Here is a 72089-nt window from a genome sequence, read left to right on the forward strand (position 1 = left end):
GCAAGTTTGAAAAAGGAGGACAGTACTGTAGAAGAAAATATTATTTCCTTTACTTTAACAGACAGAAATCATATAGATTTCTTACAGAACACACAGCCCCTGTGATACCCTCTGCTTCTAGCCACATTGTAATTTTAAGGAGACCAGTATAGTTTAGTTCTAGTGCAAGTCAGGGTGGCTGAAAGCCTCAAAAACCTGTTTCTTCAAAGCTGGGGACTAGATAGACCATCCTTTTTCTTTTTGTCTAAAACAATCACTGCTACACTGGGACTGTGCTTGAAAGAAATGCTGGAGTTCTACATTGCTAATTATCCTATAAATATATTTACAATGATGAGTGAACACTGATTTTTAGATGTACAATATTGAAAATAAGAAGGCCTTAATGGATTGAAAAGACTGAATCAGTCTGTATATACAAAAGGGTTTCTGGCAACATCAGTCTGAAAGTTCCCTAAATGAAAAAGTAAAAGGCAGCAAACAGTAAAATTGCAGGGACACTAGCATTTCTGTCTTCAGCAACTTTGTGCTGTCTAGGTTTGAGAAATAGCTTCTTTTGAGCTGTTGGAAAGAAAGCCAGTTATCCAATTCTCTGACATTTTCTAAACAGTCAAGCTACTTAGGTGCCGTAGTGACTTACATCTCTGCATGACACCTGTGTAGCTACTTTTTGCCATTTCATGATCATGGGCACGAGTTTTTAGTTTTCTTCTGAGTTGTTCTGGGCATTGTGGCTTGCTTGATTTACTTCTTAGTCTCTTTTATATTTCAGCGGACAGCCTTCAAAATAAAGACAGATTTCAAAAGACCTAGAATGAGTAAGTTCTGAGGAGTTTAACCTCCACCAATCATCTCAATTAATTTATTTATTTACCAATTAATTAATGATTCCTAAAATGCTATTGTCATTAGCTATTTCACATATGAAGACAGATTTATACACATTGTTAGGGCTTCTTAGGACACTACCAGACACCACTGGCCTTTCCCAGTCTCCCCTGGAAGATCCGGATCCTGCACATGGACCCTGGAGAAAAATTTCATCTGAGTCTGAGGCCCTCAGTGCCCTGCCACATAGGAGTGCTGGTCTCCAGCCCTGTCCCCAGAATGGACTTCAGGGTCTTTCTCCAGCCCCAGTTCCTGCCACCTTGTTCTGTTCCTGGAGAGTTTTTGACACCAACTTGTCACTTGTTTTCCCAGGACTGTTAACACCCTGTTACAGCACCAGGTTTTGCTCACCACAGTCAGATCCTGAGGGATGGTGTCTGTCGGGAAGAGCTCTGCCAGGCCTTGGGTCACCCTTGGCTCTCAGCTCCTGGTTCCTTAGGGAGCAGCTGGTCCTTGCTGCACACTGACACGGATCTGAACAAGTGTACTCTGAGTGACATCCAATGTGAGTGGCTCCAGGGAACAAATTTTATTTGTAAATGGGTTTTGAAAGTGCACTGTACCCTCCTCTGTGTGACAGACAGCTTTCCTTTATGGAAGACTTCCTGTTAGACTTTGTGGTTCTTGATGTCCGGGGAGCATTATTCCAGTAATCATTATTATTCATTTATTATGTAATAATTGCAAACTTTTAGATACAGTGCAAGTCATACAACAGTGATTTTCTGTAAATGCCCACAACAAATCTGAATTTACTTCAGTATTAACTATCACTACTTCCACATTACAAATGAACAGATTTTTTTTTTTTTTTTATTGCTAAGGCTTGTTATACAAATTTATATTGCCTGCATCTGGCTTGTTAAAATCTAATTTACAGTTTCTGCCTCAAGAGGATAAGAAGTGGTGTCTGTGTGCTTCATTGTATATCCCTGAGAAACAATTCACTTTTGAACTCTGAATTTTTTCACGGTAAATTGGTTCTGTGATAGAAGAATAAACACATTTGTTTTCATGAAATGCTGTAGGGTAAAAAAAACCAAACCACTATTTCTTTCTAGACAAATAAGCAATAATGGAACTAGTATCTGTATTAGAAGTTGCCATTTTGTAGTTTACACAGTAATACATAGGGGGTTTTTACCTTTAACTTCTAATTTGTTATCAAATACATGTTATTAACATCCATTTCCTTGAATATCATTTGATAACTAGAAACATACAAAATAATAGTTTTGAGTTACCCGTCCACACAAAGGAGGGAGGGCGGTGGAGGGAGGATGCCCAACAACATATGAAATTTCTGCTCCAAATGGAAGTTCTAGGTACTTTCCTTTAAGCTTTACCTTCTCTAGTCTAAGCACATTTTCATTAACCAAATTTCTGTAAAAGCATTTTTTTTTTTATTTTCTCTCATATCTAATGACTTCTCCAACTATCGTCTCTACTCCTGAATATATTTCTGTTAAGAGTCAGTTAACAAAAACACAAAGCACATTCTATCAACTTCCCACTTGCCTTATGCCAAGCAAGAAGAGTTGTCTTGATGCTTTCTTGCCACTAATTTATCAGTAGCTTTTTAATTTAAAAAGGCGGAACTTTCAGGTTTATATTTACATACATGTAATATATTCACATCCTTCTCCATTTATAAAAATTGCCAGTCAAAAATACCCAAATGGTTTAAAATCCAGGTAGCAATGTTACCAACCATGACAGAATGGATTGTCTAGGACTCTGAGGAAGAAATATAAAAGTTGGGCTTTTCAAGAACCCTGGAATAGCAAACCTGAATGATAAGTGAGATAGTTATTTTGTCACTTGAATTGTTATTTTATGTTTAACTTTATCTTCTTAAACTACAAAGTAAATAATTCTCTAGAGAAGCAGCGCCTTTCTTGGAGAAGGAAGCACCTCTAAAGCACCTTTGCTTTAGATGGTTACAGTTCAGAATCTAAGCCAAGAACAAAAGAATGTCATAATTCCAGAGCAAGAAAAATGTCAAAGCTAGAGACCTGAGGCCCGGAGCAAAAACCATGTTAAAGACATAAAAGTTCAGAGATGCAAGCTGCCCACAAGTACAGAATATGGTTACAATCAACTTAGGTCTGGAATTGTGACATTAAACCAATAATTTCTTGTCACTGACATGGATCATTGTTACTACATTGTACCACAAGAAGGTGGAAAATCTGAGCTTCATAATTACTGGATAACTGTTTTTGTTGTGTTCCTTTGTATTGTTCTTAAGTGTAACCCAAATTTTATTCCTTCAGAGTAAGCTAATAAATTCATAAGACTTTCCAAGGAGCTAGAGAAAGGGCCTGCTTAGCAAAAAAAGAGCAGTAAAAAAAAGTCTAGTTGGAGACCAATGACTGGTGGTGTACTGGGGATCAATACCAGGTCCAGTCCTGTTTAACATCTTAATTAATGATCTGGGTGACAGAGCAGAGAGTACCTTGTAAAGGAATAAAGGAAATTAGTTGCTTAGTGTAACTCTCTTAGCATTAGTAGCTAGCCATGCTGGAGCCTCAGGCCACACACCATGAACTTTTTGCTGGATACACTGAGCTTTTTACCTACTTAAGTAAAAGAGATGCCCAGAGCCTGTTCATACTGGAAGACAAGACATTAAGGAAGGCCACCATCCCACCAGCACAAGCTGCAACATTAGAGGTAAAAAGAGAAATGGTCCACCTAGAGATAGTGAACAGAACAAATGGAGAACCAGAAGACCCCAGTTCCTAATATTTTTATTGGATTGAACTGTCACATAATGGGTAGGAAACTTAGATTGTAAGGATATAACTACCACAGGATTTCTTTGTTTGGGGTGCCTTTCTGAGACAATGAGTTCAAGCTTTCCTTATTGCAATACATTTCAATTTTTAAATTATTTATCCTGGAAGTGGACAATTGAGACTCTGCTGTGAGAAACCTAGGGCCAAGGAATTTTTTTAACATAACCTCAGGAAATTCACAGCTGACACCACACAGGAAAGAGCAGTACACTGTAGGTTGTGCGGATATCCAGAGGGACCTCAAGAGGGCAAAGAAATGGCAGGAATCTCAAAAGGAGAAAGATTGCTGCACTTGGTGAGGAGCAATAAACTGGGGGCTGCTCAATTTGGCAGAAAAGAGCCTGGAGTTCCTGGTGATCCCCAGGTTGGACATGAGCCAGAAATGTTCTGTTGCTGCTAAGAAGGTAACTGGGGGTATCCTGGGCTTTGTCACACAAAATACTACCCACAGGTTGAGGGAGGTGATCCTTCACCTTTATCCAGCAATGGTGAGGCCATATTTGTATGACTGCATCTATTTTGGGGGCCTGAGGGATACTATTGAGAGTTCAGAAAAGCACCACAAGGATCAAGCAGGGACTAGAGCACCCCACAGAAGAGGAAGAGCTGAGAGAGCTGGGACTGCTTTGCCTGGAGAAGGCTCTGGGGAATCTTATCAATGTATATAAATACCTGGAGGGTGCAAAGAGGACAGAGATAGGTTCTTTCCAGTGGTGACCAGTGACAGGACAAAACAAAAATATAATAAAAACACTTTTTTCCTTTTTTCTTTTTCTTTTTTTTTTTTTTCATGTAACTGGTTATATTAAGTCTTGGGAAGATAAAAATCTCACAATCTATACAACTGTAGGCGGAGAACCACTGTTGGACTGCAGCAAGATTGCTGTTCTTTTCATGCTGGATTTAGTATATGCTTGGAGACAGGAAGTGAGGTCAACCTCAGTATCTCTACAAACACATTTATAGGTTTGGAGTGGGATCCATTAGTCAAATCAAATTAAATGGCTGCAAAGAAAGCTTTGGAAACATTTGGAAAAGTGATTTATTAGGTAGGTTTGGTAAGGTGTGCCAGCTCTACAGAGCACAGGGAAGGCTGGTAAAAGACTTAAACAGTTTTCTCACTAATAGCTATTCAAAATTGCATTCTCACAAGTTTATATTCTCATATACTGGTTAATATTCAGTATCACCTAATATTCAGTTTATCAGCTGATAATAAAGAACATTGAATTTCACCTATTTTCTGATGGACCTGTGAAAAGAATTGTCCTTCCTTAAATACACAAAATCATGCAATTAAATTAATTTAAACACCATTTTCTTAGCTGAAAGCTATTGATAGATCTTGAATTGTTGTCAGTGGCAATTCTAAGGCTTTTCATTTGTGGTTTATTATCATTATTGTTATCATAATTATTATTACAGTGATTATTATTTCCACATCTTTTAGCCAAAATGCTATACACATCCATAAAAACTGATTGTTTACAACAGATTCTTCCTTACAATGCACTCACTGTTTCCTTTCTCATCTCTTAAATAAATGTACCGACTGCAATTGTATAATTTAAATTGCAACAATTTAATCAGACAAAAAAGTTATTGTTAGAAATTACCACAAAACTCCCCTTCCAAAAAACAACACTTTCATTTAAGTCAATCCTATAAAAAAAATTTTCTTCAAAAAAGATCAGACCAGATAAATCTGTTAAATTATTCTGTGTTTTATAGCAGCAGGAGTTTTAGCTTGTTATAAATACATATTATAATATGTATGGCTTTTTGCAAGTATTGAGATGAATGCTATATGTATAACATTAAAATGGCTTTGCTGTAATAGGCGATATATTATGTTTATAGTATGTCTGCCTAGTTAGGATAACATTCAATGAACAAATGATGGGGACCCTGCTGATTATCAACACTCAACGCCTGTGGAAAGAAGGAGCCAAAGCCCAGATTAAAAGATGATAAGAATTAAAACCACAAGCCAAGAAATATGCATGATCTAGAAAGGCGGATCCAAGGACTGGCCATGCAAAATAGTTCCTGGAAAATATAAACTAGTTAATAGAAAAGTTTGAATATGCATAAAGTCTATGAATATGCATCAAGTTGATGCAATAGAAATGGTATATAAAGGGTGTTTCCAAAACACCAGGTGTGCTATTGGCAGAGAGCAAGAACATGGCCGTTTTAACCCTTTGTTTTATTGTCTTTGTTTCCTATTGTCTTTTTTTTATTATTAAACCTCTTAAAATTTACCAGAACAGTTTTCACAAGCTGAAAGTTCTACATGTATGGCAATTTAGATGTTGCATTATCTGCCTCTTTCTCGAGGCTGTCAAACAGATGTTTCATCTACATCTGTTTTTTGAGATTTTAAAAGGAATTTCTTAATTTAGTCATACAATTTTTAAGATTAAATTTAAGAAAGAAAACACGACATTGCAAATTAAATTAGAACGGAACCTTTGTAATAATTAAAAAATGTATTCATCAGAGGATTCATCCCTCCGTTTTTAATAATGCAGAACATGCATGTAAACTAAATAAAATGTATTTTTTTGGCTGTCCTTGTATCAGGTGGGATTATGGGCTTTTAATTAATGATTTGTCCTATCAGCCAATTATTTATTTTGTTTCAACTATCCATGATACTATCCAAGAGTGGTATTGTCCAGACTCTACATCCATGGCTTGCAGCTGACCGGGAGGTGAAAGGCGCCTGGGAACAAAAGAGCATCCCTCAGTCACCCAGCGGGCAGAGGTGAAAAAGCATCGCCAGAAGTGCTCATTCCCCACCTGGTCCGCTAAATGTGCATAAAGGACTCGTGCAGAGGTGGCGAGAGGAAAGCTAATATCTTTACAGACAGTTCTGTGGGTGAAGGGATGGGTGTTAACATCTTTGAAACGGGTCTCAGTGTCTCTAATAACTGCAGGCAGTAGGTTTGTTGCAGAGCCCAGTCAGCTTGGCTCCTGAAACAGACAAGTGGGTGTGCACAAGCCTGAACTTCTGAACTTTGGGGTGAAATAGAAGGTTCAAGGGGGATATGTGGTAGGTGGCTTGGCAAGACTGTACCTTCCAAGCACCTCAGCCGATGGGAAAGGAAGAAGCTGGGGACTTAGGATAAACGGAGGCTGCGCCCACCAAAACCCCGAGAGAAGAAAACCCCACGGGCGTGTGCCTCAGTGGACTCTCCCTTTATTCGAATAAAGCTGCAGGACTCCTCTGTCTCCTTTTTTGGACACAAATCTCTAGCGTTTGTACATTTTCATGCCAGTAGCACCTCCCGGGGAGGCACAGCTTTGCTAATGGAGCCTGGCAGGCTCCCGCCCAGCTGTCCCTGGCACCTCGCCGCTGCCCCGAGCAGTGCTGCAGCCCCCTGTCCGTCCTGCCATCCCCTCTCGGCCTTCCCTCGGGAGCGGATTCCCGGCCGGGCCCGCTGGCAGCGCCCAGCGCCAAGTGCCCGTTGCCAGGCAACGCCCGCCGGGACCCCCGGAAGGCGGGCCCGGCCCCCGGCGGCTCAGCCCTGCGGGGGCGTCGCAGGGCGCCTCGGGTAAAGCTGGGGCTTCTCCTAATTTAATTTTGGTTTTATTTTTACTTTTGCAGCGTGCGTATAATGTGTGAGTTACAGAGCTATTATTATCTAAAGTCAGAGCCAATCATAAGCAAGCAGCTGGTACGTAGTTACTATCACAGTGGTGTGTGAACAGAAGTGGGGTTGGGGTTTTTTGAGGTATGGCATGGTTTTCTTAATTTAGCAAGATTTTAAAAAATGCTTCAGCTAAATTGCTTTCTTGCATTTTTAGGTTGTTTTTTTTTAAAAAAAAATCTTTCACTGATTGTTTTTATTTTTATATCAGGTTAATTTAAGAGTAAAAGCAGTGCTTGAATAAAAGGTCAGTGGTTTAGCTTTGACACTGACCACAGGAAACACTACCTCCTTTACAGACTTTCTTTTTAAAGAAAAATTTGTTGTATTTAAACCAAGGTTTTTTTGGGGTTTTTTTGTGGTTTTTAGGGGATTTTTTGTGGGGTTTTTTGTGTTTTTTTAATTTTATTTTATTTTATTTTTTTGGATGTCATAAACTAATGTTCTATCAAATATACTTTTTATAAGGTACAACCCCAAATGCTCAGATTAGCATATGTAGACACTGGTCACCATGCCTAATTAAGCTGAAAGACTATTGAAGGTCCAGGTGTTTCGATCACTGAAAAACCATAACACAAACCAACCCAATCCCACAATGCACTACACCCAAGAATGAACCCAAATAAACATTATCATGCCCCCCAGCATGATGGAAGAAGCATAAGAAGTCCAAGGGTAGGCATATATTGTCGTGTATTATAACCATGAATATATGGCTTTACTGAACTATAAAGCAATAAACATCTTATGTATACTGAGTTTATAAGCAAAGACCTAGTTCCTTATAATCAGACATTAGGCTAATAAAGCAGACATATAAAGCTCTGCTTTGCAAGGTGGCTTAGGTGACCATTTCTTTTTCTTACGGATGTTATCGTGGAAAGAGTGGGGAAAAAAACCTCACAAATTATTTTATTTAAGAGTTTGCAAATTCAACAGATAACCATGGGAACTTAATAAGAAACTCCATTATTTATACACATGTGAATTTTTTTTTCTTTAAAGCTTATTCAGGATAGAAAAGAAAGCTAATGAAAATAATGGCATTTATTTTGCTTCTGTTTCTAACTGAAGTACTTACTCATAAGTAAGGATTTGCTGAAATGGCAGTAAAATATCCAAAGTAAATCAGAATAAAGGTTTGAGATTTGTATTGAATCAGAACTGATATTCACATTTTATAATGTCAGAATCTTATCAGAAGTTCTTGTAGTGGTTACTGATGACACCCAGAAACTCAGGTATTGGGAACCCATTTTATTAAGATATGTACAAGCATGGAATAAAAGAGAGTCCCTGCCCCAAGCTATTTGTAGAATAAATACACAAAACACAATGTGTAGAAAATGGAAGTATGATAAAATAAAAATTAAAAAAATTAAAAATTCTCAAAGGCTACACAGCACAAGTATTATGAAAGTAGAAAACAGTCCCTCAATTCTGATCCACTGTATGCCTAGACCACTTTTGGCACAGATTTCAGTAGATTGTCATCCTATATAATGTTCTCTTTCAGAGCCTGACTGCAGTTGACTGAGAACAGAAACACAGAAGCTAGATTTACCTGGTCCATGTCTACAGAGTGTGCAAAGCCTTATGCAAAACAAAAGTTGTCTATTGCAGCCCAAGCAAGAGAAAGTCAGATAATAAGCAGAAGGATTATGCCACATCTGGATGTATTGCCTTCCATGACAAAGGAGGTGTTTTCCTGTGGGTTTAACCACTCATATTGCTACATCATGTGTAAAAAATGTAGCATTTCAGAGGTAAAGAATTGATATACAGGGACACCTGTATTTTCTAGGTGACCCAACAAAATGTATTACTGCGATCTAGGTTTTAACCTCATTTATACTTAATACATACTTAAAACTAAGTATACCTAATCCCTGTAGGCCAGGTTTCTAAACAGTTTATTTTCTTTTCCTTCCCCTTAACTGACTGTGGGTAGGAGGTGTTCTGATACTCCGTGATTTTCCTGTTTTCTTTGAAACTTTAAGCTGTTTTAAGCTTGTCTTGAAAACATTTTTCTTTTTCCATTTATTTTTTTTTTCCCCTCATGCTTTTTCTCCTTTAGTACTTTTTAAGCATCAGAGCTGACTTTTAACTAGCTTTTCAACTTGCATAGCACTGCAGCTCATTGTATTTCACTTTGTCAGGCTGGGTCAAATCTAGCTCACTGTCGACACATGATTTATTCCAATTACCTTTGCTTTTTATTTCCACATGTTGCCTACTTTTACAAGGACTTCTTAATACAATGCTGCTAAAATGTTTTGGGGACATCTGTGAATAGTATTGCCTTTGTGGCTGCAAGACACAGACAGAAAAAATATGTACTCAAGTGAATACTTCTTAGTAAATACAGGCAGTAAAGTCAGATAAGTCTCAACTTCTCATCCTGAAATGACCACCTGCTGTATTGATTTTTTCATCAGCCGAGTCAGTAAATGTTTTAGTTGTATATATTCTTTCTTACTGGACATGTTATGTTTTGGAGATGTCTTTTTTCACTGTCTTTGATTTTCTATACTACCCACCACCAGAGTGAAACAAATTGATCAATGACACTGCTGCTACAAGTATTGCTGATCATTTGTTTTAAGCTCTAAGAGTCTGTTTTCCACAGGCACTCTTGATCTTTCTTTAACTTTTGCAATCCACTTTATCTGGACAGCTTCTTTACTTTGCATTCTACTATGTCATTTATGTCCTGTTTCGATGATTATTCCTTCCATTAGATCTTCTGTGGATCTTCTTCCCAGTCACTTGCTCTCATGATATTGACGGAATTTTTTTCTTTTATCTTTGTTAGAACTTTCTGTGCCAGCAAGTCACTATTATATTTCCTCAAGTCTCACTATCTAGCCTGCCCAGTATCCTGTTTCTCTCTGTCTATGACACATTCTCAGGAAATAATGCTAGTCTATTCTTTTCTTTTGAATCTTTCTTGCAAAATCATCATCTTTGACACCTTTGTATCATCTTACACAACTAACTAGTCACCCTGTCATTCACTTCACAATCTTGTGGTTGTTTTTTGCTTTCTGCTTTTCTTTCCATAAACCTTGCTAGATCTCATTATTTCATTCTTAGTAATGTTTTGAAATCCCATTTCTTACATCACTTTCACACTATAAAATCCCAGAACACTCACTGGTCTTTCTCATATGCTGTGACCATTTTCTCAGTTCTGACTCTATACCACTCCTTCAGGCTAAATGTGCAGCAGAAGTGAAACTGCTTCGAACCAGTTGCTCTGTCACTAAAGCCTTTAATCTGGTTCTTGTGGCTTTTCATTCACTCCTACCTTTAGCATTAAATTTATACTTACTGAACTCTATATACTTTATTTTTCTAATTTTCACAATTAAAAATGTATAAGTACAAGAGAAATCTGTACATTCCAGTAGAACGTTCAAATGTGAAGCCTTTAGTGCCTTTAGGACTGCGCAAGATAAATGCCAGAGAATTCCTGAGGATTCTGTTACTTGTGTCAGGATGGCCCTGAGACCATAGTCACATTCATAGAACAATATTTGAGTACTGAAATCTGCACTAATTTCAAATTAAGTTTTAACAGAATACTTTTTCCTGCTGTTTTTAAAAAACATCTTTTTCTGATATTTATTATTGACTCCATATTCTTAGATTAAAGGTCTCAATTAGATTTAACTATTCTATGTTGAAAATTATAGTCCTGAGATAATTTTAGCTAATTTTAGTGTTCTGTGGAATATTATCCTGGAGCATGCGACTGTCTATCTTTTGTGTTGCTGCCTTGTTATAGGAGTTTACAGCCTCCTTCATTTCCTATAGATTGGAGGAACACAGATTTGGTATATGTATACACATATTTTGAATTACTCTTTGCAGGTAACCTTATTGTACTGGATATGAAGCAGGAAAAAAGAGACATTGGTCAGGTGAAAGAATATATATAAAATGGATTCAGCAGCTAATACTGATGACAGCAATATATACACAAAGAAAAACATCAGTCAAGAGAACAGAGACAAATCTAAAAGAAACACCTTTGAGGGGTGTTTCTTTTCAAAGAAACAATGAAGGGGGAAATTTCTTAGAACAATAACCCCACATATTCTACTGGGATGTGGAAAATGTTCTTACTCAAGGATACATTTGGTATTCTAACTGCAGCAGAATTTGTGATAAAGAATTGACAGTGAGAAAGACAGACAATTGTTACATATACATATGCTGAGGTGTTGAGTTTTCTGAGAGTAGGTTTGGGTTTTTTTGTTTGTTTCTCTGGATTTTGATGTTTTTGTTTGTTTAGTTGTTCGGGTTTTTTTTCCTTAGATTCTATAGAGTAGCTGCTGGTGATTCCAAAAAACAATCAGATTCAAAACGAAGCACGTGCAATATAAGAATCTTTGAAAATAACATATCACAGAGGAATTTTATTTAAAAAATAAAATTAAGGCATTAAAATTAATTAAATGTAACTGAATTATGACCAGTGAAATTCATTAAATGGTATGACAGAAGTCTCAAATATGAACAGTATCATTATGAAACAGGTGCTTGATTTTTTCAAAAGTTACACTTTTTTTTTCCCCCAATAAAGTGTCCAGATTATGGCTTGGCTTCCTTTTTTTTTTTTAATAATAGTGAAGCCATTAAAACTGGGATAAACAATAACTCTACTGTAACATTTCTCATTTTGAAGGATTCTGAAATAAATTGCAAACATAATCCAATATAATGTGAAGTGAAGACCTCAATCATCATGAAGACAGACACAGTTTAAAACAGAAAAAAAAGATATAGCATACATACAAAAATTCAGAGGCAGTTAAAACTGATAACAAAGATAACAAAACTGCTATGTCCAAAACACTCAATTTGACAGTGCTGTTCTTGCAAGATGGTCAATGTGTTTTAGTCATGAGCAGTGTAACTGATTGGCCCAAGGGGACTAGAAAGATGGTTTGTTTCTGGTTGTCAGCATATTTTTATTGTGACAAGGTTTTTTTAACAGCTATAATCAACTCAAGCAGCAACAGTTTCTCTGCTTCACAGCTCCAATAGCATGGTAGTGCTGTCTTCTCTCCCATCATGTTGCCATGGCTGTCAATGATTCAGTAAAACTCCAGAATCAGAACTGTCACAGAAACAGAAATATAAAATCATATTGTCAAACTGCCAAAGATTTCACTGCAATCATATTTTCTTGTTAAAGCCAGTCTGGTTTTAAATGTCCTAATCAATGGAACACTTTCTACTTCTCATAAGGAAGCTACAGAAAAACGTTAGAGACATTCCCCATATACACTTTTTTTTAGTACAGTCCTCTTTTACTGCCTCAGAGGGAGCTGTACTAATATCTGAATCTCCAACTGGTCTTATAATCAGCTAATTTTGTGGAGTTGCTCTAGGTTCACCTACAGCTATGCACCACATAGTTGCTCACTCCCTCTCCTCCATACCCCAGCAGGCTGGAGGAGAGAATAGGAAGACCAAAACAAGAAAACTTGTAGGCTGAGATACAGATCCTTTACTAAGCAAAGGAAAGAAAAAAAACCCCAAAAAACCAGAAACCAACCAACCAACCAAAAATAAAACAACAGAAAAACACCACAAAAATGAAAACAAAAGCAAAGCACTTTTTGAGCTTTGAGTGAAGTGGTTTTTGAGCAACCTGTGCTACCTTCCTTCACCCTTCCATCAAAGAAAAAACCCAAAAGCCTCCACTGCTTTTTATTGCTAAGCATAATGTTATATAGCATAGGATATCCCTTGGTGATCTCAAATCAGCTTCCCTGGTTGTATTCCCTCCCAGCTTCCCACACACTCCCAAAATACTTGCTGGGGAGAATGTTGGAAAGGAGAAACGACTTCATACTAGGGAAGAACTGTTCAGCAATAGCTAAAACATATTATCAATGATGGTTTAGTCACAAATGCAAAGAGTGACACCATACTGGCTGCTGGGAAATAAATTGACTCCATCCGTGCCAGACAGTTACCCAAATACACAGGCCTTCATCTTACCTTGAGCTAGAGAATAATGGTATTAGTTTTGTAGCATGGAGATCACAGCATAATCACCAAGTGCAGTCTTATTCAGTAAGATTTCAGGTGCACTGGTTAGACACTTTAGGAATTGTTGGAAAAACATGTAAATTGCTGGATATATGTTTATTCTAGATGTTTATTGCTCTGTGGGACTCCTAGGAAATACTGGGACCATCACAGTGGAGGGGACAGTGTAATCTCTATACAACTGTTGGCAAAAAATCTATTCAGCCCTGTCTCACTGGAGAGATCTCTAACAGCTTTCAGACTGCTTTAAACCACAAGAGTAACACAAAGTATATTTAGTGCAGCTAGTACTACTAATACTAATACTACTACTATTAATAATAATAATAATAATAATGAAATTTCTAAAGAATTTCAAATTTTCTGCATTTTGGAAAGAAAAACTTTTGGTTCCAAGAAGATATTTTACCTGTATTTGCAGATGCCTGTAGTCATAGTATGAGAACACTAAAAAGCCTTAGCCATGACACCATAAGCAAATATAATGGTACTACAATCAATAGTTCAATGTCTAGGGCACAACCATTTCAATTTTATAAGCCTATACACGACAAGTATCTTTAAATCAGTTCAGCAGTTGACAGGAAGCAGTATTCCAGTTTAGTACCAATTCAGTGTTTATACAAGTTGCATTTACAAGATATCCTAGTCATTGAATTTTGTACAAACTGAAGTTTATGTACTGCAGCAAACATCTTGGACAACTCCAGGGTTTAAGTCTTAAGAATGTATAGCTATGTTCTAAAAATAGATAAGACCCTTGTGTCTGGCTGAGGTTGAGATATCTTGGATATCTGTGGCTTAATTTGGTTATTGTTAAAGCATCAGGAGTCAAAAGTAGTATCAAGATGAGACTCAATGTTTAGCATCAAACATGTTAGGTCAGTGGTGATATTCATCACCACAAGTGCTTAACTTCTGTGCTCCGAAGCAAAATAGAGTCTCAACCAAGTACCTAATCTTCCTGTATTGGAATGGAAAATGCTAAAAAAATAATCACATAATTAAGTCCCTAAGTTAGACTTGTCAACTGCAAGAGACAGGCTTCTTTGAAACATGGCAAAGAAAAGAAGATAACTTTAGCACTTCCAATCATTGATTCACTCTATATGAAAGAGTTAGTTCTCTGGATTGTGTGTCTGATTTACACTAATGTGAATTCCCCAGGTAGGTGATGTAAACACTCTCACATAATCAGTCCAGACCAGGATTTACAACTGGACTAGACTACAATAACTAATGGGATGTCTATAAAAGGTTATAGCTTAAATACTGCTGATTTTAAGATATGATACACAGAATTTTGAGTGCATCTCAAAGGAGGAGGAGTCTCTGTTCACACCCCCAGGTGAAGGTAAGAGTCAAATGTATCTTTTTGAAAACTGAGCAGCAGCCTGGGTATTAAAACACTCAATCACAGCACAAGAGAGTTCAGTTTAGAGCAATTGTCAACATGAGAGAAAGTTACATGTCTGTCAGAGAAGTGCCCTAATCAACTGTCTGTTGGCTGTATGGGGTACTTTTCTTGCTGAACCAAAGTATTTTGCAAAAAAAGTATTAAAAAATTTATAGTCACGTGTTTCTCCTGCTTAAAATAACTAGTAAAAAAGAAAAAATATCTACATGTATGAGCTATATCTCTAACATCAGCATTATACTGGATCTGGTGTCACATAAATACCATGAATAGTATCTTAAAGACTGTGTGGGTTCTCTTACTCATTTCTTTCTGTGGACAGCATTTCACGTGAGTGTTTTAGAAATGATTCCACATTCCAGCTTTGTCATTCCTTTGCCCATGGTTGTAACAGCAGAACCAAATCCAACTCTCAGGCTTTGTGGTATGCAGCTTAACTCATTTCACCATTGCCCTTTTCTAGGGTGCCAATGAATAGTTTTGCCTACTCATGCCAGTCAAAGCTGAGACACAGTCCATTCAGCTGGCAGTGACAACCCTCAGACAATAGAGTCTGCACCTGCTCTGATTCTTAACTTAAAAGATGTCTCTGTCTCAGTACAGTTTTTTTTTTCAGTACTGCCTTAGAGAGCTGTGGTTTCAATGAAGTCATTGTTTCTGTCATTAACTGCTTGAATAATTCATTACTTAACAGAAAACATCCCTCTTTGCTCTCTGTTTATTCCACTGTTTGTACTTTTCAAAATAAATAAGTCAATGAGTAATACAGTGACTATTTTGAAAAAGAATTTACTTATCCAAGAAAAAAATAATGCTTAGCACAAGTAGGGAAGTGAAAATAAAAAAAGAAAAAAATTAATCTTTTTCTTATTTTACACACAACCTGAAGTATGTGTCTCAAAGAAACTGATTACAAATAAATGCAATGACCAATCAATTGAGGTTATTTGATGCATAATTATAATCACAATTGATATGTGATTAATTTATTAATAATGTGTTCTGATTTCCTTATAAACGTAAGTACAGAAATCTAAGCTTGGGAAGCTGAAGATACAGATTAGTGTCAGGACTAGAATTGTCACAAAGATAAGCCATGTTCCAACTTGCACCAGTGAACAGGCGAGAGGTAATATAGGACATAAGTCAGTGCAGCATATGCTTCATGTGCTTCCTGTGAGTTATGAATCATGCACTATGAGAACCATCCTGTATCACCAAATTTGCATGGGGTATTTCCTAAGCCCATCCTTAAGTATGCCAAGGTTTCCACATACTAATCTGAGGTGACCATTACTGCTTCATGTACTTTGATTCTTTTTTTGGTTTTAATCATTTTAGGTAAGATTTAAATGATAGGAAGTTAAATAGCTCAGTAATACATCTGAAATTATGAATAATAGGATAAATGGCAAGACCAACCTGCTAATAAGTCATAAGATAGGATATCTTACTTTATATGGTGTTAAAATGTACTGACAACCCTGAATTCTTTTAAATATGGAGCGGTTCTATAACATAATGTGTTAGTGTACCTTCCTAAAATATTTTAGAAACTTGTTAGCAATGGTTTGTGTAGCTTAAAATGATACAAAAGCTTCTTTTACATGCATCCACAGAACAGGAAAAATGTGAAGAAGTGACAAAAGTTAAAATATTATTTCTGTGAATAAACTCAATGAAGAATACACAGCACATAATGTATTATGACAGGAGTACCCACTCCCCTGGACGCCACCAGTTTTCTGCACCCTTTCTTTTGTGCTGCACAGCACCACAGCATGGCTGTGACAGGTGCAACCATGACTCTGCCACACCTCATCCCCAGTTGTGGGAATGAGAAGGGCAGAAACCCTTGGACAACAGAAAGGGCCCCCAGTCAATGAAAGGCAGAGAAATTTCTGGACTATGATCATGTATGACCATGAGCCCCAACCCATCAGGTTCTAAATGGGGCCCCTGACAGAAACCATGTGTAGTGTTTCTTGAAGCTATCTGTCAGTGATGTGAAGCCACCCCTAGGAAATGGGATGGCATCCAAGGAGACTTCCCAGCACTGATTGCCTCCCCTCAATCCCAGGTGAGTGACTATTTTTCTGCTGGATATTTTTGAACAATTCCAGGACCCTTTGGGTGAAGCAAATTGATTTTCTGGCTAATGCTGAGTGAGAGGCTCCCCGTGACTGTGCGTGAGCGGGTGTGCATTTTGAGTCATAATTTCCATCCATTTAATAATCACATCCCTGACAGGTAACACTCCCCTATTAAGTGTTATTGGAGTGTCGTTGTAGTTATCCCCATCATTTGGTAGTTTCCGCCATTGAATTTGGTTCAGAATTAAATTTGCTTGAAGTTGTTTTCATGTGCCTCCATGACACATGTGCAACACAACAAAAATCAGTTGAACCAGTATGGCCAAACTTGAGCATGGTGGTATGTAAGGAGATGCAAAGCACATAAGGACTATCTGTACACCTGCAAGAGGCTGATCTGCTGTTCTGAGGCTAAAAGGACTCATGATAAAATACAGGAATCAAAGAATAAGATTGTGATTCTTGCTGAAGTCATTAGAATTTTTAAAATTTATTTTTCAGGGACCCGGATTTAATTAAATGAGTTTGCAAATACATGTGTGTATAAATAAATGCAAATATATTCGCACAAGAGAACATGTAAGTATCTCTGTGCAAGGTAATAAAGAGGATATTGTTAATACTAATATATTAGCAGTCCTTGGGCAACAAAAACTAAGTAACTATGGGAATGAGTTGAGAGAATTGGGGTTCAACACATTTTTTGAAAATTAATTTTAATGGTGTTCTCATATTACTAATGCAAGTAAAAGTGCCAAAAAGAGTTTTAAATAGACTTCCGCATAAATTATGCTTGTTTGATATTCATAAAAATCTTTTTCTCTTCATATATAAGCAGAAGTATCTCTTTTATAGATCCCTGGAGCATACAACTACTGAAAGTGGGGGCAAAGTGAGCCAAAAATTGGTGAGAAATACTTTTGAAAAGAGGCTTGGTTTAAGACACTAGAAACTTCCCTATTATTAATTACACATAACATAGATCTTTTCATTTTACAGTTTGCAAATGTTTTACATTTTACATTTTTCAGTTTACACCAAACTATGCAACCTTTCCGGTGTTTTTAAGTCACATTTTCAAAGGGACCAAAGTTTTTCAGGCTCAAGGGGATGGATTATCCAATTTGCTATATGCATTTGGCACTATCCAACATATTGTAGTAGACTGTAATTTCATTTAGAGTTTGGCAAATCTGCATTATTCATACATTACAGAGGAAATAATAGGTGCATTAAGATTTTGAAAGAAACTCTTAGACCACTATTGACAAGAGAAAACAAGGAGAAAAATTACTCCAATATCTGTAGATGGGCAGGTAAGTGTGTGTGCATTTGCATAGGCACATATGTATAAGTAAGCTCTTCTTCTAATTATTCTAATAATATATCTAATTATTCTTACCTTATGAAGTTACACATTTCTAACTATTTTAAAAATAATAGCTTTTTCCATAAATTTTAACAATTTTTTTTTCCCCTGGTTAGAGTGTACTGCGAAATAGAAAATTGTTTCCCAAAAAAGAACTTCTACTGCCATGTCTCAAGTTTTAAATACCTCAGTTCACAAGCCATTTCATTTTGCAAATCTATTCATGCTTTGTATAGTGGCCTCTCACAGCTGGGCCCCTGAGATCTATTGCAATTGAAATGAAGGATTAGTCAGAATAATAAAATGCTAACACAGTGATGCTAGCAATGCTGCAAGATCTGTAGTTAAACTTATAATTATGGTAACTGTTATTCAGAAAATCTGCAAATCCTGAGATCATCCTTACTGACAATCCCTTTCTACTAGTGCTCTTAAAAAACTGCCATAGGAAGACACACTGTCACTGCTGCTGGAGGATTCTGCCTCTCATTTTTAACATGCTATTCCTGCTTTTCTCAGATCGCTTGCCAAACCATGGAAAATGCCAAACCATTAAAAATAGAATCCTGTGCATGGAAGAGAAGAGACATGAAGTACTAGAAAAGGAAAATAAAGAACTAGGATAGGACTAGAATGCTTTAGCTGCCTACTGGACCTTAAGAGGCGCAGCTCCTTTCTTCTTTTATTACAACTTTCTTGAGAAAGCTGATGAGAGTTTCCTACACCTTCCATGAGCATCTATCTTGATCTTCTTTAGGACTACTCTACTTCCTTAGGTCTACTCTAATAGGATTACTTTCATGCAGGAACTATTTGATACAGGCTGTGGACCATGCCTGAACACTTTGATGTTGCTGCTTAAACCGGCTCCCAGGCTCTGCAGTGCAGCAACAGCTGACATGTAGCAGCACTGCTACTAGGACACATCAGCTGTGTTATTTTTAAGGTTTCATACAAGGAATGGATTGTATAAGGTCAAGGAAACAGAACCCAGTATCATTTTGAATTGTCAGAAACTTGTCCCTGGTGTAGGGTTTTGCAACATACCCAGGCTTTGCTTAACCTGGCTAGGTTTTGCTGCGGCAAAACCTACTTTCTCAGGACCATGCAAGTATTGGGTAGCCTATTTATCCTCAGCTCCGATAAAACCAACCTGGGTTATTGCTGCATGACAAACAATATTTCTGTACCAATAGTTACTGTGGCCAGGGAAACGTTTAATAATAGCTTGTGGGTGAATATGGCCAAACTTCAGCTGGGAATTAATGAGGTAAAAAACAAACACAAAAAGAAGGAAGCAGATTATTAAGACTGCCTAAAAGGAATCCCGTGGATCCAAGACTGAGAAGGATGATGATGTCAGGTGGGGACTTCTGGAGCCAGCTGAGAGGGAGCCAGGACAGGCTTTGGCAGAAACCACCTCAGAGATCCCATCCCATCCTATAGCACCAGCCAAGCCCCTTTGTTGCCTTTTCTGAACATGTGAGTACCAGTAAGCAGCATTAAAATTACCTTTGTTTGATTAGTGGCACCAGTGTCCTAAGGATATAATAGAAAGGTGGATGCATGCAGTTCAGATGGGCCTCCATGAGCTCAGCAAAAGCAGCAATAGTGTGCCAACAAGGGGCCCAGCTTTTCTTTCCCCAAGTGCTGAATTTCCCTTTTGACACCTGACACTCTTTTTTGGCATTTTTTTGACACAGAGGGAGGGGAGGCCCATGTAAATGGAAGAACACCACTATAAGGCTGGGACCAAAATGTTGTGCATCAGAAAGAAAAAGTGTCAGGATTACTTTCAAAAGCTGCTGACTCTCCTTCTGCATAGATTATTATGCTAAAATTCTTGCTGCTTATTTTCTACTTAATTTCTGCATGAATAAGGGATACTCTGTACCCATTCCCAGGAGTATTTTAGAGAAAGTCAGATTGAAAATATTTAATGCAGTGGATTTCTAGGAGAGCCTCATCAGAAAAAGCAATACTAATTTTATATTAAAAATTAATTAACTTCTATTTGACTTAAGATTCAGGATAAATACAGTCTCAGATTTTTCTCTTGAGGCACAAGAGAAGTGAAATTGTTACTGAACAAATTTGGTATGATGGATCATTCCAATCTATTGCCTTTCCTTTATGGTAGTCCAAAGTTTGAGTTGTTATTAAATGATCATATTTTTCAAAGATTATCTCTTTTTTTTTTTCTTTACAACTGAGCATTATTTTTATGAGGCCCAAGATGAAAATAGCACCTGAAGAAAAATGAGACGATTATTATAATTGCAGAAAACCTTAGAGGTCTTTTTCCTTTTGTTCATTAGATAGTGACAAAAGGCAAGAGTAACTGGGAGAGGAACCATTTTTGGTTAGAATGTAGTGACCTTCAGTTGTCTAGACATGAAAGTCTGATGCTATTTCGGCTAAGCTAGCTTATCCCCCTACACTTGCAGTGCCTGTTCTTGAGAGCTGCTGTAGGTCCAGAAGCAGATAGGTCCAATAGTAGATAGATGTGTCAGCTGCCCTCCAGTATTTGAAAGATGGAGAGACATAAGTCAAGAGTAATTAGCTCCAAATTTTTTGTCCATTCAGTGAAGTAAAATTGGTGTTACTGAATTCCACTTGAAATGGGTGGTGCAACATTTGAAGTCCTTAAGGAAAGTGGTTATATCCAAACAGATATAACAGAGAGCAAAATAATTATAACAGTATAAAAAGTTAATGTGGGCGCCTACACCTCATCTTACTCAGCCAATAATGTTTGCCAGGATCAGATTTATGTAGTCTTTAAAAAGCCGAACACGCAATTTACATCTCCCTCTTACAAACTGAAAACCATACAACAACTTGTAGTATTAAATCACAATCAACTGCATAAACTGATTTTACTATTCCATATAGACCTGAGTATTGTATATATTTTAATATTTGATTTGATAATATTTGATAATATTTAATATTGACTTTTGAAGAAGTACTTAATTCTCTGCCAGTTGATGCTATCCCATTGTTTTAAGTGTCTGAAGTGCTGCATTCCCAATGTACATCAAGTCATTATTTTTGAAATTTGTATTGTTAAACACCTTGAGGTAGTAAGATGCAATTTCCTCCTGTAAAAATCTGCTTGCCATATATAAAAGCAAAACTAGACAAATATGGTGGTCCGAGCTCATGAAACGTCTTTACTCATAACAACATTTAATTTTCAATTTTCATTAATGTATGTACTCTGTTTCAATTTTCACAAATGTTCATATGTATTCAGATCACTTTTCCCTATTGAAGTTCTGAATAAATCCAAAAATTAAAATTTCTAGTTACATCTAAGTGTTAATGTTCAGTAGGTGCTGATATCAAATTCAGATTCATTTTCAAAAAAAAAAATTATTCTTGATTCTATATTCTTGTCAGCTTTTACATATCCCAAGCTCCAATCCCAAGAATGTACTAGAATGTACTGAATTTCTTGAAATTCATCTTCAACAGCATCTTTCATGGGGAAATCCATAACTTTTCATGCTGGCACCATGACATGGGACCAAATTTAAGGCCCTCACAAGGCTCTCCCCATCCTGCTCACAGCCCAACCCCCTATTTCAGCCCTATGGGGCTGAACTGACCTGCAGACCCACAACCTGACTTTTTCAACTCAATATCACCAAACTTACACTTGAAACTTCCTTCCCTCTTTCCCTCCCTCCACTGGGCCTGCAGAACCACAAGACCTGTTCTGTACTCTGCAACATCATCAGACTCCCATCTGGACTTGAGTATGAAAAGAGTTTGGGGACAAAAAACTATAATTCTTGAGTTTTCTTGTGGTAGTCCTTAGTCAAACACACAATTGCCTCACCACTGCAAGAACTTCAACAGCTGTTGCAAGGGTAAAAATAACAAGTGTAGTACAATTTGATTGGCACGTGTTCCAACCAAAACAGGTAGGAAGGCTCATACACATGGAACAGAGTCTGCAAATACATTTTACTGGATACCCTTTGGTATCCTTTGGCCAGAATGACCTCAAAGAGACAGATCGTTCAGCATGGCTTCCTTAAACTTCCTCCTTTACACATCTTGCCACATCACCGTTAATATATTCCCTGATGTATCCCAGCTTTCACTCTCAAAAATATTCACCTTATTCCTGATCAGTAACCTCAACACTGCTCCCATCAGTGACAGCTCTCTATCCAGCTCAATCCCCTCAGTTTCTTCAAATTTTCTTCTCTACAATATTGATGATTCTCTTAGGAAACCTAAGCCTTTCTCTCCAAAATTCTTACCATGTACATTCTGGTGTACCACGTATGTTCCTCAAAAACTGCACTCTCTCAGGTTTCTCCTCCATAGCATGTGCTGACAAAATACTTTAAACTTTTTCTAAAATATTCTCACTCTTTCACATTATGTCGTATTTCTTCGCTTCAAAAAATCTCATTCTGTTACAAGTACCCCAGATTTCCAAAATGTTATCTGTTCTCTAATTTTTGTCACATTTTTCCTGAAAAAGAAATTTTATTCCAAGTTTCCTCAGCTTTTTCCTCAGTAAGCTCATTTCCCCTTTGATTTCCCTCATCTTTCCCCTGAAATGGGACCTATGAAATCTCTACTATATCTCAGTTTTCCCCTTCAAAATGCTCATTTTGTCACCTATAAGTTACTTCATCTTTTCTCCTCAAAGCATCACTACTTTGCCACTAAATCACTTCATGGAATTTTTTTTTGGTGAAAAGCTGAAAATCTGTGCTTACTTCTGAGAAGAGGGGACATGGAAACCCCTCTCAGTGACGAAAGTGTCACAGAAAGCCATTCTCCACCCTCCAGATAACATAATTTCTCAGTGTTGTAGGGTGTCTCCTCCCACTCATCCTCCTAGGCCCCTGCCTAGCACCTGTAGCTGCCAGTTCTGCTCTGCAGTGCTGACCCTGAGCACCTAAACACAACAAGGACCCCCCTGGAGCCCTTCAGCTCCCCCAGACCACACAGCAGCATAAGTGAAAAATCCATTCCTGTATCCTGTGAAGCTACTTACAGGTATCCCAGACGCCTTCCCAGGGTAGTCAAGTGGAAGCCCATGTTGCAAGCACCTGAGGTGCAAGTACCAGGTGCCACCAAGCTTGATTTCTCAAGCAAATCTGTTGACCATCAATGCCACCCTTGGAGCTGAAGTCTGAACATACTATTTTGGACCCTGTGAATGCAAAAGGTATGATCCCTGTGGTTTATATAGTGAGGAAGCCATTGCTCTTTTTCAATTGCTTCTTTAGATATCCATTTTAGGAAGAACCCCTTTTCTCTGCCATTCCTGTGCAAACATAGGGGGGAAAGTGTAGAAAAGGAAATGAAACTGTCCAGATATGAGTTATGATTGTTACCATTCTTTTCATAGACTTATAGAATGGTTTGGGTTGGAAGTGACATCATATATTCCAACCCCCTTGCCATGGACAGGGGTACCCTCCACTAGACCAGGTTGTTCTAACTTCTAATTTTGAATGCTTTTCCTTCCTAAACTTTTCTGCTTACATTGCTGAAGCTAGCAGACATTCTGTGACTATGAAAATTCATAAAATGTAGAAAAAGAAGATTTATGCACCCTTTCTCCTTCTCAGTTTCTCACATCCACGTCCTTCCTGTCCCTGAATTTGAATTTGTACATTTTATTTCTTTGAAATTCCTGGATAGAAAGACCTGGAAAATCTGATTGCCACAATGTTGCCCTGGAGTGAGAAAACTGAACCCTCTGAAATATCCAAAGTCCTGAAATAAAGTTAAAATCATGAGATCATAAGATAAATACAATAAATTTTTATTTAAGTTTCTCTGATGGCCTGGAAGCCTGTTTAACACAAGCCTCATTTTCAACTCTTTTGTTGCAAGGGTCACATCAGTCAAGACAGATTCTCAGCTGTACAAGCAGCTGGGTATGTGCAATGAGCCAGTTGTAACACGACAGATGTCATTTTACTCTTTCTACAGGACAGGTTTTATTAGTGTTTTGAATCTCAGTCTTGAAGAGACTCAAATTTCAGACAAAATGAGTAATAGGGATACTCTGGCAGCAATGTTTAGCAGCAGGGCCACCGTGTCTGCTAAGGGAAGTAGCAGAGAAACCTTTTTCCTCAAAAAACATGTCACTGAAGTGTTACATGCCTGTGCCACCTGGGGCAAACACATCTGGTATTATGCAACAGGGCATTTGCTTTTTTCCTTAATTCTGGCATTTGCTTTCCCTTGGAGATGCTTAATGCTACGTCTGGAGCTAAGACAGGATGTGAGGCCTCCAAGACCTGCTCTGTGAGCTCAGGAGAGACTGGTCCTGTCACTACTGTTTTCTGTTCTCTCTCTGGAAGGTCTCTCACTAGGGACTGGAGTGATGGCAAAGTTACTGAACCCTGGAATCCTCACACGTGCTTCCAGACAGACACTAGACTTTGGTGTGGGATAGCAACACACCCATTTCCTACTCCTGTATCTGTTTCCTCATGCCCTATCCCTCTGTCTTAAATAACTGTCTATTGGACAGAGGGAATGCAGTTATTCAGTTATCAGTCTCCAAAGAATTACCTGTTTGCTGGCCACCATCTCCCACTTTGCGAAGAACAAGTTCCTCTTGGGTACAGAAACATCTACACATCTACAGTATCAGTATAATTCTCTAATCAGCCTAATTCTTGACTTTATCTAAATCTTATTTTTTTACAAGTTTCATGGGTTTGGATTTTTTGTTTGTTTGTTTTGGGTTTTTTGTTTGCTTTTGTTTTTTGTTGGTTTTGTTTGGTTGGTTGATTTTGGTTTGGGGGGTTTTTTTGGGCTTTTTTAACATCTTTGTAATTGATTTGTGAGCACAGGCTCTCCTTTTTTGCTTTCTACTCCCCTGTGAAATGGTGATCCTCTGAAGTAAACATAAGGCTTAGTTTGTTTTAAAATGCAGCATTGACTCTTTCCAAGTGGGCATACAAACCTAACTAATTATATTTTATTCTTAGCTCTCAATATCCTACTAATGTTATTTAACACTACTTACATAAAAAATCCAATATTTTAAAAGCGATTTAATCTCCTCATAATCAAACTTCCACATCACTGCCTACTTCCAACACTAAGAAAACAAAATTGCTAGTAGACATGCATGTATTAAAAAGATCTACACTGTGCTATATAGAAAGAAAACAGGAGGTCAGATCTGCTTTTCTCTTTAATGACAGGATTTCAGATTTTTCTGGGGCCTTGAACCAGCTTCTGCCTATGCCACTGAGAATCTAAATCCTCACTTCAGTTCTTACATTCTCTTTTGCAGTATAGCAAAGCCATAAAATAGTAAAAATTACAACATTTGGATTTCCATTGACAATAAGAGATGTGTCAAAACTAATCAGATTTCTCTTGAACACAGGACAGACTCAGCTTTTGGAGGGAATGATACTCTAAACATTCACAAAAGCAGAGATTTTTAAAATACATTTCTACCTAAGCTTGGGAGGTGCTTGAGTTTTCAAAGGTGTATGATGCTCTGAAAGAGAGTGCGCTAATCATATGTGTTCATTTGAAACCACTGTGTTGGACAGTCCCATTTTCCTTCAAATAAACTTTTTTTTTTGCAGTATCTAGTCCAAAAATAGTATAGAGGGGACAGAAAAAGAGAGGGAAAGGGGAAGGGAGGCAAAGTGAGGGGATAATGGAGGGGAGGGGAGAGGGAAGAGGGGAGAGGAGAGAGGAGGGATATGGAGGAGAGAGTGGAGTCGGCCAGAAGAATAATAAAGTATCAAAAGACAGAAGCAATTTTACAGCATTTTATTATTTGTAGGTGGCTGAAACCTCAAGACTTGCAAGACTGACAGGTCTTTCTGATAGACTAAAATCTCTAGCAGAGCTGAGAAAGCTTTGGAAGAGCTGCTTGTGAGCAAGTTTGCAATTTATGCATCTTTTCTCTAAGCTAATGGGCTCTTCTAGTGTAAAAATAAATTTTAATAATAGTTATGAAAAACATCTTGCTCATTAAAAATGTGAAAGTGCAAACTGGAATTTATGTTCTTTCTGTATTGATGCTGTTATGACATAGTGATTTTCTTATTTGCAGTTTTCAGTCACAAAAATGAAATCAGATTGGAAGCCTTATACATGAGTTTGGAATTTAGATACTTTTTTAACCTAGAAGGTTATATCTTTACATAAACCTACCATATAAGCATTGATTTAATTTGCAGCAGTGTCATTGATTTAATAGATTTGAAATCAAAGACTCGCTGTTTTCTATGAATTCCAACTTTTATCACACTGTAATACAATTGCTTTTTCAGTTTATCAGATTTTTCTAATTAGTATTTTGCAGTTTCTAGTCTTGTTCTATGGTCTAAGGCTAATTTTAGTGTACTTTTATCCCTTGTTTTGGGATACATTGGTGACACAATTTAATGTCTTTTCATATTGTGTTTAAATATTGTGTTTTCATATTGTGAATAAAACAAAGTAGCTACTATTGTAAATTCCAAATTAATTTCTTTATTTAAGCAGTGACAAAGAAAAAAATAAATTTCAGAAGAAGATAGGATCAGTATCTTTGAAGCTGTGGAATTTTTTATCTCATGCCATATGCATTAGCTCTTGCATATTTTTTTTCTGCAACTTTAAGATAGTTTCAGTTACCATTTATAAGTGCTTTACCTTTTCAGTGCCTCTAATTGTTTAGACTTTCTTAGCTAAAGCAGTCCATTTAAATTTCTTTTTTGAGATAATTTTAATTAAATATCTTAACTGTCCATGACTTTGTAATTGTAACTTTGTCATTGTAAAAAAAGCTGAATGCCCAACTTCAAATAAAACTCAAAACATAAATGCCTTTTTCAGATGGATATCTGGATAACTTTAATACACAGTTTTGATATGACAGGATGAGAAAGTACTTATGACAGTGCAGTTTCCTCAATACAGAATTTGTAAAGAATCTAGTTAAAACATTCAGCTGTGAATTTTCTTTAATTAGTTGCCTTTTCTGCTAAGAAGTAGGAATTTTTATCTAGTCTCAATTTCTGAGATAAGGAATTTAAATGCATTTTGTAGGTATACATTGTTGTGATTTATCTGTTGTGATTGACTGAATGATTACTGGTTAATTACATATCATTAATAAATCAATACATTACTTTGATTCTCATTTGGTTTATGGTTTCATGAACAGATCAGCATTTTCTTTCTGGCACTCCAGGATCCACAAGTGCTGCCTGTTCTATTTAGCACTCTTTAATAGACCCACTGTGCCTGAATTTGTCTTGTATTTTATAAATCTCATAGTACTATCTGCTTCTACTACTTCCTGTTTGACTAATTGCTAATCCAAAGTTCATCACTGGCTTAAGAAAAACTTTCTATCTGTTAAAAAAAAAAAAAAAGTTCTGAGTAGTTTGGTTGAGATTTGGTCATAGTTCTGTTCTCTCTTTTCCCATTGCACCCATGACTTAATCAGCCTCCATATCCCCTCAGCCTTCTCATTCACAGATTGAAAAGTATGAACCTTTTCAGTGCTCCCTGTAGGGCAGCTGCTTTAATCCTTTCAATGTTTTAATTGCCCTTCTGTACTTTCTCCAGCCCTACTCATGGTGTTTCATTAAATGCATGCTGAAAATACAGGTGAAAATAAATGAAAAGATTCAGTTGAAAGGTACACTGCATGCTGCAATTTATGCAGTAAATGGACATGGAAGATATCTTTGATTTGTCTGTGGAAGCCCTTTCTCTCTTGCTTAAGTTAAAAAACGCTTAGTGAATATATAGGATTTGAGGGGAAAAAAGACCATGACAGCTAGCTATGAACAGCAACTGAAAAGCATGATAAAAGTCCCTAGTGTGATTTTCAGTTAGTTAGTGTTCATAGTTGATTGGATAGCTCACCTTAATCTTTTACGTTTTTCATCAATATGGTGTTTCTTTTAGAAGCTATAAATAGGAAAGTATTTTTATTCCAAAAGTTTGAGTTAAGCAAAATTTCAGGAAAACTAGCTAGCAACAAGTATCTTTGGGGATCATGATTTTAAATTCTGGATTATAGCATGTGTCCTGTACTCCAACTTATTTTTCAACCGTCTTGAAGCTGTGAGTTTAGTTGGCTAATTAAAAAACTTCAAGCAAAGAGTATAGGTATGGAATGGTGTAGCAACTAAAATCAATCTCTCATATGAGACAAAGGCAGAAGGAAAATATTCCAGCTTCAAAAACCATGATAAAAAGTATAAAAAAAAGCTTCTTTAATTAAGAATTCTGTATTGAAGGAAGCATTTTTGCTTAATGCAAAATTTATCTAGTCTGAGAAGAGTAATCCAAATCACTGGATGGTGTTTATTATCATCTTTGTAGTTTCCTGTAGTGTGGTAGTACTGGATGAGCAGCAGTATCAAAATCAGGGATGAAAACAGATGCATTTCCTTTATCAGTGAACAACAAAGAGAACAAACAAGAATAATCAGCCCTGCTTTGGACTGGACTCCAACTGAGAGAGTTTTGAGATGTTTACTGCTAAGAGTTGCATTCGGAGATTGCCTCTGTAGTAGACACTGCAATTACTTGATTACTGTGCAGTAATTTCAAACACAGTTCTCCAGTCAGGGCTTCTTTTATTTGGATTGCCTATGGCACACGTAACATGAATAAATCTCTATAATAGGATTCCTAGGTGTTTTGTGCACTCTTAATACACAGACAATATCAATAGTCATAGGCAGTGGTTTGTCTGTAGCCTTCAATTCCATATCTATTTGTGGTTTGAAAAAGCTGGTTTTTCTTGTCTATTCTTTGCCTTGTTTATTTATTTATTTAATGAAATTATTAAAGTTATCTCAGCTGTTTAGGAAAACTTAAGAGGGCTACATTCTAAAATTATATGCTAAAAGTTGCTGTGGTATTGAACTGAGCAGATGAAAGATGATTTCTGTAGCAATTTATTGTAAGACCTTGCCATCTCCATTTTGTCAGGTTGTCAGAAGCAGTTAAATAACATTACAATCCCAAACTCAATTACAAAAGGAAAGATGTAAAAAAGCTATTATCCTTCTTTGGTCAGTGCTGCTGGCTTTCTTCCATGTCTGGACTAGCCAGTAGGGAGCATGATGTTCCTTATAAATTCCTGTTAGGCTGAACAAAGACACCAGTCCTGTGTTGGGGAGTTCTTATTCTTCATTGTACAATTGCCTTCACTCCAGCAGCTAGCACCCTATTTAGCCTCAAATGTTCTGACTAACAAGCCCTTAATTATAACAACAGACTTCAACAAGCCCCAAATCCTCAGAACAAACCTCAATACAATGTGCAGGGTAGAATGTTATAGCTGCACTTTGCCCAGACAAAGCAAGAGAGGAGGGCAATAAAGGTGGAAAAGGGAGAAACGGAACAAAGATCTTTACCAGTCTTTATACCTTGCATTAGTCCTGCCTCATGGATGCTCCAGAAGTGGGGAAGTGAGACAAAGAGAGGAAAAAGAGCAGATGCGACTAATCCACTTCCTTTTCTAGTTAAGCTGACAAAGTACATTTTTCAAACCATTTCATTCATGCATGTACAGCCAGCCCTTTAGAACCCTTTAGGAAGTGAGTCAGGTAACGGCAGGGGAGATGACTGAGTATGAGTCTCAAGGTGGGAAATGAAGTTGGCTCAGAACAGCGCTGCCCCACCTCTGCAGGATCATATCTTCCAATCACAGCTTTCCTGTCCCAATACTCAGAAAGTCTGAGACAAAACAAGATTATCCTTGATTCTCCACAAATATTTTTTCAGTCTTACCATAGAAATATCTCAGATTGTCTCCTATTCATCACCTTAATGTGTCTTTTCTGTGGCAGAAGTTGCTTCTCTTTTGCATTTGATTGAGGATGTGTGACTAACCCTTCAACAAGTTTGTCATTTAGAAAATCTTCGAATATATAATTCTGCTGTATCTGAGACAGGAGTTGGTTCTTTTGGGCTTCAGAATGAAAATCAGACTGTAATATTGTTTAAGCTTGAGTTAAAGACCATGTTAGAAAAAAAAAAAAAAAATCAATCAAATACTTTCGAGCCCACAGTGGTCAAATTACTGATTTTTTTTTTTCTTTTTTCATATGTAGTGGATTTGCTTAAGTAAATCCAGGATTAATTAAATATTGGAATATATTTTACTGTTTGGGACACACTGTTGGTCTAAATTTTATAAGGATTTGAGTTCAATTAAGTAAAGAATGCCTGACATCTGATAATGCCTTTAGAATTCCTAAGCTTATTTAGGTTTTACTGTTGGCAGCCTAATTTATAATGACTGCCAAAAGAAAATCTTAGGATCTTTTGAAATTGACTAGCTGGTTTGAGAAAGTTCAGGATATTTTACCCTTACAAAAGCTAACAAGGTTAAGAAGAAATAAAAAGAACAATATTGAATTATCTGGATTACTTTCATTAAATTGACTGATTTTATGCTAATGACTTAAAAGCCATCTTTTCTTACATAATTTACTCCAGTCCAGCTAATTTAAACTTTAGTTAATATGACTGCAAAGTATGCAGTTATATTAGAAGGGCTGTACTTGAAAATACTTATTCAATTATTTTTCCTTCTCCCTAAAGAGAACTGTCATTTTACTGAGGTACATATTCTATCATGTTAATTATTTGCTAATGTGAGAGACTGAGAAAAGTGGTCACTGGCTCAAAACAACCAAAGTGTTTGTATGAGATAGGACAGGAAAAGTTCTGCAAAAGTGGGATGGGGCCCCACACCCTGCCCCCTTTGGAGCTATCTAGTCCAGCTCTCAGTCACTGGCACACCAGAAGCAATGTCCCACACTCTGCCCCTGGAGCCCCAGAGTCTATCAGACTATCTACCAGTCTAGCCCCAGAGTGGCTATCAGAACTGCAAGCCCCACCTTGGGGTGTGGCCAGAGGCGGCCAGAACAGATAAAAAACCTTGCACAAGGACACATATGGTCGTATCGATATTGTCTGTGGATTTTATGGCAGCTGAGACCATGCTGGTTCCAAGGGTGGCAGCTATATCTTAATTTTCTCCCCTTTTTTTCTTTTTTTCCTCTTCTTTTCTTCTCCTGATTTCCTCTTCTTGATATCTGGGTATTAACATTTCATGGGTTAGTTTTCTAAGTCAATGCTTTGTAAAATGCTTTATTTTGATGGAATGTTTGATTTAAATTTTGCCGGGAACCTGACCTTCTAAAGCTTGCTGGTAGAAATTTCTTGTTTAATTTCCTGAGTATGTTGTTGTGTTTCTCTTGTCCTCCTATCTCAGGGTATTAAAAAAAAGCCTAAGCCCCTTTAAATAAACTCGCCAAGCGCCATTCCTGGGCTTTACAGTTGCTTTTACATTTGTTTGGGTGTTCTCTGCAGAGAAATAGATCGACATCTTCAAAGATTTCTCTTTGCTGGTACATTTTTGTCATAAATATTCATATACACTTCCTGATTTATTAAATGTCAATGGTTAGTATTAATTTCATCAAGCTTACTTTTTATGAAGATGCATCCTATGAAAATGTGTGTACTTTAGCTAAAATTATTTTGCACTTTTACAATGATTACAGTGATTTCTCTTGCAATGACATCAAAACTGCTCTACAAATATGAATTAAAGTTTACAAAACCTTTGTAGAACAGCTAAGGTTGTTAGCTAACAAAAATATTGTTATGCATATTTTCAAAGTGAATACTCTGAAGGACAGACTGAAAGTGATTTGTCTAAGTTCAAACAGGGTATCAATACAAATGACAAATTCTCACCCAGCTTAATTAGTAGATCATAGTCCTTGAGATCTTTATAACAGTATTAAATACAACTCCTTTCCAAAAAGTGACTCTATAGAAACAAGTGCTGTATTTATGAATCATTGCTTCTGTGAATATTCTTAAAAAAATTTTGCTGTATTAAGAGTTAATTTGAGGGCATTGCAAATGGCATGTGCTAAGCTGCTCTAAAATGACCTTTCTTCACAATTAATGCAGTTAGCAATCCTTTTTGTAAAGAGGACCATCTAAATGGGACCATGTAATTCAGGTCCAGGCACTTACTGCTGGGCAGAGCTTTCAAGCTGTTTTGCTAGGTCAACTGAAATATACTATATCAAATTCAAGAGATGATAAAATATGATACCCAAAATCTGTAAAAAAAAAAAAAAAAAAAGCATATCCTCTTAAAGCTAAAGATTAACTGCTCTTGTTATTAAAGCAAATAGCCAATGTACCCTTCACAGGAGTTCATCTGTCAAACTCCTTAAAATCTAATTCTTCCTCTAATCTTTACAAATTCAATACAATAGGCAGAAATGAATCTGTGCTAAGTGTTGGGTCCTTCTGAAGAGATGGGGTAGTTTAATCTCTGTGAGACTTTCAAAGACCCTTCAGAAAGAAAGATGTTTACCACTTGCTAAATTTTTGTTGCTAATGGAAAGATAGGCATTTTACTGTTAGCCCACCTATTTATTCATGCTGTGATATGTAGATATTTTATGAATGTGTGTTGGTTTTTACTGTCAATTCAATTTGTCTTCCTTTGTGGAACTATGGAATGCAAGGCCTAAAACTGTCCTCACGTGGGATAGAGGAATTTGCCAGAAGAACATTCTTCCATGAACCTAGAGTCTGGCTAAATTGTAAGGGAGTCTTGGAAGTCTCATTTTCAGAAAAATCCTTTTCATTATGAAAAATACATGCACAAAATGGCAAGTCTTGGAAACTATTAGCATTTAAAAACCTCTTTTAAAAGTAAAAATCTCTATGCCAGACAGAATTTTTATCACAAAATATAATAAGGCTACAGACCCCATGAAATGGAGTACTGTTCCTCTGAATAATTATCAATATTATGTCAGTATGTGAAGCTGTAAACTCAAATCTGGAAAGTGATAATTAGTTCCTTATTATTTTATAATTTCTTATCAGTGATTATCCATGCTTCCCTTTAATATTTTTTCTTGTTTTGATTGGCAATAGAAATAGGATAGCAAATAAATATTACTTTGTTTGCATAAATACACTGAATGAATACAGTTCTTGAGTATATTTAGTCATGCTAAGAAACATTTCAATTTTTCTTATAAAGCATAATGGTTTTGCTTGTTGTTATTCACATTTCATATTATTTCCTGGCTCTCATCTGGCTATGATTAAGCATTGCAAATGCAGCAGCATCTCCTGTACTCAGTAAAAGATCAATTAAATCTTTTTATAATGTACTTATTAACAATTTTAAATCAGTGAAAACATTGTTCTGTGTATATATGGAAAAATCCTAAAAAAAAAAAAAAAAAAAAGAAAAGAAAAAAAAGTATCCGTCCTGCTATGAAATAGGATGCTTCCTTCTACACCTGTCGTGACTTAGGAGTGGTCCCCCCAAATCAATACCCCCATCAAGACTCTCCAAGCCAAACACTGCTGTCTCACACCTCAGATCTCTCCTTCCCCTCCTCCCTGCAGTGGGCTAGAGAGGAGAATTGGAAGAACAAAAGGCAAAGATTATGGCTTGACATGAGAACAATTTACTCAAAACAGCAATGAAATAACAAATAGAGCAGTAACAGCAACAATAAGAATGACAAAGGGTACAAGAAAGATCAATTCAGACAATACTGGATGTTCCACTTTTCTGCCCTGCCAGACCAGAAGCCCTTCTTCCCTTGAAAGAGTCCCTTTCCCCTTCCTCCAGAAACTGTATGAGGTGGTACAGAATAACGTCCAGGTCCTAGCCATGCCCCTTCCTTGCTACTGTAAAAATTAACCCTGTCCTTGCTAGAAGCAGGACACCACCATTGCCCTATGGACCTATGTTTAGACAGTTCCTAGATAAGTTTTTAATGGGCCTGGTTAAAGAATTGGGTTAAAGTAAAAAGATGAGTTGCAATGTGGGAAATTCCAATTAGAAGTAAGAAAAAGTCTACCACTCTGGAAGCAGTCAAACACTAGAGCAGGGAGCGAGAGTGTTTGTGGAGCCTCCATGTAGATTCTGAGGACACAGCCCTGAGCCACTTGCCATAGTTGTCCCTCTTGAGGAAGGACTTGGACAGACCTCCAGAGGTCTGTTCCAACTTCACACTTCTGTGGTTTTGTGATTTTGTTTACATATGCAGGCATATTTTTTGCTCTGTGTTTAGAAGGTCTGTGTCCTTCGATCACTTTTTACATTTGGAAAAAAACAAATCCAACACCCTAGGCTGGACAGTTCTTATTATGCATAATTCTATGGGACTATAATCTAAAGATGAAATTAATTAATATGAAATATGTCCATCTACTTTTACTGAAAGCCAAAGAAAGTTACAACTACTGTCTTAAAAGACACATTGTTGTAAAGTCATTCTTATGGCTTGGATTGTATGTGTTTTAATAATATAAAAGGAACAGGGAAGGAATTAAAGCACGATAATGAAGTTTTCCTTGTGTTAATAATAATGAATTTGTACTTGTTATCAGTATGTACTTGGAACAAGATGAGTCTACATGATAGATAAAGCACTGTGGTTTGTTTTTAACAAAGAGCTGCCTTTGACTGTTAATTAAAATATAATGTCAGCACTAATGGAGGTGTTTACAAAATCCAGATTTGATATTTAAACTGGAAGTAGGGGCCTTATATACTGTGAATTACTTGCTTATCTAGAATTTTAAAGAATGGGCAAATACAAATTAAGATAGGGGAAGAGAGAATGGCTGCTTTAGTGCTGAGGAGAAGAACTAGAAGAGGGGTAGGTTGGTATGATTTTTCTGACATTTTAGCAGACCTCTGAGTAAGTGCATAAAACTTTGGGTCTATCCTAACAAACTCTTCTCCATTTTCTGCATTGAGATTTGCATTTTTATAGATTATTTGAGCAGAATCAAGAGCTAAGAATTCTCTCTGAGAAACATTGTCCTGTTCATCTCTCTGCTGGTAGCTGAAAAGGGCAGTTGAATTCAATAGGGAAAAATAATGAGGAATTTCTTACAACGTTGAGATGTGAGGAATTTCATGTTGGAATTGTCTTCCTTTTGCCTCAGGATAGTAAACTGATCAAACCAAGCAACAGTTTCTTCTGCTGTCTTTGCAGAGAAGGAAAAGGAAATGTTGATAGAAGAATGTAGCAACTGTTATCAACATCCCCCCCTGTAGTCTTTTTTTTCTTTTCTTTATTTCTGCAAGGGATTCCATACTGGTAATAGCTAAGCAGTATGTGAACTGCTCATTTCTATGCTCCTAAAAAAAGTATTTGGGAGTAGCAAGTGTATATATTTGTGTCTTTCTTCTATACGAAAGTCTTGATTACATGTTTTGGTCTTAAGGAGATGTTTCTCAGTGCCAGTTTTTAAACCTGCATGAAGTAGATATGAAAAGTGGAAAAACTGTGGCATATATGACAGTGACACTACAAAAAACTGTGGCATTAGTTTTATGCAAATACTCTAAGCTTTGAATTCCTCTGACCTTAATTACCAATATACCCTAATTTGTGAAATGTCATCTTTTCTTTTAGGTTATAAATAATACTTTTTATTAGTTTACAAGTTACTCTATATAATGTCTAATTTTCTCCCTTTCCTCTTGTGTTTGTCTATTATCTTTTTATGGCAGAAAAATCACATCATGACTAGGACATGTTTTAGAATGCTAATTCCATTTAAGTGTACACTTAAAAAAACCCAAAAAGGCAGACTAAATTCAAGCTTGGACTAGGGCATAATTCTTTAGTGAACAGAGCATTTTGTTTTACAGAAATAACTATAAAAATAACTGGATGCTACGACAGCTTAGGAATGTCACCTAAATTTATAATATAAATATATTAAAAGAAATATTTTTCATTTGAAAACCTTTCCATCTTCTAAGATAGAAGCATGGTATGAGTCATGTTCAATGCATCGGAAGTATGTCTATTCTTCTTCAGAGTGCCATCCTTTTCTCAAAGTCCAAGTACAAAACAGCCTGTGTCAGGAGACCTTCAGATAAAGATAAGAAACCATCTCACACTGTGGGATACAGAAAAAAAATTAACTGTTTCATGTATTACAATTTTTATTCTTGACCTGTACAGGATTTTTCATATTTTACACATTCATTTTATAGACTGTGTATCAAAAGCTTCTTTTAATGCTATTTCTCATAAGATGCAGTCTACATTTTCAAAAACGAGATTTGGCTTGGGGTTCTTTTGTTTCTGGAAAGACTATTTTTGAGATATCTCTGAAAGAGACTGATTTTCAAATGAGTATTTAGGATTTACGTACTAATACTCAGAAAGTTTTAAAGAATCTCCAGAAGGATGGAATAGTTCCAAATCAGTTTTTAAATTATAAAGGTGAGGTGCTTAGGAACAATCAACTCTCACTCATACTGTTAAAAGACAAGATAGTTGCCTGGCTGTATAAACAAAACAATGAAAAATCCTTGCTACATTGAAATAATGCAAAGACCAGCAGGAAAATTTGAAAAGAAGAAAAATCCATACATTAAAATATTAATAATTAATTATTAAATGTTCTCCTGCTTTCAAGAAGCATGAATAGTAATTCTGCAATCACTTCTTTTAATTCATCCCATAAATTAAAAATATATACTCACTGGAAAATGTAAAATTTGCATCCTATCTATTTTTTTCCATCCATCCATCCATCCATCCATCCATCCATCCATCCATCCATCCATCCACCCTATCCATCTATTTTCATATTGCTGTCCACCAATGTGATATTTAAAAACCTTCTCCAAAATAATTATCTTTAAAGTATATTTTAAGATTCCTCTTCTCTGAAAACACAGTGGGTGGCAATCATGTTTAATTTAATGTTGTGACAGCTCTTTTGAGCATCGTGAAGTGTCACAATGTGGAACATTATTCTGTTTATGAAAAGTGCAAAGGCAAAGGTCTTGCACAACTCAATTTAGGTTTATCTAGTCCAACCCCCTTCAAAGAGCTGGGACATCTTCAAATAGATCAAGTTGCTCAGAGCCCCACCCAACATAACCTAGAACGTTTCCAGGGGTGGAGCATCAACCACCTCTCTGGGTGACCTGTTCCAGTGTTTCATCACTGTCCTGGTTTTGCCCAAAAGACAGGATTAATTTTTTGCAGTTGTAGTGAGGATGTGTCTAGGTTGTCACTCCATACCACTTCAGGTTATCTCTTGGGGTCAGAAGGAAGGAATTCTCACTTCTGAGAAAAGGGTCCTGGCTTGGGTTGGGAAGAAAAGCATGGCACCGAGAGGGATGGGGAAGAGGGAAATGCCGTTCCTAACTACAACAATCATGCTTCCTTATATCTAGTCTAAATTGATCCTTTTTCAGTCTAAAGCCCTTAACCCTTGTCCTATTGCAGCAGGCCCTGCTGAAAAGTTTGTTCCTGAAAGTTTCTTATAGACACCCTTTAAGCCTGAAAGGCTGCAATAAAGGCCTCCACAGAACCTTCTCTTCTTCAGGCTGAACAAACCCAACTCTGTCATTCCTTCCTTGCAGAAAAGCTGTTTAATCCCTCCAGACATTTGTGGCCCCCATCCAGACCCACTCTATCAGGTCCGTGTCTTTTCTCCGCTGAAGACTCTGGAGCTGGATGTAGCAGGGCAAAATCACCTCCCTTGATCTTCAGGCCACATATGCTGTGCTGCAGGCTAGAATGTATTTGGCTTTCTGGACTGCAAGTGCACATTGCTGGCTCGTGTCCAGTTTTTAACTCATCAGTAGCTCCAAGCACTTTGCAGGGAAGTCTTGGAAGTAGATTAGTTAAAGAAACGTTATTTCTCTGGAATACTCATATTTTTAGTGAGAGCAGAATCTGGCCCAAGAAAGGAAATAAGGGAAATGTAGTTTGAATTTCTCATCACTATCTGAATAGGCCTGTCAGAATATGACAGTGTCTACTAGGGATTAATAAGTATAAATTGCTTATCCAAACAGAACAAATTATAGGAAAGCTCTAAAAATTTACCTTGGTTTTTTACATTTCAGAGGAAATCAGCTGATGCTATGAAAATAGAGTACATTAAGGGACCTGACAGGCAAAATGGCAGATAGAACAAACAAGTAATTCTGAACAGGGATAGACTGTTCAGTTGTTCTAAGAGTGTTTCATTTCACATTAAATCACTATTAATATTTCATGAATGCTATAGCCAAATTGATATGGAATGCAGAAGGGGTAGTGGAGTAGGAAAAAAATGAACTAAGAAATCAGAGTATGTCCTTTTCTAGGCCTAGATATATTTCAAGTCAGTCATGCTACCAGAATTTACTTCACCTAAACATATGGTCCATTAAGTAGTGTTCATTTTCTTCCCTAAAAAGAGAGAAAATATGCACAATAATGCTTCAAGAAATTTCTTAATTTAATTATAAATGAGCATGCTAAAACATAAATGAAAATGTTTCTTTTACTCCTGACACAGGAGGTTCATGACCTCGGTTTGATCAAGAGTTGAGTAATAGAATATAATGATATGTGAATGTCAGGATAATGAGAACAAAACAGAGTGTGATGACTCTTTGTACAGATTAAAACGTGACAGCAGGCAGTGGTGCCCCCCTGCCTTACCCACACATACACACTATGATCTGAGAAATACTTATTACACCTCAGCCTTGATGAACAGCACCTGGGCTGAGCTCCTCTTGAGCTCATCAGAAATGCTATCTGTTCCCAGGAACTTATGCTCTCCTAATGAGTACCTGTTGTTTTTTTTTTTAATGAACAGCCTTGGACACCCCTTTTTTTCCTGAATAACAACTCAAGTGGAATAATATTTATGTTATTAGAGTTTCAAAGAAAGTCACTGATCCAAATTGGAGCCAGGATGAAAAATTGCTTCAGCCAACTTTCTTGTGGCCGATAAACCGTAGTCCAAAATGAGACTATTTAAGGTCTTTTGGACTACAGAAGGCTGTGACCAGCGACCTCCTTCTGAGCGGGACCTCTTGGAGCTGGTGAACTTTCAAGGTTTTTACTTGGAGGAGCACCAAACAACAAAAATGGATCCTGGGCTGATACTCTCCACTCCTTAAAGTTTGCCCCTTTGCCTGTTGAGAAGATGCAAAGGCATCCAAAGTGACTATTTCACTGAATTTGAGTGGAAGTTTTCACTGGTACCTTTTGCAGACTCTTTATGTATGTCTGAGTGCATGCGAGTGCAAAGGTGCCACAGTAAATGTATTTGAGTGCTGCTCTCCTAGATTCTTAAATACTTTATATATGTAAGTTAGTTAGGCCTGTACATAAGTTACTATTGTGGTGCAGTAAATTCTACATGAATACTTTGGAAAATTGTTTGACTTATGTTACAGTTAAGTTCTAGTGGTCCACACTCCTTTTTTATCTTTGCCGTTTCCAATCCTTTTGTCTTCCTTACCTCCACATAGCTAGTTTTGGGTTTATTTCAGCTTGGATTTATTGACTCAGGATTTTTTTTTTAGTTTTTTATTCAGTGTGCTTTAACCATCTAGTAAGTAGTAGAGAAAACCTTGAAAATGAACTTCGACATACTTTTGCTTTTATATTAAACCTGTTTTTACTGATTTGTTTGCTGGTGATCATTTCAGTGATCTTAAAGTACTCATTTGTGACACAGAACAATACTCGAAACTGATGGAAAAGTGAAGTGTGATAATGGTTTGATTGCACATAATCTTTCTATTTAATGCCACCAGTATGAAAGATTGGGGAAGGTGCTTCTGCATGGACATCCAATGCCTTCAAGAAGCAGAAGGTCCAGATGGAAATGTTATATGTGGGTGTTGACCTCCTGTCCTGAACCAGGCATTGAGACTACCCTGAGTCAATGCTGTGTTCCCATGGCCGAGCTGTGCTGGTCAGTGAAGAAATAACTGGGGCAGTCTCAGTTAATTGTGTGTGTGTGCATGGGGGTAGGATTTTCCTGACATTGCCTCTGTCCTATTTAGCCTATTCAGTAGATTGAATTTAGCAGCATCATGTTTTTAATGATCTTTTTTTCCCCTATGACAACTTTTGTTATTAATGGGCACTTATTAGGTGTCATATAACAGCAAAGAACAGTTCAGACAGTGGGGATGAAAGCTTCCAATATACTTTGTCTTTTTCCTTAAATTTCATACTCCTCGCTGCTGGTCTGCCAGACTATATGGCCCTGATGTTCCGGTTTTTTTAGTTTATAAAATTAAACCTTGAAAGTAACACCATGTAACCAGAGTGGTAAGAGTGTCATACATATGTGATAAACATACTCACCTTCCACAATTTTAGAGAAATCAAGGGCATGAAATACCCTGAGTATGCTCCCAATAGAACATTTTAGTGCTAAAGGCACCATTGGCTGCTTACTGTTTTCATGATGCATCTTTGGTATAATGATGTGCTAAACAAATGGTTGGTTTAATAAAATGTATATTAAAAGGCAAGTTCAAAATATGAAGTTTTAGTCTGAGAAATGACAGTATTATAGCTAATAATAGTATGAATAATGCTAAGAGTAGTTTGCAGAAATGTTGATCCCCTGTTCAGGAAATGGTGATGTTTAGATGTACTATTAACTTTCTAAAAGTTAGAGTGTAATAAGGGCACATATATCACACATCAGTAGCTATGTTTGGTGCAGTGAAGTGAGGTCATCTTTTGGAAGCTACATATTCCCAAAAAATTATGGCTTTGCTATGGATATGCCATATGTGGCATAACATACTCACTGTGTTGCTTCTATCCTGACTGGTTTTACCTCTCTTTTGTTTTAGGAATTTTTGCTGTGCCTGAAAACTAAAAAATATCTCAAGATTTTAGAGTCATTAAATGTTACACTACTTAGAAGGGAAAAAAAAAGGATTTGGGCGTTTGCATTTCTCATAGCTTTCTGATCCTTTAGGGTACATTTTCAGTGAAATTTCAAAGCTTTTTTCCATGACTTGAAGAATTACAAGCAAAATATTTTAGTATGCAGACTGAGATTTTCATGTGGGCTTTGAATTTTGGCCTCAGGATCTTCCAGAAAAACAGAAACTATCATGAGACTTATGTTTAAAATCTTAACAACTGGCATACTCGGAGTACTAAGGACATGTCCATAGTGCCCAGCAGAGTAGGCAGGATAACTCTGAAGCTGGCAGGCACCACACTAGTTCTGGAACCACAGAGAATGTAACTGATGACATTTTTGCACATGTATGACTTTCTGTCAGCACGCCTACTGATTCTGAGACTAGAAATCCTACTGCAGCAAACTGCACCTGCTCAAGTCTCTCTGTGCACAGTTACATATGGGCAAACTTAGTCATGAATAATTTATGCACTAAACTTTAATTCATTACCATAGAATAGCTATCTGTGGAAAAAAGGAGTAATACGCCTAGGTTTTGATGTATGAAATAAATGAGCAATTAACATCATTTTTAGAATTGTAAAAATATTAGTATATTCATTTTTCTGATACAGGTCTTTCTATAATTTCATGCAAGGTTAAGTGACAAAAATTTTCACTGGTACACTAAAACATTGTAAAGATTATTTTTAGGAAATTTTTCTGTTACTGTTTAACATACTGTTATTCTTCAACATGATTAATACCTTGGATGAAGAAGTTAAAGAACTACTAAGTAGGTTTCTCAGTGACACTAAATTGGAGGAGCTGTGGGCTCCCTCAAGGGCAGAGAGACCTTGACAAATTAGAGATATGGGCAATCACTAACCATATGAAGCTTAAAAAGGGAAAATGCTGGATGCTGAGCCTGGGATGGGGTAACCCTGGTTTACGTACAGACTAGGGAGTGAGAGACCAGAGACCAGTGCTGTGGAAAGGGACCTGGTGATCCTGATTGATGGGAAGTTGAACATGAGTCAGCAGTGCCCTGACAGCCAGGAGGGTCAATTGTGTTGGGCCTGTATCAGGCACAGCATGGCCAGGTGGTCAGGGAGTGGATTGTCCTGCTCTGCTCTGAGCTGGGGCAGCCTCATCTCGAGTGCTGGGGGCAGTTTTGGGTGCCACAGCATAAGAAAGACATTGATCTGTTTAGAGAACATCCAAAGAAGGGTAATTAGGATAGTGAAGGGCTTTGAGGGGAAGCTGTATGAAGAGCAGAGGAAGTCACTTGGTCTGTTCAGCCTGGAGAAGAGGAGACTGAGGGGAAACCTCATCATGGTCTTCAACATCCTCATGAGGGGAAGTGGTGGGGCATGTACTGTTCTTTTCTCTCTCATGACCAAGTAACACAGCTTGGTCAAGGAGAGGAAATGGCCTGAAGCTGAGGTTGGGGGAGGTTTAGGTTGGGTATCAGGAAACAGCTTTTTATCCAGAGGTTGGCTGGGTACTGGAAGAGGCTCCCAAGGGAAGTGGTCACAGCACCAAGCCTGACAGAGATCAAGAAGCATTTGTGCAAAGTTCTCAGGCACATGGTGTGACTTATGGGGTGGTGTCCTATGTAGGGCCAGGAGTTGGACTCTGATGGATACCTCCCAGCTGAACATATTCTATGATATCAACCTCAACTAAGTCTGTTATTATAACCCTATAGTATTCCTTCTCAATTAATATATTTATCTCATTAATGTTTTTTATGCACAACATAATACCTAGAAATAATCTTGCCCTTAGTGAGAAGCTTTGAAATTATAAGAAACATTTCAGATAATCTATTGATAAATTGAAAATAAGGAAGTAGGATTTCTGGTTATTTTATTACTTTAGCTTGGGAACCTCCAGATCATACTGTGTGGGAGTTTTAGTTTTTTTGCCTTAAGCATGTAGCTTAGAATACTATCTATGCATTGTGTTGCAAAAAATCCTAACAAAAAACCCCATCAGAACAGGCTTGCTCTGACTGTAGTTTATGAAATGTTCTTTCATGAAAAGTAGTTACCACAGGAACAAACAGAAACTAATAAACCTAAATAAAAGACAGGTTTAACACTGCTGCCTTGGGCATGACTGCTCATGATGCCCATGCAATGCATCATGAACTGCATTGTACAGATTCCTGCTGACCCTGTGTAGAGAAACATCAAGATAAATTTTACTTGCCAAATTGAATGCAAGTCATTCTGAAATGTTTGGAGTTTTTTGTAACTAAATGGTGCAACTGACATTATATTTGTGTCATGTTGGTGCTTAGAATGAAAATTTAAAGTCTTGTGTTTGATTTGTTGGAAATACTAGTATTAAGACCTATATGTGATACTGTGTTTCTGTAATGGAAAAAGAAAAATGAATGCTGCATCACAATAGCATATTATGTTATTTGGGCACTTGAATTATCTTTTGCTCATAGCTTTTTTAATACATATGGATTTTGTGAGACTAAAATATGCATTAAATAAATAAGCTGAAATTGCCGTAGTATTTCAGTTTAAAATTATCCCAGTCTGCATACATTTTGTATGCATTTTCCAGTAAAGTTACAGCTACTAACATAAAGAAACAAAACCAGCCAGATCTAATTGGTAGTCTCTAAGATGTAGCACTTGACTGTCTCTTCTGATGTACTTCCTCCAAATTGCAGTTTTCTGATAATGAGCCCCTGTAATGCTGTTTTCCACAGACATGAAGATAAAAGTTAAATATTATCAAGGTTAAAAGTCCTAGTGTAGTGAAAATGGGTCTTTCTAAATGAAAACTTGTCATGCTCCTTAGACATCCTGATGTGGAACATTGAATGGTCATCTTAAGGAATTATTTTAACATTATATAGGACTTTTGATTTGTTTTTTTTCTTCTTCTTAAGAATTGTATATAACATGGGGTCTTCTGACTTAAATTTTGGATAGAGCTCTTGAGTGTACCAAGGGATTGAGAGTGACCACTTTGCAGATAATGCTTCTGAGTCAATTTCAATTAATTTGAAATTTAGTTCAAATTGATTCCTTTCAAGTCTCAATTAGAAATAAAACAGAGTAGCAAAATCAACTATAGGTATCTAGGTATGTAGATGATTATTATTATACTTAGGGGAAAACTTATATTGAATTTGCTTAGTGTACTATAAAACATTAAAACCACTTCTAATATAGTTAATGCTATTTACCTATTGTGCAAATAAAGTTAGGCAGATAGAGTTATTTTGTTATCATCACTGGCAGCAAAATCAGGGCAAAACACAGCCCATGTAGAATATTATGATATATTTGTAACATCAACTTAATATTATTGATCACAAGCTGTAGAAAGAGTAGGAGTCATAGAAAGGCCTGAGAGTTACAGACTATATAGGAGAGTCCCTGTGGAGATACAGCCTGAGGAGGTTTCTTTCTTCTTTTGATGGTATCAGTGTTATAGAAGAATTTCAGGACCTTAGCTCATGCAAATTTACATGTCATATTTCCTTTTTGGTCACAAATATTTAGTCATTATTTTCTTCCTAAAGAGCTTAAATGCAGGGGTCCATTCATATCTGAAAAATTTATCATGACAAGATTTAGCAAGAGAATGAATTTCTATAGTATTTTCAAGTTCCTCTTAAAAGTCGGTTCTTTTGTTGTTTTGTTGTTGTTGTTTTGGGGTCTTGTTTATTGTTTTTGTTTGTTTTAATGTGACAAACAACAACAATAAAAAGGCTATTACATTTGGATCTATCTTTGAAATTTTGAATATTTTATTTTATCCCTGAGTAAACTGTTCTGTACTTTAAGGTACTTCTTACACAAATGACCCAGACACTGATCTGCTTCCCTATGCCTAGTAGACATCTGATAAAAACATGCATTGTTGAATTACCTCATGAATTTAAAGTGACAAGAAATTACTCTTCATAAAGACAGAAAAAGGGAACCTAGTCATCTTGACTCATCCTGATCTGAGATGGAATACATGGGAGCAAAGTTGTCTTGTTTCTGAATGGGCTTTGCAATGTTGAAATGTAGAGAAAATGTATTCTCTACTTCTTGATTGCAATATCCTAGCTCCCATCATGGACAAATGGTACACTGGCCTTTCAAATTTTGGATTAAAACAAACACCAAAGGTGTATATTTAGAAAGCTCATTAAAGATTTAGCTGACATATCACAAAAAAAAAAAAAAGTATGACTTTCCTTGTACCTGTGGAAAAAAATAGCTCAAAGCTTAAAATATAGAAGATTTAAACATCTATAAACACTGGATTTATTTGGGCTTTCTTACAAGTCCAAGGGATGGCCTTCCCGAGTATTAAAATAGATTTCAAAAATAGATTTGAAAACATTACTAATTTCATTGAATTGTTTTGGCATCGGTGTTTGTTATATTCACTTTTGTCATTTACTTGTTATTTTTTTTGGTAAGATGTAAATAGAGATAACTGACCTATAAGAAAAATTGCATAGTTAGCTGTAGTGGCTCCTACTAAATATGCACCTCTTCTAAATTTCACTACAACTGAACATACAGTTTACTGATTTTCATCTTTAGATGCATCTTTCTTTTTATAATCTTTAATTTATGAAATAGATAGGCATAAGGTATATTGATATTGACCTGAAGTTACTGTCACTAACAACATTTTTCAGCCTTCTGGTAAGTCATAAGAGGAAGAAGCACATGCATATATGTTCAACATTTCTACATTTTATGACCTAGTCATAGAATTTCTGATCTTAGAATTCACAGTTCCAGAGTATTTCAAATGTTTGGGTTCAGTAATATGTTGTGTTCAAGCTGTTTTGGATTTGTATCTAACTTACAGTATTCATTTACCCTATTTTTTGTAATATATTATCTTCTGTGTCATCATGTAGGCTCTGCAGGGAGAGTCTTTGAACTTGATAAATTAATGATGGGATAAGTCTTTTTTTCCTCTTGGACCTACATTAAAACATTTCTGTAAACAGTGTTGTAGTTAAAATTCTCTCATGGAATGTCTTTGTATAGCCTATGCACTTACCCACTCTTTTGAGAAGTACTGAGTCATAATAATGAATGGTGCTTGTCTCATCTAGAGAATATATTTCCTTTGTCTGCTACTGAAAAAAAGGTGTTCCATCCTAGTTAACTTTGAAATTTACTAGAGGGTGTGAAAGAACATCTCCTGTTGAGCCACAATAAATGATCAGAAAAATCATCTTTGTTGTGTTTCTATGTCTGATTCCAGGCCATCATGCTTGTTTCTCTCCCAGGGGATCAAGACCAACATGGACTGTGAAGAGGTAAGTTCTTAGCAATAAATCTGCTGAGGACTGATAAAAAAAAGGAGATTTAACTTGCGCTGTTTTTTTGGGAAGCATAATTATCAATCTGGAGAACCAAAATGTGTGTCAGAATGTGTCACAAAGAGTGAGAGCAAGTGATATTGCTGAAGTAGGAGAGAAACTTAAGGGCTTTAAGGTGACCATTTGGTGTAGTAGATTCAGTGAGTATAAAAGATGCAGACAAGCTACCTTCAAGAAAAATGTCCTGTGTTGATTTTCACCTTAAAGATCATCTTTCATAACACTATACATTTTAAATATTTTGACTGTGAATATATGGTTTTGTCTTTTCAGACTTACAGATGGACGAACTTACTCCTACATTACTTTTTCAATTGAAATTGTATTTTTTTCATTATATTGCTTTCCTGTCTTTTGATTTTTACAAATTTGTCCATTGTTTGTAATTATTTGACAAAATAGATGTATACACATTCCAGACAGGGTTTTTTGTTGAGTTAGGTATCATTTTATTTTGATTTAATGCATGCTTTTCTATTCTTTATGGCTTATTGGTCCACACCTTATACTAATAGCCATCAATAGAACATTGCATAGAGCTTTTGAATTTGCAAAATTTTATTTTTTATAAAATTTTCTATGAATATAAGCTATCTGCTGCTTTCTGCTTCTCCTTCTGCCTCTTATCCATTAATTTTTCCAGTCTTGCTTTTTTCAAGCAGTTGATATTCAGCAGGTCCAGTGATATACTAATAAAGTATTCTGAAATTAAACCATACCAGTCACTAATGGTTTCCAGAAGATTATTCAGACTCTGTAATAAAGAAGACTAAAATAATCTGACTTGTACCTCAGATCCAATGTTGGTGCTAATATTCATCTCTTGCAGTCAGCAACCTCAGGATCTCATCCAGGGAAGCAGGAGGATTCTGGGGACCAGCATGAAACACCAACAAGACGGGCTCCCATTCATGAAACCATTTATTCAGCATGGGAAGAAAGTCAGGTCCAGAACAGAGAGCTCCAAACAGAGGCACAGCAGGGGTTTTTGAGGGACAGAACTTTTGAGGGTTTCCACCCCTGAGAATGGAGTTCAGGGTCAGGGACCACTAGAAACGCAACAAGGGAGAAACCCCCAGGGACTCAAACCCAATCAGAACACCTGGGCCACCCTTTGCAAGGGGTTTGGGGTGGGACAATGTAACTCTTTGCCTCCCCTGAGGCACACTGCCACATCTATCCCCTGACTAAAAAAACTACTGTGACCTTATAGAATCACAGAATGTTAAAGTTTGGAAAGGACCTTAAAGATTATCTAGTTCCAGCCTTCATGCCATGGGTAGGGACACAACCCACTAGACAAGCTCACTCAAGGCCTTACCCAGCCTGGCCTTGAGCACTTTCAGGGCTGGGGAATCTGCAGCCTTCCAGAGCAATATGTTCTGGTGCCTCACCACTCTCACACTAAATAATTTCTTCCTGAGATTTAAACTGAATTTCTCCTTTTTCAGTTTTTACCTATTACTCCATGACCTATGGACATGAACATGGACAGCTCATCATGAAGAGTCCCTCTTTGGCTTTCCTGTAGGCCCCCTTCAGATGCTCAAAGGTTACTATGGGGTCTTCATTCAACCTTCTCTTTTCCAGGCTAAACAGCCCCAATTCCAGTCCTCTTATCAATTTTGCGCTCCTCCTCTGGACTAACTTCAGTAGTTCCATGTCCTTCTTATTTTGGGGGTCCAAAAGGGTATGTAACACTCCAGGTGGGAATTCAGCAGAGAAGAGAGAGGGGGAGAATCATCTTCTTTGATCTGCTGGCCATGTCCCTTTGGGAGCTCAGGATTCCATTTGCTTTCTGGGCTGGGAGTGCACACTGCTGGCTCATGCTGAATTTTTCACCAGCCATCACCCCAGGTCCTTCTCCTCAGGGCTGCTCCCAATCACTTCTCTGTCCAGCCTGTAGATATTCCTGGGATTGCCCTGACCCATGTGTAGGACCCTGCACTTGGCTCTGTTGAACTTCATATGGTTTGCACAGGCTCAGCTCTGCAGACTGTCTGGGTCTCTCTGGATGCCATCTCTTTCCTCCAGCACGTCAGCTGTATCACACAGCTCGGTGTTTTCAGTGAACTTGCTGAGGGGGCACTTGATCCCACTGTCCATGTTGCCAACAAAGATGTTAAACAGACCTTGACCTTTAATTTTCTGAACTGCTATCTCACCGAAGTTACTTCTGAAAAAAATTCCGAGGATATATTTTAGAAACAAGGCAGTATTGCAATCACATGGTCTTTCTTCAAGAAGTTTTCCATGACTTATCAATTTGAGCCAAATTCACAGAGGATTAAAGGTTATGAACATAATTAAATTCCAACAAGTGTTATGAGATCAGCAATTACCAGTTTTGTGTTGCCAGCTGTTAGGTCTATCAGCATGCACATGCTTGCTGGCCAGCAGCAGCACACACAGCCACAGCATATGCTGTCACTTGTCCATCTGGGGCAGCCATGGAGCAATATACTGGAGAGGAACTGAAAGATTTATGAGGGTGAGAGAGATAAATAAATAGAAGTATGAAAGGCAGTTAGAAACATGAAGGACACACCATATTACAGAACTATTTCCTTCTGCATGTTGTGCTACGTAGTCATTCTCTATGTGCATCCTTTGTTTGGCAAATATAGATTCTGCTTTTGTAAAATTATTATGCTGAGACAGAAATGTAACTGATTTATTAGGGGTGTGGTTTTGCCTTTTTTGTTTTATGACTTTATTCTATTTTTTATTACTTTCTAAAAGTACTAGTAGTCGTATATGAAATAGCTGAAGTAAGTTTATTTTACCAGACCACTCATAAAATCTCTGAATTACCTGTCAGCAAAGCCTTTACTTAAAAGGGCCGTTTTCTTTTTTTCCATCAAATTTCTCTTTACAGTTAAGCAAATTATTTGGCTCTTTTATTTTTGCAAATGATATGTAAGAAGCTTCAGATTATTATTATTATATTGCAATTGTTAACTGAAAGCTAAATACAAACATATGGTAGGCTAGAAGTTATTTGATGTGTTCACTTTGAAGATTTCTTCAGCTGTCTGAAGTTCATTATTCACAGGTTGGAACAGACCCCCACCATTTCATAGTCTCAACTGCTTTCTGATTGAATGACTGCAGCTTTAGTAGAAAAGAACATTTGAAGCTCATCTATCACATCAATATTCATATGCAAACTCAGATATTTCCCTAAGGAGTTGACACATCTTGACTTCTGGTTCGATCAAAAATCTGTTTTCTTCAATGTTTATGGACAAAATTATAAAACTTCTGCAGACTACTTGTGCTACTATAGCTGCAACAAGTCTGTATGTATAATAGGAAAAAAAAAAATAATCACGGAAATACGATGTATTTTATTGTTAATAAATTACACCAGTCTTAAATGCTATCTGGCTTTATCCTGACTATTCAAATAATCTTGTTTCCCCTTTAATCCCATGCATTATTTCAAGCAGTGGAGTTGAGACTGTGTCACTCAGCTGAAAGCAAGGTTGTTTAGAGAAGATGGAGCGGGCAGTTGAACTGTAATCACCCTGAACAGAAAAGGTCTGAAGACAGCTGCTGTGGTCTTATGAAGAAGAGGCTAGTTGCATGGAGTTCATGTTTGCAATAAGTTGAAATGATTGACTTTCCTTTTCTAAGTTTATTTTACAAGAAGCTACTAGGTTGGCTAGGAATCTGTTTTAGCAGCTGAAATATAGGAAACAAAGACACATTTAGAACTTCTGGAAAATCCATAAATTATCTGGACCAAATACTTTAGTAGTTGACCATTTCTAAAGAAATAGAGATAGCATAAACAGTCCTCAGAAGGCTTGTTTCCAAAGCAGACAATTGTAAATGGATTGGGGATTTGTATGCCTAAACAAAGAAGCAAGAACAATGACTCTGTATTTCCTGTAGTAAATATGTTCTATTGGTCTCATAAGTAGAGATTATGAGTTCTAATATTGAGAGATGGAGTAAATCTTTGCTTTATATTACAACAGTTTTTGGATTGAACATATTCTCAGTAGGCTTTGATATTCCCATCCTGCAGTTAAGTAAGTTTTAAATGATACGACCTTATATATGAATGTATAGATTCTAATGTATTGTGTGAAGAACATACAGTAGAGACTGAGTACAAAGATTAATTGAAGTGAGATAAGCAGGCGTTTTATATAAGAAATATTTTCAAGAAACATCTGAAACAGGGCAGTTTGTAACAGCCATAGTCTTCTTCATGTTTTATTATGATAACAGTAAACATTTTGTTTTGTCAATGCTAATGATCCTTAACTTTGGCTTGGGATATCCAAATCACCTCTTGGTCTTTAATTTCAAGCAAAAATAAACATGTCTTTGCAAGGCATTGTTTTGGCCTTAAAGAAAATAGTATTTTGGTTACAGAGTCATATTTTTATAGATTTGGAAAGTGTATGGCAAGCATGTGGTGTTTATCAGTTACTGTAGGAAGATATTTGAAGGAGGGCAAAGTCTGTGTGAGTCTTACTTATTTCTTTCAAATATTCCCTCTTCAGTAGCTGAGAAGATTAATACCATTAATGTTCACAACTTTTGGTTGTTAAGATGAGAAAGCATTATTAACTTAAAATGTTCCTTTATGAAAATTTTTGGGTTCCAAGAAATGCAATTAGACAAATAAATTTGAATGTGTTTAATAAGCATACAATGATTCAATATTTAGACAGCTTGTTTTTGCTTTAGTTTTGGACTTGACTTTTTCAAAGTTTAGCTAAATCTAGCAGAATCAACTAAAAAAAAACAACATAACAAAACAAACAAACAAACAAAAAATCCAACATTGGCTAGAGACTATCAGTTTGCACAGGTGCAAATGGGTTTGATCATATGTTAATTTATCGAGAGCTGAGGGCACAACTCCAAACTGCAAAACCAGATGCTCTGCTTTTTTCTCTATGTGAGAGAGCTGGAAAAGAGAAAGACTGAAAACCCATGAATCATGGGAGGATTCTGTTTTTATGATCTGGAGTTTAAAGCAATCATAAAATTTGAGAAACTGGAGATAGTTTCAAATATATGGAGGCCAGCACTCCTTAAAAAATAAAAATCCCTGGTTTATCTATGCAGTTTATCTACTATGGAGGCTCTTGAACCTTTTCTTATTATTATTTCTGGTTTTCTTCCTATTCTGTATAATTCCAGCAAGAGAGATTCCCTCAAGCAAAATTGCTTTCCATTGTCATCCCTCCCTTTCCTTGATCTCTGGTGGCTCTTGAATCTATTATGGCACTCTGTATGAAACAAGCTTATGTCAATTCACATTCTTTCATCTCCTTTTTTAATTAAATTCACTTGTTTTTTAGAAGCACCATAAAAATGTCTGTTGCAGTTTATTAAAATTTTGCATTATGAATATTTATTTTAGATATAAACTTTCAATCTATTTAAACAGATAAACTGCCTCCCAGTGAATTTGGAAGTGGGAGAGAGAAGAGAAATACAATTAGAAGGAGAAACTCTTCTTTTATAGAAGAAAGGCAGACCTTTCAGACCTGTAAACATATATAAAGCATAATATTAGATGTATTGCAGGCTACAGCTGGGTATTTGAGAGGGTTGGGGGGAATTAACTAGTAAATCTCTTAAATATTATTCCAACTGGGTGTAAATAAATGTTTCAGAAGTGATATATTTACTAGTACTGATAACGTTGACTTCCCTATTTTATCAACACCTTGCAATTAATTTTTTATTTTATGTTTTTCATGACCTCTTGACAGCTATTTTGACCTCCATGCTATAGTAAAAATACAGATCACTAATTTTCAAGTATGTATTGGAATCATACTTAAATTGAAAACGTGGTTTTCTGTAGAAGATCTATTACCTTTCATCCAGCCAAGAATCTTGGTCTGCTTTTCACAAATAACTGCATCTGGTTGTTATTTTAAATTCATTATGGCCAAATTTAATCTCTTGATCTTCTTTTTTAAAACATTTCACTAATTCATTTTCCATCCTAGGCAGAAACATCACTGTTCTCCAAATTACTTCACTAATGTCAAGCTTAAACTCCTGCTGTCTCCAGGGGGATGCTTTCACTGGGTTTCTCTCAAACCTTGTCAGTCCAACTGTGCACGCAGTCAAAACATTTGTGCAAGCTTTTATTATTGCCTACATTAACTATGACAACATCTGTTCTCTAGACTTCCTTAGAGCAGCCTTGCTCCTCTGAAGTCATTGCAGGATATTGCTGCTATAGTCACCTTGAACTCATTTGCTGAGCATTATATTTGCCCTATTTATTGTCCTTCATCATTTTTAATTTTACCCCTTTACACTTTTTCTCCTCTGTCTTTCCAATAATTGAGTCCAACCATCATTGCAAAATCTAGTCAGACATCTAGTCAGACTTATTTCATTTCCTTCTACAGGTCAGTTTTGCTAAGACTAGGATCAATTTAAGAAACCATTGAAGTACCCTTTACATTCTGCTGAGTAGGTGTATTGGGTCTGGCTGAGCTGGAGTTCCTTTCCCCACAGGAGCCCTCACAGTGCTGTGCTCTGCATCAGGAGCTGGAAAGGTGTTGATAACACACCAGAGTTTTAGGTACAGCTGAGCAGTGCTGGCACAGCATCAGCGCTGTCTCTCAATATTCTGCACCCCCGTCAGAAGGCTGCAGGTGTTTAAAATCTTGGGAAGGAACATAATCAGGCCAGCTGACCCAAACTGACCAAAAAACCATTCCATACTATATGATGTCAGCTCAGATATAAAAGTAAAGTAAAAGGAGGAGGAAATGAGGACATTTGTTACTCAAAATGTCGGCCTTCCAGAGCTCCGCTTACTGAAGTCCTGCTTCCCAGGAAGTGGCTGGACATTGATTGCTGATGTAAAATATTTACCTCTTTGCACACAAACACATGACATTTTGAGTTTTGGTTTTGTTTTGGTTTTTCGCTTTTTCTAAACTTATGAATCTGTCTTATCTTCTTCCTCCATCTTGCTGAGGGAGGAGAGTATAGAGTGGCTTGGTGGACAGCTGGCATCCAGCCAAAGTCAACCCACTCCAATAGTATTAACTTATATCTAAGCTTTTTTTACCTAACTTTGTTTTTCCTGTTCTCAAAATGACAAAACATTGGGTTTTTTCAGGCCTTTTCTGTGTAGACAGCTTTCCAAAACCTTAAACCTGAAAAAGAGGTAAGTGAAAAATTTTTTTCAGAACTCCTAAAGAAAGCTGCAAGTGATCGATCAGATAGAACAGAAATTATAGCAATTCATAAGACATTCTCCCACTGTGGCCTTGCAGGCAGATTCCTACTTCCAAATTAGTTTGTTTATCACATCAGTGGCCTTGAGTTGGAACAAACTCTACCAGGTCCCTTTTGGCATCTGCAGAGTTCTCTTTCTGATATCTCTCTGGTGTGCCTGAGACATTGGAATCAGTCATACATCAACCAATTCCCAAGAAGTGACAGATGTCCTGACACTGTTTGTTGCCTACTGCCTTTCCCAGAGCTACTGGTGTGGATGCCTTTCCTGTGACTGATGCTTCGCTGTTCCTACAGAAGGAGCAATCACTCCATCCAGGATACACCTCTTCAGAGGAATGCAGACATAATGTACACAAGCATCGTAACATACAAGCTGAAAGTGCCATAACAACTGCTGCACATTTAGTTAACTGTCTTGGATTGTTTGGAGAACTAAAATTACTCTGGGGGCAAAAATCAAATATTTTTACACATATCTAAGGTGAGGCTGCATCAAACCCATATTTGGCAGAAAAAGCCAGATTCAAGACATTCTTTCCTATTTACAAGTTCAGCAATTATTCAGGCAAGTATCGTGCCTCTGCCTATAATGAAGGAATCCTGATTCAACCCATCCTGAGATAACTGATTTCTTGTATTTGAGGTGCCTCTCATTTCCCTGATTACAGAAAAAAGACAGTTGAGGCACCTAACTTTCAGAAGGCCATCATTGTGGCTTAAGGTTGGTCACAGTGTTCAGTTTTAACTTCAGAATACTAAGGTTTTGATCTGAAGTTTTAAAAACAAACAATTCAAAGACTTCATTTAAAAATCTGTTTGGTTTTATTATAAAATTATCAAACATGACAAAACACAGAAATAAACCAGGACAACCTGTCATATTTTAAGATGGAAAAAAAAAAAAACCCAGTAAAATAAATGTCCAGTTAAATATGGAAATGCTTTCCATCAGTAGAATTTCCTAGAACACAGAAATCCCATACTTGCCAAGTTTCAATGGCAAAAAAATTAAGGTTGAAAGTTCCTAAAGACACAGCATCTTCCACCTACCTGAACTCAGCAACAACAGAAAAAAAATGTGGTAGAAGAATTCTAAGTATGGCTTGCAGCATATCCAGTGTTGAGAGATAACACATCTGTATCTGTATTTGGAATATATGTATGTATAGTTGAAAAGTGCAACGGGAGTGCATTTTATATAATATACATAGTACAGTGGAAATGGCTCTTATATTTTATATTTCGTATTAATTCACAAAGTATGTTCATATAGGATTTGTTTTTTCTGGTTGTAATAAGAAAAAGGATGTTTTCAATATAGCTAAAGATGAAAAAGGGAAGCTGGATAAAATGGAAATATTTTCTTACAAATCAGTAACATCATTACCCAAATGAAACACAAGAGTGATGATGGGGTCTGTATGTGCTTGGGGATAACTAATTCCTCGATGCAAGGTCCTTAGTAAGGTGATTCTTAGCACCTTCTGTGAATAACAAAACTATTCTAGTTGACATATTGGCCATATAATTGCACTATTACTAAACCAAGGGGTATTTTTCATTTTTTGGTCTGGTATTAAAGCGTGAATATCAAGAAAAGTCTGATCATTTAGTTAGCTCTAGCCAATTAATAGGGTTATGCATTATGTAAGACTGCAGCTATTTTGTCTTTCTTATTCACTTTTATTCTTAATTTTTCTTAATTTCCTAATGAGGCATTTTCAAGATACTTTGCCCATTGTAGAACCCATTAGTCAAGAAATTGCCTAATTTAAACATTTCTTTTAAAAACACCTTAATTTGAAATTTACTTAATAAATTTAAAAAATCAACTTAAAAAAGTTCCAAGGAAAGGTTGCCAAAATTATACCCATTTTCCAAAAGATTTTTTAGTTGTTTGATCAACAGGCCAGGTTTGTATAGCAGAGTGGTAGCAGGGGTGGCTTCTGTAAGAAGCTGCCAGTAGCTTCCTCCATGTCCAGCAGAGTCAATGCCAGCTGGCTCCAAAATGGATGTACTGCTGGCCTAGGCTAGACCAATTAGAAACAGTTGTAATGCCACCTTGTAGTATGATAACATATTTAAGAAGAAGGAAAAATAAATTATTTTGGAGTTGAAATTGCATACAGAGAAGAGTGGGGTGAAACCATATGTGAGAAATAACTGCAGACACCAAGGTCAGTGCAGAAGGAGGAGCAGGAGGTGCTCCAGGTGCCAGAGCTGAGATTCCCCTGCAGCCTGTGGTGCAGCCCATGGTGATGCAGCTGTGCCCCTGCAGCCCTTGGAGGTCCATGGAGGAGCAGAGATCTACCTGCAGCCCCTGGAGGAGACTCACGCTGGAGCAGATGGATGCCTGAGAGGAGGCTGAAAACCCATCAGAGGCCCCTGATGGAAGCAGGCCCTTGGTAGGGACCTGCACACCCATGGAGAGAGGATCCCACACAGGAGCAGGCTGTCCTTGAAGGACTGCACCCCGTGGAAGAGTGATCCATGCCACAGCAGTTTATTGAAGAACTGTTGCCTGTGAGATGGATTCACATTGGAGAAGTTCATGGATCTCCCATGGGAGACACTCCTCACTGAAGCAGGGGAAGGACTGCCCTGTACTGTCCCTGAGCTGTGGCAGAAAAAATGTGCGATTAACTATCCCCCATTCCTTGTCTCCCTGCACCACTGGCTGAGGAGGTAAAGCTAGGAAGGAGGGAAGGGTGGGAGGGGGTGGGAAAGTTATTTTTAATCTTATTTTACTTCTCATTATCCTGCTCTGGTTTTGTTAGTAATAAATTCACTTAATACCACTAATTCTAGTCTGTTTTGCCTGTGCTGGTATTTGGTGAGTGATCTCTCCCAGTACTTAGTTAATGAATCCTTTGTTACATTTTCTCTCCACTGTCCAGTGGGATGTGATACAGAGGGAAGTGCTACAGAGATTTTGGTGGGTGTCTGGCACCCAGCCAGGGTCAACACAATACAATAGCCAATACAATACAATATTGCAAAGTTAAATAAAGTTATGAAGAATTAATTACCCTCACTGTCTGCTAGAAAAATGGACATTATCTGTGATGAACTTAATAATAAGGAATAGGCATCTGTTGTCTTCTTCAGTAGGCTTCACCTTGGGAGGTTCAGATTATGCTCTCATTCTAAAATTTCTGGACTGATACTTGAATTCTTTTGTCTTCTGCTATATTCTAGGTCTCCTTCTTTCCACTGTCTTTCATATGTGGTGCCTGCTCTTATAAAAATAGCCACTTTTTTGCTACACCTAAATTCTAAAAACCATCCATGTTTAAGGAGGCAAAAATGTACATAATGGAGTGCTGTGAACCCAATCTTGAAATCTTTTCCCCATCACATTTAGTAAAAATTGCAATAATAATAAAAAAGGATTGCTTTGGGAATCGGTAAAGGAATATGAATGTTTTCCTTTCCAGGTCAGTAATTCAAATCTGTCAGATTTGATGGAAATATATAATTCCATCAAGCTCTTTGCTGAGAGCAAAAAGCTGTTTTGTTGAAAGTCTGATTCAAGCTAATAGTAAGCAAGATTCCATGTAGCAAACCTCATACAGAGAATTTTAATTACTCAGCACTCATACTGGTAAACCTTTACAGAATAGGCCCAAGGGTGGGTGCACATCTCAGTGTACTCAGTCTTTTGGCTAGCCCATCTAGCCTAATACCCAATTAAGTGACTACAAAGCTGCCCACTGGAAAAAGATCTGGGGTCACTCAGGCAAGCATGAACCAGAGTGTGCCCAAGTGACCAAGAAGGCCAAAGGCATCCTGGCCTTCATCAGGAACAGTGTGGCCTGCAGGACAAGGGCAGTGATTGAATCTCTACTCAGCATTGGTGAGGCCACACCTCAAATCCTGTGTCCAGTTTTGGGCCTCTAAAATCAGGAAGGGCATTGAGGTACTGAAATGTCTGGAGAAGGTCAAGGAAGCTGGCAAAGCATCTGGAGCACAAGTCTTATGAGGAGACTGGAGAAACGGAGGCTCTGAGGGGCATCTTATTTCTCTCTACAACTACATGAAAGGATGTTGTAGCAGGCTGAAGATCAGTCTCTTCCCCAAGTTACAAGCAACAGAGCAAGAATACATGGCCTCAAGTTGCTCCACAGGTGATTGATTTGGATATTGGGAAAAAATTATTCACAGAAACAGAAAAGAGAAAGAATAGTCAGGCTCTGGAATGAGCTGCCCAAAAAATGGTTGAGTCACCATTCCTGCAGGTACTGAATAGATGTATACATGTGGTTCTTGGTTACATGGATTAGTGGTGGACTTTGCAGTGCTGGGTTAACCATTGGACTCAATGATCTTAAAAGTCTTTTCCAAACTAAATGATTCTATGATTCTAATTTAGTGACTATTTAATGACATTTTGTATTTAGTGATAAACTTCAGTCTCTGGTTCTGTAAACGCAAGCAGTAAATTAACAGATACATCCAGGAAAACTGAAACTGGCTTTATTCCTCCAGTCAGTTAGTAATTATGCACTCCTAGGCAGTCCAGTAGATTTTAAAGGAATGGTAAGGTGGTATTGCTTCAGTCAACCCAATGAACTTGTTTATGCGTTCCAATCAGACCTGAATGTTCAAGATTAATAACTGTGCATACAGTATGACAGGGAGGATCTGTGCAACTGGTAAGACAGCATTCTGGAAATGTTTTTCCATCAGACAATACCAGTTTTCACTACAATAATACTTATTTGCAAACATGCCATTGTGTTGACCACATATTTGGGAATTTCTTGTCAAAAATTTTCTCCATCACTTGGATGAGTAGAAAACTCAGTTGTACTGGCTGTCAAGTTAAGTAGAGTCAGAAACTGATAGGTCCCATGTAAGTTTCCTAAGACTGAGCTGGAAAGGCAGTCCCTTTTGAGGATCATTCTTCCCTTAACCTACTAGTATTGTGAGAAAACCTTATTTTTTTCACTAAGGAATTAATAATATTCCCCAGATATGAGGAAATTCTGATTCATTTTTCTACTACTCTTTATACTGAATACTTAATTTTGATATAATTTAGAGGCCTGAGAAATATATTCTTTACCCAGGTTTTTATTGTTTTGAGGTAAGACAGTATATGCCTATATGTGCCACATCCTTTTGAGGTGATCAAATTTGGCTGTTGAGAAATACAGATACATGACAGAACTTTGCAATGGTTTTCAATACTGCATTTCTGGTTCTGGAATTTTTTATTTTTTTTTTTTTTTGTCTGTAATAAATATAAGCAACAGTCCTTTTGACACAATGTTAAATTTACCTAAATGTTTGCTCCTGCATAGGGAAGTAATTGAGTCAAAGAGAGGGAAGGATCAGATTTATTCTAATTTCCAGGAATAGAGAAAGAAACTCACATTCCCACAGTTGTGTTGCAGTTAACAGCACGTACTGAAATAGAATACTGTTACTTATACCTGTATCATGGGGGAGTGGTGTGATATACTACTGTTTATTTCCTGCTCCTGCCTTCTTTTTGTCACTTATTCAAGGACCTTCTATTAAAACTGATGTAACTGAATTAGGGGAGAAAAATACCTTATTTTAGTAGAAGTAGAGCCAAAGAAAGAATGAGTTGTGCTACGAGCTTGTAAGAAATACTGATGTCTTTAACACAATTGAACCCCAAGTGACCTCTTTAGAGTAAAGGAAAAAAAAAAGTCAATCATCTAGACTGTAGGAAGAGAAAGAAGAAGGGGCATCAGAGAAACCCTTAACGTGTTTTTTTTATTCATGTAGTCATAGTCACAGCTTCTAGTCATGATTAATGCATGTCAGTGATGCATCACTTTTAACATTATTTTTTTATTTAAAGAAACTAAGTAGGAAGTATTAAAAGCCTCTCAGTTCAGATTTTAATTTTTTTTTTAAGAAAAGGAAGAAAATGAAATCTAAAAGCAAAATGGCTACTGATGGAATAGAAATGAGGACAATGTTCAGATGCATTACAGAAGGATAGACAGGAGTTCAAGAGCACTAGTAAAAACTCCGCTAAAGTACTTGGGTTGTGGGGTTTTTGGTAAATAGCGTTTATTAGTCAGACAAAATATCCAGGTTATTTTCTTCCAGTTCAGAGGATGTGGAGGAAAGCAGTCTTGGATCATCTTACAGATGTGCTGTATGAAGGAGAGTGTAAGTTTTTCTGCTTTTTTTGTTCTAGTGAGACAACCAAAGTGAGGATTTCATCTAAGATATCAAATAGAATAGCATATCTAAACGATTAAAAAATTCAGTCATTAAAGTAATTCTTCATTATTTTATTCTAGAGAGTTTGACTTTTTATTACCTGGGTGGTCAAGTTATTTTCTCTGCTTTTCCTTTTGTTTATTCATCTTCTGCTCTGCTCCTTGACTCTCTTCTGCTTTATTTTCCTTACATTTGTTTTCTTTTTCTGTTTTCCCTTACATTTCTTACAGAAAAGTCCATCTCCCTGCTTAATGTGCTCCTTTAAGTGATCTCTTCAGTTATTTCCACCCTCATCTTCTCATTTCATGACCTATCATGCCGAAGGCAAGTATAGCACGCAAGATGCAGCACTTTATTTTTTATTTATTTATTTCAAATCTTGCAAGTAGAAGACTGACATATTTATATAGTCCACAGTGCAGAAAAAGTCTTAAGTGTTTTTATACCTCACATGAAAAGTCTGCACTAAAACTAAAATATTTCCCTTTGAAGTAAGTGTAGAGTGGAATAACATGCCAATTGTTACTTCAGTAATGGTGCTGAGCCTTTCTTGAGAACAAAATACCATAAATCAGATACTGGATAGCAGCTTTTAATCTTGAAATCAACACAAACCTTCTCTGATAGAGAAAAGTAAGGATGCTGCTACTTTGGTCAGTGCTATCTTATTCTGTAAAGCTGTCTTTCCTGAAGCTGAATGTGGGATAGTCCCTCCTGTGTGTTAGTATTTCAGCATAAAGCAGGAGAAACAGAAAATAACATATTCTCTGGCTTAGGTGGTAGAGCTACTTTTGCTACAGATATCTCTGATTGAAGTAACATTCCAAATACCTGCAGGGGAAGAAGGATTTGAGGATTCCTGCAGCACTTTCTTAGCTTTGACTTAGCCACTGCCACAAACTAGGTCTTTGCAAGCAGACAGCTCTTGAAGAATGACTCTCGACATCACACTAGGGAGTTCATGTACTCACTATACACCTGATAGCTTATCTACATGCTAACTCTGCTGCCAATGAACTTTATCCTATCACAGAAGTGAGGTTTGCCCCTGGCTGTTTCTTACTCCTTTGAGGACACAAAATGCATGAGCTTGTGCTCCTAAGCAGTAATGATTTCCAAATACTTTTATTCAGCCCACATACAAGAAGTTAAAAATCCTATATAACTGTTTGTAAGTACCTGGAGACTTATGGGTTTATACCAGTCATTAAAATCAAATGTATAATTGCTATTCTTGTGGGAGAATAGTCACAGGGTAGGAGTCTTTTAAAACAGGCATAGAAACCAACTGCATATATTGGGGGAATAAGATCCAGATCAAATTTAACAGGATTTAGGTGCTCAGTGGTGGCTTTTTTATACATGCAATTATTGAGGATTAAGATAAAAGTCATGGTCTTTCATTATGCATAATATATAGTTTAAAAAAACGGAGGCACTTCTTTAACTGCCACCATGGTGAGAAACATAAAATAATTTGTCAATGTCACTGCAATGTCCCTAAAATTAATTCTTCATTTCACCCTAAATTCTTGTTTTTCTGAGTTGAGCATAAACAGCTCCCACCATCATTCCAGTAAACTGTTCTAAGAACTTTTAACATCTTTTACTTATATGGAGAGAGAACATTAAATATTCAATCATGTTGCTAACTTAAAAAAAAAATTTGCTACCTTGTACTTTAACTGCAACTTAGTATTTGACCTTGGTTTTGAAAAATCTTGTATTTAATGTTTATATATAAAACAGAAACTATGGGTCAGAAACCTCTTCAACCTGAACTCCCCTTGTTTTGGCTGTTGGAAGTGGGATTTCCAAAGGGAAGTTGTTCAGAAAAGGCTCACAAATAAATTAAAGTTTACCTGAAACCCCAGAATACCTTGCATCCATCCTTCCATCCATCCATCCATCCATCCATCCATCCATCCATCCATCCATCCATCCATTCATCTTCCTTATCTTTTGTTTTTTTAGTTTCTCCCTCCCTCTCTTTCATAATCTGAAAAAATTAAAATAGATAAAGGAAAAAAGCAGAGCTTGGATGGACACAGATGCCTCTTTTTGCTTGACTTATTTGCAGGTAAGTGTCCTCATCTGGATATGGGTCATGACTTTTAAACTCGTTCAATCAACCAGCTTGTAAGTTGCCTCATTTTCCACTCCAGAGAGTGGATTTATTTTATTTTATTTTATTTTATTTTATTTTATTTTATTTTATTTTATTTTATTTTATTTTATTTTATTTTATTTTATTTTATTTTATTTTATTTTATTTTATTTGTTAGCTTTAGATTGCTTAAAACTATGAGCTGGAACCAAGACAGAGAATCATATTTATCATATCTTCCAAAGAATGGAAAATTAAAAATCTGCTGTCCTTGCATTCATGCAGATAATAAGTAGTTTCTTCTCTCTTGAAGAATTTATTGGCCGTTACAAGTGAATTTAAAAATAAATATAAGAGATTTTTTCTGTGCAGTATTGCAGGACATATTTTTGTTGATGGCCCCCAGGTTATATTATTAAATGTGGGAACCAAGGATCTGTCAGCTGCTGTGGGAAAAAAGAGAGGGGGAAAAAGGTGCTACAGACAGTTCAAGGGAAGGAATGTTAATGAGGTGTTTTGATGTTTTGAAGCTACAGACTTTCAATTACAGTCATTCAATTTCTCTTTCTTCACTTCCCTGGTGGCTTCTGGCATTGCTTAACATAGGGATACCCATCTGGCTCAGCACTCTTCTCTGTGGTACAGTTAGTGTTGTTCTGCATGCACACCTTTGTCTCAAAATCTCTAGGGAGAAAGAATGCTAAAGCTATTATTTCTGTGTCATTTAATACAATAGTCTTCTTTACAAAATTTATTTTGCAAGCAATTATTGTCACTATACATCATTAGGTTCCAATAGGCTTCAATGCCCGCTTTGCAAAATGTTGTTGCCTTCCAATGTGGCAAATCTAGATTAATCCCAAGGACTGTGCAGTTGGAATAGTCCTAGACTCACTGTGAAATAAACAATAAGATTCACCAGTCTCATTTCATATTCAAGACCTTTTCTTCTTCTCTATGTGTTTGTGTAAGTGATGTTAGCAGTTCATGAGACACTTGTAGATTTGAGCACAGAAGCAGCAAAACATGCCTCTGAGAACCATGAACAGAAGCAGTAGTGCAATTTAATATTGGCCAGTGGGATATTTTTGTTCAGTCTGCTGCTGGAACACATATATTAATATCTGGCTCTACATGAAATCATAAATGTGACACAATCTTTGCAGACCAAGAAAAATATTAAAACTCTCCCCTTTGCCTTTCTGCTTTCCTTGTTCCGTCCCAGCCATGATGAAACCAAGGCTGAGAATTTGGGATAGATGAAGTGAGAGAATTTTCATGTTTTCTTTTTCCAGATATTTTCTCAGGGGACCTCCTTTACAAATCTGAGCAGGAAATGACACTTGCACACCAGGACATCATCATTAATCCACTGTGCTAGATGTTGTAGGATGCTCACTCTCCCGATAGAATCTGAAACTCCTGCAGCTCTCTCCTAATGCTTCTTAGGTAGGGTATATATAACATATTTCTTTGTGGTTTCAAAACCCAGACTTTGACTCCTATTACTCTGCTGTTTATCAATTAGATTTTTTTTTTCTTTTACCATGGGAATATTTAATAATTATTTTTCCCTCTACTTGTTTGCACATCTGGGTAATCACCATAGCAACTGATGTATGCCAGGTGTCTGCTCCAAAAGAGCTCCATCCTCTCAGTCTGTCTTACTAAATTCATTACATTAATTGCCAAGCAGATACTAAATCAAACCCAGGAGTGAAGAAAAGATTAAAATTGTATACTCCTTATTACAAACACTGTAAGCCATTTCTAGATAATATAAGATAGATAGCAAATATTGAAATTACTTCAGTGTAATTTTGACTGAGAATGGGCCAAACTTGTTCTTGGGAAAAATTCTACTGGACTTACTTGCCTAGTATCTCTTTCTCACTGCAGTGAACTATATTTATTTTATTTTTACATATCCTAAACTAACATTAAGATTGTACAGTTAAGGACTGAAATGTCAGGCAAATAAAGTAAAAAGCATTTAAAACATAATTAATCACAAAATCACAGAATGGTTTGAATTGGAAGGGACCCAGGTGAATCAAGTTCAACTCTTAATTGAATGGCCCAGAGGGGATTGAACCTTGTGATCAACTGAGCTAATCTTATGTTTTTACATGCAAATTATGTGCTTGTATAAAAATGAATGTTAACCACACTATATATGGTTATATATATTTATCATTTTTAGTGCAAGTTTCTATATGAACAGCATTCATTTTTGCTTTATTGTGTATATGTGCAAACTAACTCAATATAGTATTAGGTTTCTGATGAATTATAATCATTAGACTTTAGTCAGCACTTTTCAAACATTCATTAGAATTTTTTTTTCTTCTATTGTTTATCTATTGTCTCTTTATTAGTGTGCTAATGATTTTACTTTCAGCTAACATCATTTCACCACAAATGTAATTCAAACAGTTCAACTAGAACTGATGATTTTTATTATTTTTTTCAGTTTCTTATTGGTCAATATTAAGCCCTTGAAAAAGTTTCTCTTTTCAATGTATTATTTCTCCCCCTCAAACACAGTATTTTATTGTTTGATACACTAAGCACAAAAATTTTATGAAATGACAAGACGATGTGTTGCAGGTAATAATCCACATAACAGATTAAAAACAGTTGTTTCTGCATGTCAGGAGTGTAGCTTTGCATTTTTAACACTCTCATTTTGTAGCTGTCATTTGTAATAATAATTTCTTATTAAAAATTACAGACACAATAATTTATGATGACCTTATGCATTCTGTCACTTTCAGATTGTATCTGAATTGTGGGACAGGCACATACCACAGTCCACCCTGGTCACTGTGGACAATCAGTCATTCAGATCAGGGCATTGACTGGAGCAGACTGTGTGCTCAGCAGTATAATTTCAGAGGCTGTGGGAGGTTGGTGCTAAGGTAAGTGTTGGCTCTGTAGAAACAGGACAAAATTTGATAGTCTCCTGGATTTACGAACTTGAATGCTTTGAAGTTACTCATAAGATCATTTGATAAAAGACACTGACATTGATAAATAATGAGCAATTAATGAGATGCACAAAAAACCACACTTCTGCAGACTCCTGGCCTCAGTGAATCTATTTTTTTTCAGCAAATGGGTTGATATGTATGGTGGGTACTGTAGTACCTGTGAAACTTCCAAATTTGGAACATTTAGTGTCATTTTGTAACAATGGTTACAAATGTTAAGAGGGTTCCACTGTGGACCTGAATTTCCTGAATATATCTTCTTGATACCCAAACAAATGACACTGATTATATAAAACAATGTTTCATTGAAAACAGCAACAAATGTACATACTAGACTGAATGAGAAATTTACTTCTTAGATCTGAATTAAACAACTCTGAGGAATGATGCTATAAAGGAGCAAAATTTTTTTTATGTTTTCTGAAAGCCTTCAACACGAAGTAATTGCAAAGTGTTAGATATTTCAATTCAGGTGAACACTAAAAATTTAGATGCTATAAATTCAAGCTAGTATTGAAAACCATCATGATGCCTTAACAATAGCAGATTTCGTAAAAAGGTTCCCATAGACATACAAATGTTCAAAATACAGGAGAATGGAAAGAAAATAGCAGCGGTTACATTCGAAAATGAGGCTGATAGTGATTCAGCATTTTTGACTGACATAAAGAAGTCTTCCTCCCTTAATTACAGATAAAGAATATACATTTTGTTTTACTATCAGTATTCCAGAGTGTCTCAAATACCACTGTAAAAACTTTACTAAACACTTGAAATTATTCCTATAGGAATATTCTACACAAATGTCAAGCCTTTTTAACTTTTTGCCATGCCCATTCATTGTACTGGAGTACAATCCCTTAAGCATATAGGAAGAAAAAAAATGCATAACTATTAAACTGTATTCTTCTTTTTAAGTAGATGTTCATTCATCAAGAGTTTACTTCATACTGGCAAAGAGGTTTTAGTAATATCTCTTGTGAAATTTCATATGAGATTTCATAGGAATACGTAATAACATTTCAGGTCTGAAGCTATTAATAACATTTGGTTTTATTAAAATGTTGCTAAGTATTTTTTAGCATGTTAAGTTAATGAAATTTGTTGTGTCTCTCCCTAATCCTTTCATGCTTCTGTATATCTACTACCTTCTCTCTCTTACTCTTTTTCTTTCCTTCTCACATCCTGCCCAGTGAGCTAACTTGCACAGTCACATTATGAGTGAGCACATAGAAAGGTGACTTTGCAAAAGACTAGTGCAATCTGATAGACGATCATAAATGAAATTGAAAGGCTTTTCCTGATGATCCCATGCTCCTTTAATAAAAATTAATGTAACATGTTACTCTACATTTATAAAACCGCAAACAGCAGCAGCAAACTGCTGCTATTATGCTCAGTATATGTTCTAGAAAATTCAAACTTTTATTTTTATCGTCATGCAATGTGATTCGGATTAGTTTAATTAAATGGTGCTTGTGTTTTCCTTTGATTTGTAGAAAAAATATGTCATTTTCCAAGGGATCATTTAATTCTATCTTCTGCATCCCATAACCTATTATTCTTTCCTAGCTTTGTAATACTTTAAGGGCTGAATTTTCCCTCTGATACATTCAAGAATATCTTTTAAGAGAGATACAATTTTGTCCCAAATACAGCTTTTACAATATCTTGCCTTTTGGTCACTGTAAGAGATTTGTACTATACCATAAGCACAGACAATATTTCTCGTACTAAACAAATCATAGGCTAGTTTGTTCGGGGTTTTAAGATGTGGCTAGAAAAATACCTTTAATTTCATAGATAAATCTATTTCACAGTAAAATAAATTCTTTTTTTTTTTTTTACAGAAATCCTCATTTACTGCAGCATAAAAGAATCCATATGGGTAGATATCACACAATGGCTGTAATATCCCATCTAGATTTCCATCCTTATTTCCATTTCCATACAGACTTATTATCAGGAACCTCAATAATACGTCCATTACAATAGAATTATTAATGGGTTTCCCCATATTTCTGTGTTTCTGTGAGTTAGGAATACTCTTAGAAGAGCACTCTTACCTGAAGTACACATGATCCAAGATCTTAAATATATGATCTAAGATTAACCATGTAATTTTTGCAGTTGAAAACTAAACCCAAAACCAAATGTTTTTAGTGTTAATATTTTTTACCACTCACTTTATTCTTGACACTACCTCAGGATCCTTGAAGTCTGTAAAATATCTGTCTTTGAAAACTAGAACCATGCACTGCCTATTTTTTTTTTTTTAACTTTCTAAATTAGTGCATTAAATGAAAATTTGCTTTCACTTAGTCTAATGATACATGGGTAAATTTTTGAGAATTAGTTTTAGTAGTCAAAAGGGTTAAGATTTCCTTCACTCCAGTGCCTCCTACCAACATCAGAGAGCATGTTTTATCTCACTTCAGTGCAATGAACATTTGGCCACAACAAAGGTTAGGTTAAATTATGGGGTATCGCTGATCATAGTCATTAGTTTTGGCAGCAGCTCTAGGGACAGGGAAGCAAACTGTTTGAGTTTGAAAATCCTTTGTCCATAAAAGAAATGAAATTTGTAATTTATTTTAATTTTCTAAAAGAAAATGGTGGAAGGAAGATATTTAGGGGAGGGGTGCAGAAAACACCACCCACAATTCACTGTAGGACTCCAAGGCTGAAAATATACTTTATTTATCACTGTCATTGTGTCAGATATGGTCCCAGAAAACAGCAATTTAATGAATTTGGGGGTTTGGTTCAGAAACTCAAGAACTCATGTAATAAGCAAAGCCCTAAATCCATGTCACTACCACACAGAAAGCAAATAATGACACAGAGGTGCCCCTATTTGTATGCACATTGCTGTTCAACATTATGCTTCTGTCTAGGGAGGGATGGGAGATTGTGAAAAGGAATGAATTAATCATTAGACTGTGATTTTTGGTTCTTTGCAGAGACACAATGACTGATCTAAATCATCCTCTATAATTCATCTTCGTCAAGTCTCATTTGTTCTTTCTCTGTCGCCTTTACTGGTGTTCCCCGCATAGCTTCAAAATGGTTAACAGAAGACAGAGTGAAAAAAATGAAGATTTTGGTAATAGAACTTGCCCAGAAAACAGAAACTTAAGGATAGAGAAAAGTCAGATCTGTGATGTACCTACACCTATAGTTTTGCTACTCTTGATTGCAGTGCCAACAGAGATTTTCCTTCATCTTTGCCCAGGATGTGTAATAAAGAAGACTGCTTTTTCTTTTTGTATTAACATTAAAGCTGGACAATATTGCCCCTTATGCACAATACAGGCCATGCATAAAATAACCTAATGCACTATAAATTTCCTAGATGAAATTTAAAGCATAAGGAAGTGTTCAATAAAATTTTAATGACATTCTAAGCATTAAGCAGATTCAGAATAGACTTCAAAATTCAACCTAGCTGTTTTCTTCAAGTGCAGCAGTGGAAAGAAGAAATTCTTTACTTTTTTGGTTTCTTTATTTACTTCCATAAATGAGGGACTCTTGTACAGGATCTGTTATAAGACTATGCAAAACTAGTTATTACTTTTCTGAAGAAAAATATGAATATCCCAAGAAGCTGCTATTTTGTAATGCCTATCATGTAGCATCTAACAAATAGCCTTGAGGGGCTTCATAATTACTGACAGGGATATTAGAACTGACAGATTTCAGGTGTATGCCAGAGAATAAAAAGGAAATATTATAGGCTTGGTTAATGATTTCTCATTTATATTTACACATTTGACAAATAAAGCAACTAGTGTCTTACAAGAAAGATCTGGTTTTGCTACCTTTCAAATGAAGATGGATAGTTCAAACTATTTTGTTTTCTCTGCTAACAGGAGGGTACCTGAAATCCTGCAGAGAAAGACTTGAAAGTCTTATAAAGCTATTCCTTAAGAGGTTTACAATGTATTTGCTGAGATACATTTCTAACTAATGGTTGAGATAATGTTAAGATAAAACAACTAATCATTTTATGTATCCTTTTTTGGCAATTAATGTAAACCAGTTATTCTGTCCCACACAATTTTCTTGAATTTCACAGGAAGAAAAATCATTACATATGCAAAGCATATCAGGTTGAGTTATTTAATTTCTTATGTGACTGTTACACTACTACCTGCTACTAATTTAAAAAAGCCCCAAGACAAAAAAACCCCACCATATTAGATTGCCAGATGACCCTTAACTTCTTTGCACTGAATATTGCACTGACCACTGGACTAGTAATTATTTCAGACAATTTTCAAAACCTTTTATTTCATTATTTTTTACTTTCAACAGGAATCATATCTTTCCCCATCTCTACTGTTTAGAGAGATGTCCCAGAGACTGACATATATTTCTCTAAACTAGTTATTTCCTTAATATTCCATAACTGCTGATCTGTATATACTTCATGTCTCCTTTGTATTTTATCAACATTTGTCTTCTCAGTCAAAAATAACAAAATGTAACTGACCGCAGTAGCTGTATGACTTACTGGCTATAAGTTTCTGTGAGACTTTTAGACATTTTTATTCAGGTTTCAATTGCTTTCTTTCTGACTCAATATACCACATTTTTATTTTCTAAGACTTTTTTTTCTCTTCTTTTTCATAGTTTGGTCCTTCTCATCATTTGTGCAAAAATACAAACTTGTCACACACAATACAGTTGGCCAAGGTAAAGCAATTTTTAAAGGTAGGTAATTTATTTATAGCTTTGTCTGTTATATACCTAGGTCTTTATGTACTAATCATCAGCTTAATAGAAAAAGAATGCCAGAATGAAAGACACTGATGAGCTAAAGTTTCCCATGTGTTGTAGTTTAGGGCAAATTTTGGGAGGAAACCTCTGAAAGGGGGCCCTCTAGAAAGCAGGTTCAAGCAGCCCCTCCCCCTACTGGTTCAGGAATAGATTTCCTTTGAGAAATGTGGAGAAAACTGTTTATTTAACAAGCAAAATATTCACAAGCATAAAAAAATGAATAATATTAAACAATAAAACCTCTTGCTGTTCTGAAAAGATGGCAAATTCAGAGAGAGTCCTTGTCCTGGGGTGTAGCTCAGCTTGCTCAGTCTCTTGTCAGTCCCTCCTGTGCTGGAAAATGCCGTGTCCCAGGCCTGGGCCTGGTGGGCCACAGGTGTGAGCTCCTGGGGTTTGTCTGGGTTTTCAGTCTAGAGCAGGGCTGATCAGTTCCAAGAGGAAGAAAAGCCACCAGCTGGGGAACTCCTCTGCCTCAGCTATCAAAAAAAAGTAACTAAAAGCAAAGGAGTTATCCATGCTGCAGAGAACACTGTGTGAAGGATGCAGGGCAGCAAGTGCAATTTCTGCAAACAAACTCCATGCTTCTTTTTCTCCTGCTTCACTCTTAGAACCAGTTTAAAGGTGCAGAACTTCATATCCACCATAAACAGAACAGACAATTGGGGATGCATGGATATCAGAAATCCCAGCTCCCTATCACTCAAAATCAGTATGCTTTGAAACGCTTCTACTGACTAGGTTAACCAGTCCTTCCATTGTGAAGAAATCTAAATATGAGACTCAAGAGCATGAACTGGATCTCAGCAAGCAGAGAATTGACATTTTTCCCTGGAAATTTCAAGTACTTTTAAAGGATAATGTGATTAGTTAAATAAAATGGGAATTATTGTTTCCTTTAGTATAGTAACATTAGCTAAATGCCCTGAAAATTACTGTGCTGTTTTAACACCTCCTGGAAGTTAAACTCCAAATAAACCACTTCTCTAACCCATACCACTTCTGTTAAGGGAAGGACAAAAGTCAAGATTATGGCTTGAGGTACCAGTTTACTGAAACCACAAAGGAATGGACTAAGGCACTGACAATAACAACAGCAGTATTAATAGTAAAAGCATACAAAAAGAGAAGGTGTTTCATCCACAAAAAGAGGTTCACTCTCGGGAACAAAATAACCAGGTTGGTGAACACCACCCAAAACTCACAGCTACATGGCTTTCCTAGACAAAGATAATGTGGTGACTGTTCCTACCCACTGCCCACATGGCTGCTGGGAACAAAGGCAAGATGGAGACCAGCATTTCCCAGCTCCAGCCTGAAATAACAAAAATCTGTGACAAACATATCCCCAAACCTACTCTGGATGTGCCAGGTCATGTCTCTGCTGAGCTCAGTTGCTATTTTCAGACTTGGGATAGCCTCATCTAGATAGTTTTCAGGATAATTCTGGAAACTGAACCATAAAAAGATAGTTCTGATAGAGGAATGCTAAATATATACAGAAGTATTGCCTGTATATGTCAGTCATGGAAACTGTGTCAAAGGAAGTTTCAAATGAAAGCATATTTTTCCTTTTCAAAATATGAAGAAATGAACTAAAGAAGTCCTGTCAAAATGTTGAGAATTATGCTATTTTCTACCTTCTCCTAAATTTCTGTGAGCTCAGATTGTACATTAATAAAACACAGATTCACATTCTCCAGGCATTTCCCTGTTTTTTGAGCAAAACAGAAACTTTACAGCATGTCAGAGGAGCAAGCTGAGCTCTTTAATATTGTACTATTTCATCCTTTTCTCATAACATTAGGTCCAAATTCTGCAGGGACATGCACAGGTTTAGCTTTATGTACTGTGAGCTTTATTTCTTGGACTTGACAGGAAACTGAATTCCCATTACATTAAAAATGGCTTTCTCTTTTTGAGGTTCACTTGCAAATCTGTCAGCTACCCATACTGAGTTTTCTGATCAAGAATTCATAAATGAAAATAAGTTTTCTTCTTTACACTGTCCAGGAAAGCTTTGGTGTGGAATTTAAAACTCCTGGATATACAAACCAATCTGATTCAGCCATTTTAACTAATGATGAATTTGCATGTTCTGCAAATTTTCTCTCTTAAAAAATAATCCAAATCATTATCTTCTCAAATTACCACACTTGCACTTGTATATTCAATGAAGGTTTGACTAGCAGTTTCAGGTAAACCAACATTACTGAGATTTATAATAAATATTACACTATTGCCAAACTTATTCCAAAATCAAGATGAATTCTGATCAGCTGTAAGTAAAGGGCTATGAAAAAAAATGATGTTAAATGGCAATACCACACAGACCTGTGTCAGTTTCAGCT

At 36.6% G+C, this 72089-nt stretch overlaps 1 long non-coding RNA gene across 3 annotated transcripts; it reads left to right on the forward strand.

Moving 5' to 3' along the window:
• The first annotated feature begins 7171 nt into the window (after positions 1 to 7171).
• Positions 7172 to 51751, forward strand: LOC111924064 (uncharacterized). 3 transcript variants are annotated; one of them, XR_002861433.2, is made up of 4 exons: positions 7172 to 7372; positions 8865 to 9114; positions 46293 to 46347; positions 49863 to 51751. It is a non-coding gene; the product is annotated as an uncharacterized LOC111924064 (long non-coding RNA). The 3 variants fall into 3 exon arrangements; XR_002861434.2 differs by having other exon boundaries at positions 7191 to 7372; positions 49860 to 51751; XR_015289617.1 differs by lacking the exons at positions 46293 to 46347; positions 49863 to 51751 and adding an exon at positions 11225 to 12969 and having other exon boundaries at positions 7182 to 7372.
• The last annotated feature ends 20338 nt before the right edge of the window (positions 51752 to 72089 follow it).

This window comes from Cyanistes caeruleus, chromosome 1, assembly GCF_971803275.1.
Source record: "Cyanistes caeruleus chromosome 1, bCyaCae1.hap1.1, whole genome shotgun sequence".
In the NCBI taxonomy this organism is placed as follows: Eukaryota; Metazoa; Chordata; class Aves; order Passeriformes; family Paridae; genus Cyanistes; species Cyanistes caeruleus.